At 37.5% G+C, this 72089-nt stretch overlaps 2 protein-coding genes, 1 long non-coding RNA gene and 2 other non-coding genes across 8 annotated transcripts; 1 reads left to right on the top strand and 4 right to left on the bottom strand.

The window, feature by feature from the left end:
* Positions 1-914: 914 nt before the first annotated feature.
* sll (slalom) lies at positions 915-10849 on the bottom strand. 3 transcript variants are annotated; one of them, XM_067783143.1, is made up of 7 exons: positions 10725-10849; positions 10157-10533; positions 7543-7778; positions 6632-7464; positions 6431-6556; positions 2748-2977; positions 915-2683 (listed from the first exon to the last, which is right to left on the bottom strand). In XM_067783143.1, exons 2-6 carry the CDS (start codon positions 10186-10188, stop codon positions 2807-2809), a joined length of 1398 nt encoding a protein of 465 aa, XP_067639244.1. In that variant the 5' UTR covers positions 10189-10533; positions 10725-10849; the 3' UTR covers positions 915-2683; positions 2748-2806. The 3 variants fall into 3 exon arrangements, with proteins under 3 accessions (XP_067639244.1, XP_067639235.1, XP_067639253.1); XM_067783134.1 differs by having other exon boundaries at positions 10157-10844; XM_067783152.1 differs by lacking the exon at positions 2748-2977 and having other exon boundaries at positions 915-1309; positions 10157-10844.
* Positions 10850-15999: 5150 nt separating this feature from the next.
* On the top strand, positions 16000-23822 carry LOC137250395 (chromatin target of PRMT1 protein). 2 transcript variants are annotated; one of them, XM_067783123.1, is made up of 6 exons: positions 16000-16323; positions 19404-19740; positions 21970-22085; positions 22364-22885; positions 22954-23320; positions 23423-23822. In XM_067783123.1, exons 2-5 carry the CDS (start codon positions 19525-19527, stop codon positions 23279-23281), a joined length of 1182 nt encoding a protein of 393 aa, XP_067639224.1. In that variant the 5' UTR covers positions 16000-16323; positions 19404-19524; the 3' UTR covers positions 23282-23320; positions 23423-23822. The 2 variants fall into 2 exon arrangements, with proteins under 2 accessions (XP_067639224.1, XP_067639214.1); XM_067783113.1 differs by having other exon boundaries at positions 16001-16323; positions 22954-23261.
* Positions 23823-39765: 15943 nt separating this feature from the next.
* LOC137238961 (U6 spliceosomal RNA) lies at positions 39766-39872 on the bottom strand. Its single transcript, XR_010949263.1, has one exon. It is a non-coding gene; the product is annotated as a U6 spliceosomal RNA (small nuclear RNA).
* A 6802-nt stretch (positions 39873-46674) lies between these two features.
* On the bottom strand, positions 46675-47241 carry LOC137238918 (uncharacterized). The gene is made up of 3 exons (XR_010949244.1): positions 47138-47241; positions 46870-47051; positions 46675-46818 (listed from the first exon to the last, which is right to left on the bottom strand). It is a non-coding gene; the product is annotated as an uncharacterized lncRNA (long non-coding RNA).
* Positions 47242-71740: 24499 nt separating this feature from the next.
* On the bottom strand, positions 71741-71814 carry TRNAT-AGU (transfer RNA threonine (anticodon AGU)). The gene has a single exon. It is a non-coding gene; the product is annotated as a tRNA-Thr (tRNA).
* Positions 71815-72089: the final 275 nt, after the last annotated feature.

The following is a 72089-nucleotide window of genomic DNA, read 5'->3' as shown; positions in this document are numbered from 1 at the left end:
TAAAAATACTACTAGTGCGGTAAATCTGGGCTTATATATTTTTAGGAATCTTTATTGATTCCTCAAAAGTTTATTAAAATATAACTAAATTTACAATGTCAATGTTTGTACATTAAAAGAATAAAAATAATATTGCGTTATAACTCCAAGCGAATACTCAACAGAGTTGTATTTTTTATATCTAGAAACTTCTTGCGCAGCGTTGTCATACAACACGCCCAAACCATATAGTAGGGTATTTAACCCTACATCACTCCCCTCCTAAAATGAGCGGCCGTAATTGTTGAAACTATGCCGTTTTACTATACTATTTTTCGAAGGTAGCGCCGGGTCGTTATTACATCTGGGTACCACTGAAATTTTGGCCCCAGTATCGATTAAAAATTTTAAAGATGAAATTTTGTCCAGTATAAGGAGACGGCTCGTGTGTTGGCTAGCCTCCGTGGTAGCCGCTTTGATCGGAGGACTGACTAGTTTTCCGTGCGTGCTGGCGTATAACTGCAAGGCGGTCGACATTTTGTGGCCTGGTTCCCAAAGGTGCGATGATACCACCAAATGTCGCTATTTGGTACTCGTACAGCGTCGTTTCGCGGTACCGTAGTTGCTGTTGCCTTTGGAACCCTAGTTCGCCCTGCTTGCTCCGTGCGCTGGAATTTATTACGATTTTCTTGTTCGAATTTGTTCATTTTCCTAAATGGTGATTTTCCCTTATTTTGTCTCCAAAGCTCTTAGCTGAGTATGTAATGTTCGTTTACACCCGAACTTAGCCTTTCTTACTTGTTTTTATTATATTGATAATAAAAATAATACTAGTGCGGTAAATCTGGGCTTATATATTTTTATTTATATAGTAGGGTATTTTATTTATATAGTAGGGTATTTTATTTATATAGTAGGGTATTTAACCCTACATATTTTTTTTGATTGTTACAAATAAACGTAGGGAAGGTTTTATTGCATTTTCAACTCAGTTTTGGTTCAAATTTTGTAAATACTAAGCGAATTGTATTAATTCATACCTGATCTAGGCTGTGCAAAATATTTTGTCAATAAGAGAATATGTAATAACTGGCGATCTACTAAAACATAAATACATATGTACATACATGGAGACACTTAAATTCGAATCATTTTTAAGGGCCAATTAATGGTGATTTATAACCATAAAACCATAACCAGATGAAACAGGTGATCGAACCTACCTTATAGAAATCAATGTAATCGATTAATGGTGCCATACCATAACGCTAACGCCATAACCATATCATAGCCAACCAATTGGTTTTTGGTTTCTCGCCATATCCATAACCTAAAAATATTTGAGTTGGTGAATTTAATATCTTTTTGTATATTTTATTTATTGTTTTGGATACGTTATGACTAAGAGACTTAATTTTTGTGGAATAAAAAAAAAATATGTGGAATATGTTTGTAATTTTTTGCGTTTTCTTCATTTTTATGAAATTTTCACGATTTTTAGGTTAAGGCACCATTAACCGATCACGTTAGGGTTAAGGAAGTTTAATTGGCCCTTTAAAAACATGCAAGTTTAGCACAATTTGCAGTAGCAGTGACAATATGACACAGGATACTTATAGCTTACACTATATATGCACGTATGTATATACAGCAAATATTACGTTTTTCGTGTAGTACACAAGTTCATTATTTAGTTTTTAATTACTTTTGTATCTAGCCTGTAAGATTATTTCTGATCATAGACTGAATAAATTAAACCTTAAATATATGTATGTACATTTGTAATGTAAATGTATATGACATGCAGACGATATATGTATGTATATGCCTGGATTTTCAGTGCAAGTTAGCAGGTTTGCACTCCAAGCAGTCGATATATTAAAGACTTTTATTTATAAAATTAAAAAAGTTTTAAACTTATTTTATTTTTTATGAATAAAGGGGCTTAGAAATAAAAGTTATTTTTGTATTGATAACTTCACAAATGTTTTAAGCATTACATAATAAAAAATAATTTGTACTTTTTACATACAAAACTGTTTAACATTTACTAAACAAAAATTTACACAATCTTACTTAAAAACGAAAAACTTAATAGTAAACATACAATTTTGTTTGTGTAGTACCTATAAATGCAAGGCATTCACCCTTATAGCGAGTTTTATTTTCACCCGAAAATATACACAGTTTTTGTTCACCCTATCGCAAAGGGTGGCGAAAAAAATTTTCGTGTTCGAAAAATATTTCACCTTATCGGCAACTCCTTGTTCGGGCGAAATGAACAGCGGGAACAAGAGGAAAACAAAATGTAATTAATTTTTTGTTTTGAAATTTGATACTCTTATAATTATATGTACTTTTATTATTATAAATAAATCAATAAATAATGCACAATCGGAAGCTAAGTGGAAAAAAGTGAAATTCCTGTATTGCTAAATTCTATTTTTTATGACAACGTATCAGTCGGCAATCCATTGTGGACAAAGCAACGGTTCCAAAATATTGAGCACCTCACTGAAACAAGACTGGCTAAGACTTCATGGTCCTTTCCAACGCCTTTTCCCTATGCGAAAAAGCGAAGACATGTACTCAACTTTACAATTGGTGGAACTCCAAATTTTTGCTCAATGGTAGCAGAGAGTTGGTAAGAATATCTAGCAAACATTAGAATGCCGGCTTGTTTAGCCTGTAATATTGGCGAAAGCTAATTGAAAAAAAAAAATTAACTTGTTATTCAAAAGTGCTGAAAATAGTAATTTTTAGCTTACAGTGAATCGTTTGGCTCCAAAGGGTTAGAACTGTCCCTTAACTGCTCCAGCTGTAGCAACTACGCAGCCATTTTTGGTTTATGCGCTTCGGCGCGTTTGCGTATAGCTTTCATCCGTTGTTTGCCATAAGAACGCATAAAGACCGCAAAGAATACAACCAAAATGCCGAATACGCCTAATGCTGATATATGATGTTTGTAGATCAAACAAGAAAGTAATATGGCAAACGCCTGAAATGTAGAGAATAAATTTAAAACAGTTGTTTATATGTAAATATGTTTATAGAAAACTTTCCAAAGTACAAATTTAGTGTTAACAAAAAGTTGTATAAATACTCGTACGGTATTTTTAAGTCGGAAAATAGGTCATATAAGCATTTTAATGTGATATTCACCCTTATCGCGAGTTTTATTTTCACTTGAAAATATTCACAGTTTTTGTTCACCCTATCACAGAGGGTGGCGAAACAATTTTTCGTGTTCGAAAAAGATTTCGGGGCGAAATGCACAGCGGGGAAACCCAAATTTATTTGTTCACTTATATTTTACAGGCGAACGAGAGGAAAACAAAATGAAAGTAATTTTTTGATTTAAAATTTGATACTCTTATAATTATATGTACTTTTATTATTAGAAATAAATCAATAAATAATGCACAATCGGAAGCTGAGTGGAAAAAGTGAAATTCCTGTATGGCTAAGTATGTAAATTCAATTTTTTATGACAACGTATCAGTCGGCCAAGTTATCCATTGTGGACAAAGCAACGGTTCCAAAGTGTTGAGCACCTCACTGAAACAAGATTGGCTACAACCCACTTCATGGTCCTTTCCAACGCCTTTTCCCTATGCGAAAAAACGAAGACATGTACTTTACTTTACAATTGGTGGAACTCCAAATTTTTGCTTCAATGGTGGCAAGGAGTTGGTAAAAATATCTAGAAAATGTTAGAATGTCGGCTTGTTTAGCCTGTAATATTGGCGAAAGCTAATTGAAAAAAAATCAACTTGTTATTCAAAAGTGCTGAAAATAGTAATTTTTAGCTTACAGTGAATAATTTAGCTCCAAAGGGTTGGGACTGTCCCTTAATTGCATCCGAATCGCTTTCACATTTATATTCTCCTCGCGCTCAATCAATACCAACCTAGGTGCAATACTAAACATTATTTTATACATTTTTTATTTCTATTTATGTTGCATTTTAAGGAAATATTTGCTTGGTTACAAAATTTACTATCATCTCTAAGCCGATACTAAGCAGTCACTGGTATGTACATAAACAAATCAATCATTATGTCTACACATATGTACATACAAGCAGCGGAGAGATACGCGAAAGCACATGCACATATCTGAGATACTCACAAAAGTATGCAATCATTGGTGGAAGTATTACTCACATATACACGCGCATATTGCTATAAACGTGCATCTTTAGTTTATAGCTGGTAACTAAGTAGTAAATTCTAGAAGAAGAAATGCCTAGAAGTATGCGAACGCGGAAACCGACGGGTATAATAGCAGCACAAGCTGAGGCATGAACAATCAGTTTGATTTAAGCACGCTATCAGTTGCGAAGTATACGTGTTATTGTGGAGTATTTTCAAAGTAGTCTAATAAAGACCATTTTGCATTATTGAATTGGAGTTATTTATTGGAGTAATTTATTCAACAGTTTAGCGACACGAACGTTAGTAGAAGGTTGCAAATAAGTGGAATTTCCGTAAATTCGTTACAAAATAAATGATATATCTTCGGCGCTAAAACATAGTAAAAAAAGCTGTTTGCGGATGACGCATTGCTCGAAGTAAGTGAAATGGATATCATGTTAGCTAGGAGCAAAATGCAGGAAGACTTGAACTCGCTATACAGGTGGCTTTGTAACAATAAGCTTAAACTTAATGTTAATAAAACTCATTTTATGGTCATATCCAGAGCAATGAACAAGGAATCTTGTAATATCGAGCTAAAAATAATGAACTCAAACATTAACGAAGTTAAAACTTTCAAGTTCTTAGGGGTTCAGATTGATAACAAATTAAAATTTAATGATCATATTGATTATATAGTTGCCAAAATAGGCAAGAAAATTGGTTTTTGGAAGAGGTCATGCAAATTTATCAGTAGAAAATACAAACTGAAAGTGTATAAATCCATCGTAGAGCCGCATTTCATATATTGTTCACAATATTCTTTATTGCCAATGAATCTCAGGTAGATAAGCTACAAGTTATGCAAAATAAAGCTATGAGATTTATAATTGATGTTGTTTTTATTTTTATTTTCGGCCTTTCAAAAGTTATATCAAGAAGAATTTCCGAGCTCTAGGCCACACATATATATTAATAATAAAAATGCAATTAAGTATACCATATATGTTGTATTTATTTATTTTGTCGATATTTCGATTTCAATTAGAAATCATCTTCAGGGACTTGTGAATGCAAACAAAAACAAAGAAAGAGCACACAAAAGAGTTATAACTAGATTAACTTTCTTATTCACAAAAAATATAAACGGTTTTAGACTATTTTAAAATAACATTTTCATAAAAATTTCCATTAAGAGCAGGTTCATAAACCTATTTTATTTTGTATGAATAAGGGAGTAAATATATTTCCAATTAAAAACAAACAAAAATTTCAGTAATAAACACTATTTTGCGCCTTCAGCTTGATTTCGATCTAAGTTGCATAAACTTGTAAAATTTTTGAAACTTTTTTCCTGAGTTTTCGCTATAGGATTGGCTATTTGCACGGGTAGAAAAACCAAGACTAAAAGACCTAAAATTTTCCGAACTAATGCTAGTTTTTTCGAAACAATATTTTTTTTTCTAAAATTGTCTAAAACAAAAAAGAAAAGATTAACAAGTATTATGCTCGCATTTTCTTGCGCACAGGTGTATCTGTAACGAATTATGTAAATTGAAAATTTGTTTAAACTTCTATTTTTGCTTTACTGATAAGACAAAATATTCGAAGCTACCATATAATTACATATTTATATTTCGGTGTAGAAAAGAAACTAACAAAAAAAATTGTTGGTTATGACTTTATCGCTAACGAGTCCAAACTAGAGCTTACGATTTCTCGAACATATTCGAAAAGAGATTTCTCGCGAGTCTCGCCTTCTCGCGAGATTCTCGAATTACTCGTAAGGCTCGCGAGATTCTCGAATCTCGAGTTACTCGTAAGGCTCGCGAGCTTCTCGACATTCAACCTAATCGAGTCATTGGCTGTTTTATATAGAGCTTACGATTTCTTCTGGAGTACAAGCCAAAAAGTCCACAAAACCACAAGTAAAAAACCTCGGAATGTATAGAATATTGCCAATTCAGCGACTGAATTGAAAGTCGAGAAGATCGCGAGTATTAAGAGTAATTCGAGATTCGAGAATCTCGCGAGCCTTACGAACAAAATTATATGTATGATAAATTTGTTTTGAGTTAAATGTCATTGAAGTAATATAATCAAACAGTCACAAGTAAAAAAAAAACCAAGTGTATAAATACTGTCCATACAGCGATTAAGTAAGAATGTCGAGAAGCTCGCGAGATTTACGAGTACTTCGAGACACGAGAATCTCCCGAGAAGTTGAGTTCTCTATTTCTCGAGTCTCGAAAATCTCGCTTGTGTTCGAGAAGAAATCGTAAGCTCTAGTCCAAACTATTCTTATTTGAACTCACCTGTCGCAATGTCATAATGATAGTAAATACAACAGCGCCAAACACAGATATTGTATAGAAAATGAATAATTGACCAACAGCCGAGCACATAGATATTGTAAGTGCGTCGAATATGAATTTCGGATGCTGTAAATAAATTAAAAAAAAATTATGAAAATATGTAGAGGTATGTCAACTAGGTATAAAAAATTAATTACTCACTTCACTTGCAAATGCTAACGAATCTATAAAACCGCCTTGTACCCATAATGAAGTTGCAGTAAATATAGTTGAAAATAGATTCACACCAGCCATCATTTGTAATGATGAAATTTCATAATTCTTAAAAAGATCATCTTGCCAATTCGCTGTAAAACTATCGCAAGTTAAGTACATTGTAAGCAAAAAGATACCAGTAAATGTTGTTACACTACTAGCTTTAGTGCTATTTGCTGATCCAGTCATAAAAAATATCATACCCAATGATATTAGTATAGCTGATACATATTCATACCAATCATATTTATTTTTCGATATAAGTTTACCCATCAACATAACGGGTATAATTTTACATGCTTTCGCTAATACTTGCGTCGGGAAGCTAACAAATTTGAGTGCCTCATATTGAAACCATGCACTCATTATATTCGAAAATGATGCAAATGAGTATTTATAGAGTGGTGTATAATGACGTCCGGGTGTACGTTTTATATGTAACGTTACTATGGCACACATAAACGCTGAAAGACGATTACAGAAGACAAGAAATTGAGAGTCTTTAAAATTACTTGGTTGTCCATCGTAATTAAAATATTGTTGCGTCATAATTTTTTCCTGCAATACACCCCATGTTAAATAAGAGATCATAAGTCCGCCAAAACACCAGCATAGTAGTACAGTCTCTTGAGATTTTGTGCGTTTTTCTGTGCCATTATATTGTTGCGGTTTAAGTTGTGGTTCTATGGGTTTACGTTGTAACTGTTCAGAATAGTCAAGTTCAGTGCCAGGAGTGCCAGTAATGCACATGCTAACCGCTGTATAAATGCATGTTTTTTCTACAGAAGATTGAATGTAGACAGAAAAAAGTTATCAAAATAAACATACATATGTATAAGTTGTTAAATCTATCTTACCACTTTTCTCCAGATATTTTGTGCGTTTAACATATTTGTAAATAAGATAGCCAGGTACAAAAACACAACTATAGCCAAAGCAATTGGCCAGCAGTTTTAACAACCATGCATAATCTTTGCTGGATTGAGATTCGACAAGTTGTGAAAGTGTAGCATGTGTATAATATCCACCTAAGGAGAGACGTAGTATGTCGGAGAAGAAATGCACCAGCAAAAGCGCCATGACAACAAAGCCGCTATAAAGATAGATCAAAAATGATTCAGGTTCGATTCGAGCTCAAGGCCAGAACAATAATTTTTTCTAATGATAATTATTGTTATTTTTTAATTTTTCTAAATTTGAAAAATTGTATTTTTTTTTGGAATAGTAACTAGAAAATTTTTCAGACAACCTGCCATAGCTGCGCAGATAGATCCATTTCGAAGGGTGCTAAGCCTTCATCATCAGTACACTTTTGGCATGCTGCGCTAACCATTTAGCTATACAGCGGTGGTTTGTTTGACTGGCAAATTTGCTACTTCTATTCCTTTTTACCAACTATATTTATTCAGTGTTGCGCCATCTGGTGCAAATCACTGATAATGCTGGATTTTTTGTTTATTGTCAATTACTTTGTTTGACATTCCCAAGTGCTCATGGTTTATTAACAAAACAAAAACAATTGATAGATCAAAAAGGAAAACAAAATTCAGAAGTACATACGTTACAATATATGCTTATGTACTTTCATGCAATTTTTACCAGTCTTACATGCTCAGACGGTAATACCTAGGTCAAAAATTTCACATATAAATTTTGGTCCCGACTTGAGACGGTTACGAGAGTGTCGCCCAGTGGTTGTTGTTGTTGTTGTTTTTGTATTAACGATAAAGACACTCCCGAAGGCTTTGGTGAGTGTTATCGTGTTATCGATGTAGTACCATTGAGGTCTAGCCCGACCATCTCGGGAACAATTTATATGACCACTTTAAACCACTGCTACAACAACAACAACCACATTAAACCTTCAGCCCATACCCCCCTCCCTCCCATCTAGTTCCGTGAGGAGCTTGGAGTCGACAGAGCCTCGTCTGTTAATGAAACAAGATTCGCCACGCGTAGGTGAGGTTGTCAATTGGGTTGGAGAATCTATATATTGCACTGACAACCCCTTGAGAGGGTTGCGCTACACAACCCAGTGGTCAAAACTAATAGCATTTTCTTTTTTAAAAAAAAATTTGCCTATAGAAATGGTATAACCTTAGAACCTTTTTTAATTCTAATAACAAAATTGATAATACCATAGCTGGACATAGCGGCTCAGGATTAAAGTTCAGAATCAAATATATATAGTCTTAATAGTGCAATCTAAGTTTTATAAATTTGACCCTTTAACCGTCTTCAATCGGGCACAAAATTAATATGTGATATTTGACCTAGACATTGCCGTCTAAAACAATATTGGGACGAATATTAGCAACACTAAGGGATATTATCATCTCTAAGCCGATACTAAGCAGTCACTTGTATGTACATAAACAAATCAATGATTATGTCTACACATATGTGTAAGCAGCGGAAAGTATACAATTATTGGTGGATTACTCACATATACACCCGCATATGGCTATGCGAGAGGCTAAAAACTTGCATCTGTAGTTTATAGCTAGTAAGTTTATAACTGGTAACTAAGTAGTAAATTCTAGAAGAAGAAACGCCTAGAAGTATGCGAACGAGACAGCAAAGAATATAAAAGGGGCGAAAGCTGACTAAGCAGCAATCAGTTTGATTTAAGCACGCTATCCGTTGCAAAGTATAAGTGTTATTGTGAAGTATTTTAAAAGTAGTCTAATAAGGACCATTTTGCATTATTGAATATTGGAGTTATTTATTCAACAATTTAGCGATACGAACGTTAGTAGGTGTAAAATAAGCGGAGTTTCACTAAATTCGTTGCAGTACTTTTTAATTTGATTTATAGTGACCACCCTAATATGCATCCTAAACAACAATCACATACTATGTAATTTTGCACACAGATTTTTATAAAAAGAAGGAAATTATAGACGACAGCATGACCATCTTAATACACCGTCTAAAAATATCGGGGGAGGTGTCAAAATACGCGTTTTGGTCCCAGCATCCGAAAATGGAAATTAAAAATTTGGCGTCGATGAAGATATACTTGCAAAGGAAACTGAAACTTTTCATGTGGTTGTTTTAATGTTGTACACAGGAGGAAACAAAATTGTGTACAAAGGGATTTTGCACGAATTTAATGTTGATACCACCTCATTGGTGGACCAGCCAGGGCAATTTTTTAAAAGCGCCGCCAACGCAGAAACCTGTGCTGTGAAAAAATAATATGGATCACGGTTTTGGAGGGACCCGGGGTTATCTTTCGGGCTTTCGTTAATATCATTTGAACCATTCAAAATGTTTGTTTTACGTTTCGGATTCGCAATCCTGGGACCAAACGCGTTTTTTTAAAACCCTCCCAACATTTTTGGGCTTGTATTAAGAGTGTCATGCTATCGTACAGAAGTACCGAAGCAAATAATATTTGACCCAAGCCAAACTTTGTGCAGATTTGCTAAACTATGTGATTGTGTGCGGGTATAATAAAGGACTCACCAAATAACTACATCTGGTACGATTTTCGCCATGACTGCTTATGCTCTGTGCTTATTTTACTTTTTTGATTGTACAATTAGGGGCTGTTTCCGTTGTCGAGTTAGTTTTAGCTGCGCTTCACTGCAAAATCTCAAAAGTATCTAATTCGCGATCTGTTTGTACTCGCATTCACTACTAAACTTATTGCATTTAACACAATTTTTGCTTAACATATTTGCTGACTTGGCGAATTCCGTTTGGTTTACACTTTTTAACTTATTTTTTTAGTACTTTCTAGTTTGCCAGCTATTTCTTTTATAGATTGATCATTGAGTGCCGGCTTTCTTAATTCGGTGGTTAAAAGTTCAATAGCCTTATCGCAACACAACTGGTTTTAACTATTTGATAAACGTAAAACAACAAAGAAATATGTCAATATGCTATCTAAATATTTAGCTCGGGGGGAGAGCGTTGCGCTCAAGTTCTGCTATAAATATTTATGAGTTTTGATTCTTATAAACAAACTATGTTCAGAAAAACTCAATCTTGTGTTGTTCTATGTCTGCAAATTTATGCCACTCGTGTCTACCTGCTGATGCTGTTGTTACTTATGGAAATTAACTTAAACATCGGCTTGTTGTTTGTGGGCTTTTAGTTATTTTGTGGGGCCATGAATGGGCTAGAGCTAAAAAAACGTAGGGGCTGTTGAAAAAAAATTTTTACACTTTATTGAAACAGCTGTGCAAACATTTCATTTCGGAGTTGTATTCAGCGTTGTTTAACTTAAACTAGCGTTCCAATGAAGCGCGATCCAGATACGCAAAAGGACCCATTACTGATACTTAGCATAGACTTGACTTGGCTTGAGAACTGTCACAGTTCTGTTAAATTAACATTGCATGTTACTTATTACTCAAAACTTAGCAACACTTAACTTCACTTAGAAATATGTTGAATTTTGATTTTCTAAGTGACGTTTACATTTTGAGATCCCATTTGTTTTTTTCCATTTCATTTTGACATTTTGTCATACAAATTTACATTTATTTATAAATAAATTTCAACGCTGATTAAGATGCCAGATTGTATGCGCCAAGTGGAGTTTAATCGTAGATAAGTTGCCAAGTTTACGCCAAGTCAAGTCATGTCTATGCTAAGTATCAATAATGGGAGCTAAAGAGGTTGCTAGGGATATGAATGAATGAAAAATCCAAATAGCCAGGGACGGAAAATAAATATTTTTTTTTCTTCGGAGTCGAAAAGTCCTGGTCAAAAAATTGTCCTAGGTGAAAATGTTTGAGTTTCCAGGTATCCTTATAGCAATATCATGCCGCATAATGCATCCTTTTTATTTTTCGAACTTTTTCCATAAAATTCCACATATAAAAGTAAAATCTGTAATTAAATTTTTTGAGTCCGATAGAACTAGTTAAATCCGGAATTTTATTTTTTAAGGCCAAAATAAAAGTCCGGCTTGATAACAAAGAAACGGCTGATCCGAATTAAAAAAATTTTTTTCGGATTTAAATTTTTTTATTTCGGATCAGCCGTTTCTTTGTAATCAAGCGGGACTTTATTTTGGCCTTAAAAGTCGGGATTTAACTTTTATTTCCGGACTTTTATTTTTAAAAGTCCTAGTTGAACTAGTTCTAAAGGACTCAAAAAATAAAAATCCGAAAATGATTTTTATCTTAATCCAAATGTATTTAAAGTCCACAATTAATAGTTTTGCAAGGAATTATATTAAAAAAGGAATAACAGTTTCAGCCCCTGCTAATAGCGATTGCTATTGCTATCCAAATTTATCAGTGATTGGCGATTTTCCTTCAACATGATATTCTAAGACTAATAGTGATAACGGAGATGTAATCATCGATAGTGAAATATCGCTCATCGCTACTAGCTATCCAAATATATCAGTGATTGGCATTTTAGCAGTATTTCGCCAATAGCGATATTTCTTCACCCGGTTGTGTTTACTTTTAGCTAGTTTGCCCTTTCAGGCGCTGTTATTTTGAAATGATATTTTTATAAACGACGTTTTGATCTGGTTGGCTACGAAAATTTGGTTGTATTGATTTATTAAAAATCCGTTTCAATACCAAGTGAAAGATGGGTGCAAATTATAGCAAAAAAAACCGGGAAATGTGGCAATTTTATGAGCCCATAAATGAAACGCATCTAGAGCCCGGTGATAATTGTGAAAGTCCCGTTCATATAAATATTTCATGAAGTGTATAAAAGAGATTAAATGACTGAATTTTTTTGTTTTTAATTACAAATGACGCCAAATGGACCTGGGTCTTTAGACTTGGTTTAAGATTGGTTGCCTGTGTAATTCCTAAGTTAATACTTCTTGGCAGTAGCCGTTAACAGTTTTAAATATTTTTTTTTTTGATTGAAAAATAAAAGAATTATAGAAATATATCACTCGTCTTATTGTAAACAGATTAACTCAAACTTTAGGTTTTTTGGGAGAATGCAATTCAAGTTTTGTCATATTATATGGTTGAATCCTCCGGCTAATTTCTAGGGCCCTGAGGTCAGGTTAGGTAAGGTTGAACTGGCCGGTCCATGACGAGCTCACATAGACTGATTGAGTCCGTAGTGTTACCAGAACTTTGTTTTAACGACCAAACTGGAAAACACTGTCAAAAACCACGACCTATGTTATAAAATAACTCCGTTCTCTTGGCAAATACTAGAAGCTTCCTAGGACTTAAGCCACTTGCTGCTTCTAGATCTGACAGCTGTATCACTCCTAATAGCTAGAGTCTTAGTCTGGCAAGTGCAGGGGACGACCAGAGAACGTGCTCGATCTTTTACTCCTCCAACCCGCACTTCTTACATCTGCTATCACTGACCAAGCCTAATTTAAAGGCATGTCACGTCAGAAGGCAATGTCCAGTTAGAATACCCGTCATGAGTCTACAGTCCCCTCTTTTTAATGATAGAAGGAACTTTGTTAGTCTAAGGTTGTAAGACCTACACATAATTTTCGACACTTAACAGCCCAGCGCTTGAACCCACGCCTTTCCCGCTTGGTCGATCATGTGCACCACTCGCCTTCGCTTATGCTCGCCCAGTCTAATTGGGACGTCTGCGGGGCAAGCTTCAAGGGATGCGCCCTTTTTAGCTAGTTCATCCGCTTTTTCATTCCCATCTATTCCCAAATGCCCTGGGACCCAATACAGATGTATGCTTCTCCCTGTCCCGATTCTCTCCAGAGACTGCACTGAAGTGGGTGACTAATTTTCTGTCAAAGGATATTTTTATAATAGTTTGAAGAATTTGTTATATATTTCCTCTGCAACATTCATTAAACAATAATTCACTTTACTAAAAAAACATTATGCAGCCAAATACAAATTTCAGAATAAATTCATACGGAGTATTTCTGAATACATCGGTGTAGTATAAAAATAATAGTAATAAATCATGTTTTTATTATGTTACATATACAGATTTATTTCGGGTTGATTCATCTTACATTTAAAAATCAAAGCATTTTCAATTGATTGTAATACGACACTGAACATAATGTCGTCAGCCAGTTATAATAGCCGTGTTTTTTTTTTTACACGCGTGTACGTTTCGTTTGCGCGTGAAAAAAAACGCCTATCCTCGCTTAGATAATACTTAGGAGATCCATCTAGCGGTAGTGGTTAAACAACTAGCTACAACACAGGGTGTACCGAAAAGCGGAGACACAACCCTCTGTTGTATTTCTGTGAATAACATATAGCTGAATCAGTTGTGATAAATAGTGGACGCGCATAGAATACATAGAATTAGTGCAGAGGGTGAAACATAGACATATATTCCAGTTACATCTGAGTATAATGCGTATTAAAATTTAGTAGTACTAATTTTATGCGTAGCAATTTCAGAGGTGTATTTAAAGTTTGTCGCTTAGCAGTCCATATAAAGTTTAAGCGTAAACGTATATAGATGTGAAAAAACATAGCTAATATATATCATAATATCTCAGAAAATTTGAATTTCACATTACATCATTTTACAATAAAAGCTACATATTTTTCAGAAAAAAATAAAGAAAAAACGGCTGAATATCAAAAAAACCTATCGAAATACAAACTGGCTCTTTTGTTTTTAATGAATTTCGTTTGTATTTTTCATTACAACAGTACTGAAGCCGTATTGGGGGGGGGGGGGGGGGGGGAGTGCGACAAAAAATTTAAGATAAAATACAAGAAAAATATACGAAAATAAAGTAGTGTCATGTAGTTATGACAGAAGGAAAATTTTTAATATCAGCCTTGAGACGAAGATATTTAATTCAAAAAGAAGCGTTTTACCTCCCCCGACATTTTTCGCCCTATTTTAATTGCCGAGCCTTTTGTAAAGCATTATACGCCAATTACACGGTTCAAGTATCCTTGTGCCAATTACCAATTTGCACAAGGATTTGTCCGGTGTGTGCACTGGTTGCGCTGTTTTCGCAGATAATTGCGCTAAACTCAAAACGATTTTGATATTTACGCATGTCTGCAAATATTACACATGCTTTTTTCTTCGTGTGTGGTGAATCTTACACAGTTTACCTGTGGTTCCTGATAATATAACATCAGTAATTAATGCTTAAAAATGTTAATATCGAAGGCGTAAGGACCATCTCTAGATTGTAACAGGAATTCACACAAATTCAATAATAAATAATATTTTTTTATACAATTAGAACACATGTTTCATTTGTTGCGCTAGTTGAAAAATTAATATTGCGCAGTGCTGCAATGAGTTGAGCTGGTCTTGCAATTAAAATATATATTTTATAAATACAATGGAAAATAAATGCTTCTGGTGCGAGTTTTTCGACTTATACCGTGAATTACCAGCACTGTGGAAAATAAATAGTGATTTTTTATACAACTAGTGCCTTTTTTATACAATTAAAACACACGCTTCATTTGTTGCGCTACGTTAAAAATGAATATTGCGCAGTGTTTTTGAGCCGTGTATGTCAAAATTTTTATTTGCACAAATTTCGTCGTTTTATATTTGCGCATGGTGTTTGTGTCTTAAGCCCCCATTACTGATACTTAGCATAGACTTGACTTGACTTGGCGTAAACTTGGCAACTTAGCCACGATTATACTCCACTTGGCGCATAAAATCTGGCATCATAATCAGCGTTGAAATTTATTTTTAAATAAATGTCAAGTTGTATGACAAAATGTCAAAATGAAATGGAACCAAACAAATGGCATCTCAAAATGTAAACGTCACTTAGAACTTACATAGAAAATCAAAATTCAACAGACTTCTAAGTCAAGTTAAGTTTTGAGTAATCAGTAACATGCAATGTTAATTTAACAGAACTGTAAGTGACAGTTCGCAAGCCAAGTCAAGTCTATGCTAAGTATCAGTAATGGAGCCTTTAGTTCCCTAGCTTATTTTTTAAGTGCAAAATTCCATACAATTTTATACGGAAACAAAGAGGATAGATATACTAGGATTGATATATATCCTCTTTGATATTATGACATTGTTAGTTGTGATAGTCTAACATTCAGCAATGATATATATTCCTGATTCATAACAAACAGCTGTGATAATTTAAGTGTCAGTCCTGATCAAAGAACTTGGGTGGGAGGGAGCGGTACGGCTATATGCTACATTATTAGGCGATTTTAATATGTACGAGGGAGACTCATACATACACACTTGTTTACATCATACTGGCGCCAATCCTCTTAAATTTGTGATACAAATATATTTTGCCGTCTCAAATGATAGACAGTGTTCTTGTAGGGTAGCGAGAAAAGAGTATATCAATTCAGTCTGGCAACTATCAGAAGCTTATTCAGCAAAAACAACTCTGGTGCGGAATCATAACCGGATTTCATTTTCTACGTCGCCATTTTTCTTATCCATGCAGCAGAAAAAATTGCAGTTCGTTGAATAAAGTATTTCGGGAAAATGATATATTTCTATCAATAAAAGTTTTAAATGAATATAGTAATGAAGTTTATAACTTAAATTTACGTTCTTTTATCAACTTTATAAAATTTAATAAAAGCGTCGTGCTAAAACACCGCTAGCTAGCGAACATAAGCTTTCGTGCGGACATCACCGTGCTACAGCCACACAAATTAAAAAAAAAAATTATAAGAATTGTGAAATAGCTAAAACGCAAATATTTCATAGCATTTCACATTTTTCCTCAGGTAAGATAAATTCATAAATATTTTTAATCGAATGCAAGCTGAAATATGTGCTTTTTGTCTCGTCTTCGCCATTTTGAAAATGTCTGCCTTGAGCATTTAATCCACGCACACAATGCCGATTGCGACAATTAGCTCATATGCACCAAAATAGATGGGGGTGAATCGATGATGATGTGCATTGTTGAAATATTTAATTACATGTATAGCGTTTATATTTAAAAGATCACACGTCTACGTTAACTTCTTCAGCAGACGCAAAAACGTCCAGTACAACGTAAACGCAAATCTCCATCGCCAATAAAATCACATAAGAGAAACGTGGATATGTGTAGTTTCACCAGTGCATAAGTGTTGAAATTAAGTATCTATACATTGCAATCAAAATGCGATTTTTGCAAGAAAGGGGAGATACGCCCTTCTAATAATAAGTGATTGTATGTATCTAAAGAGAAATACCTGTATTGTACGAAGAAATAAAAACAAAAACAAAAACCACCACTTGCTTGCCTATCTTTAGAATAGTTTGTGAAGGTTGTTTCACACTCTTCGAATTCGTTTTGAGTTTCGTGGTTTGCCAATCTCAATATGTGATAAGGACTCCGCCTCACTTAAAATTTGGGTAACTTTTTAAAAGGTGGTGCACTACCTAATTTTCATGAAAAACTGACGGCGGGGTTATTATAACGCGTTTTGACCTTCAATGTGGAAGTCTGATAAAAAAATTTGGTAACGCTCTACAAGACGGTGCACCACCTAATTTTGATCAAAAATTATCAAAGGTGGTATCAAAAGACTCTTCTCGACCCCTGTTTTTAGAATCCGAGAGCGGACATCAAAAATTTTATTTATGTCGAAAGTTATTCACAAAAATCCGTAAAATGACCCCGAGAGGATCCGAGATATGGGGCCCGATCCATAGTTTTTTTTTTGCATAGACCATCTTTCTGCGTTGGCGGCCTTCGGCCGCGATTTAAGAAAATATCCCTGGGTGGGTCCGACACCGGTTTGGAGATCAAAACTAAATGCCCGCAGAACACCTTTCTGCATTAATGTGTGTGTGTGTGTGTACAACAAATCTGGCAAAAAAAAAAAAAAATTTTATCCGATTTTTAGCTTATATCTTTTAATAGATATAAAAATTTAAATTTTCGCTTTCGGATTCTAAAAACGGAGGTCGAGACGCGTCTTCTGATACCACCTTTGATAAAAATTAGGTGGTCTTGTAAAACGTTACCATAGTCTGCTATAAAACCTCAATGACCTTGTGATTTAGGTGTTTTATTTATATTTGTACCAATTTTGAAAAGTTGGCCACCCAAGAATGAGGCTGTCCTTTATTTTCATTTCCCTTTCTCTAGAATTTCTCCATGTTCACCGTAAGAAATAATAAAGTTTTGGCGAGGTATTCTTCTGAGAAGGTTAAGGCCGCTCTTCACTTTCAATTTGTATGGTGCTGCTTTTTAATTTTTCTGACAAATTTGTGGGAATACATATTTTATATCGACCTCGAACGGCATCTCCTAAAAGCTGAAAGCTTTTTATGGCAGAATTTATGACCTCTATATAATATATGCTTGTTGCAAGTAGGGCCGATGTGCGGCGTTAGAATTATGTTCGTTTAAAAACATACAATTTATTTGGGAAAGGAAATGTTAAAATCTATTCAAGACAAACAAATATTTCATATTGGGCAATATAATTTTCGCCCCGTGTTTGTGTATCATTCGCCCCTTTTTTCCTTAATATGAGAGGAATTAAATTTATTGATGTTCATGAAATCTCCAACTCAATTTTGGCCCCTAATACCAAATTAGTTAGTTTAGTTTATTCGGTATATGATTCAGACAGTACACGGAAAATTTAAATTGGAGATAATTGGTTCTACAAGCACGCAAGGTGAGGTGGGCAGACAAGAGAGCCAGCGATAAGGCCATAAGCAAACATGAGCAACTGGAGAACCCTCCTTGTTTCGAGTGGTTCCAGATTGATAATTTTACACCGAGCGAGAAAAGAGGGACTTGGGTCGACAAAATTGAGGGAACTTAGACCAAAGCGGACAAACTTTCTTTGAACCCTTTCTATTCTCGCTGAGTGACAGCTATATAAAGGATTCCAAATCATAGAGGCATGCTCTAATTTTGTGCGCACTAACGAGATATATAGAGATTTTCTGGTATAAGGATCCACATAGTCTTTTGCATACCTACGAAGGAAAGCAAGATAAGCTCTATAAGCCCTTGGAAGCACATAACAGATGTGATGCGTAAAATAGAAGTTGGTGTCGAAAACAACTAAATCAACATACTCATTAACTGAGACCAAATGCCCGCTTAAAATATCGTAGCAAGTTGAAAGAGAGCTAGGCGACTTAGAAAAATTTATAAAGCAGCATATTTTAACATTTAAAAATATTAAAGACATACAGCTAAATTTTCTTAGTTAAGAAATAAGACTATCGGTGCTAAGTAGGTAAGACAGCCTGTAGGCTGTCTTAGGGCCGTTTTCTTATGTGAATTTTAAAATGTACTATCTTCGCAATAAACACAGATTTTTTCACAAACTTACATCAGAAAATGGACATGACTATTATTTTATTTAAAATTTATACCAAGTATTTTACACCAGAAATCGAAAATATCCTGTCTAATTTTTTCTGCATTCATTTTTCAGTTTGTTTAAATTTTTGGGTTGAAAGAGGCATAACTAGAGACAAAGTAGACCCACCACCAGAAAAACATTAAAGAGTACTGTTACAACAAGAACAAGCACCATCTTTCGGAATTTTTTTTTTAAATTAGGGCATACATGTTTTCACATGTAGTTTTTTTTACCTGTCTGATAAAAAGTTCCTTGTAAATGTTTTGCTTGTGTGCATAAACGCTGACTTTTTTTCAATTTCCGTCAGTTTGTGGTTTTTAACGACCTTCCTTTGTTTAAGAATATTACCTACACTACTTCAATTATTCATTATATATCAGGGTTGTAGGCTCTATCGGCGCAGGTACTCAATTTAGATTTATGCTAACTTACATTCATTTTTTCTGTCTATAAATACTGAATTTTGCCTCATTTCTTTTCAGTAATAAACAAATATTTCTTCACGCCGGAGTAAACAACTCTTACAACGAGTTTACGTTATTGTTATCAGTAACAAATAAATAAATAAAACTACGCATAAACTATAACATACAAATTTTGATAATGTCTGCATCTATAAGCAAAATTCATGTCACAAACTCGACAGGATTGTCGTTGAATGAACGTTTTACCGCGGTACAGGATCGTCGCCGAGACATTCCTGAGATTACGCGACCACGCCCACGCCCTCCACCACGAGACACATCTGTTTCTAATCGTCGTTTACTACAACAGCTAGCCAGACGACACAAATTGCAAGCAGCATTAAAACTCAAGCGCGTACGTGTTTTCAAAAGCTTAAAATTTATTCAAAAAATTTGATGAAAAAGAAAAAGCAAAGTGGTTGGCTAGAAATGAATTACTCAAGCAAAGTTAATTAAAAGCCGGTTTAGTCAAACTGCAGTAACTAAAAGGGATCATTATCTTATGCCCAAACGAATACACTTCCGATGAAAGCGGCAAAAGTAAAACACCCAATTCTATAAATACATATTTAACTTAAACGGGTTATTTTTCGAATATGCTTTCTGATATTCGACGAAGATGAATATAGCACTATTCTACCATCGATTCACTAAACACGGGTTTCTTCAAATCGTTTTTCAAAAAGAGTACACGTTTTTTTATGGAATGTAGAACTTTTAGTTATGTGTTCTATAAAGGCGAAATGATGAACGTTTCTGATTGTCAGGTCAACGAACCGGAAAGTGCGAGGTTTAAAGCAGGACGACTCATGCTGTACTCTGAGCTTTTTTTGGAAAACATTATGGCTATGAAATACTTGAAAGATAGCCAAAGCAATTCTTTATTAGAAGAATAATATATCGAAGACATTGTCCGATTGTGACCCCGGAGCAACAAGAGCATTACCAAACTTTTCAGAATGCATAACGCGCTTATAACATCACAAATTATTCGGCAACGACAGATAGCTTTTAAGGATTGAAGTAGTAGGGTCAAGTATACTTTTCAAAGGTTATACCTTTTATATAAGACACAAACCCAAAAAAACATCTTTGCCTTGTGAATATATCAACATAAACACATATCCAATACCTTCTTGTGCTTAAACAGTTCTGGAGTAGTAGGCATCTCAATTTTTATGTTCCTGTTTAACTTTATGTTATAGTAACAATACGGAGGAAATTACAGGTCTGCCTGCCAAAATAAACAGCTCTACCCAAAACCTTCAAGATGGTTTTTTCGCTACTCAAAGTATCAATAACCCCCGCCAGCCATATCTATTCCGAGCTTAAATTTAGCATCATGATTTAGTAAATATTTCGCAAAGAATAATAAAATGGAATATAGAAGTATTCCCACATGCCGATAACAACGCGACAACAAACAGCTCTGAGGCAGTACAGGAATGAGGTCAAACCTAATGTTCAAAGATCTTATAAGTAACACTAGAAATAAGTTTATAAAAACTAATTCAAACATCTCGGCGGTGCAAAGTTTTTGCAATAGGAAAGATCTTCGCATTTTATGTCGAACGTTAACTTATTGTAATGTGTAGAGAAAAATGTATAGCTAAAACTTTCGGATATGCCTCCCAAAACAAAAAGATCGACACGGACCGAAATCTTCAGGGAGTGTTTCGGACGAAACTGAAGCCAACAAACAGCCACAGTCTGGATTCATAATAATAGCCATACATTAACATGTAACAGTGATGACCAACTTGTTTGATTTTTGTTGCCTTTATTACAACGTCGGGAATGTGAACATACCATCGCAGAAGCAAATAAGTCGAAATTTTTGCCGTAATGCGTTATTTTAATCAACAACCAAAAACAGGGATTTGGGCTCAGTATCCAAGGAATACCATATCTATGACTGTCAGGCTTAAGTGTTGGTATCCACCTGACCCGCATCGACAAGGAATGCTGCTACACACCATACAGCATATGATGTAAATACAAATTTCTCTAGAGGCTAGAGCTAAGTAGGACTTCGTGACACTCATCTGTATTTTGCCTAAATCAAACGTTCTAGGAATTCATTCAGCCAAAATTATTTGCGTGCTACTGAACAGTAAACGAAATGGGAAATATCTACCAGTTATTTGTATAGTATTACATGTCCAGAATCCAGTTTTATTAGTATCAGAAGCATTCCACGACCATAAGCTGAAAAATATATTTTTCCACGAGCATACTATACTCAGACGTCTACCGTACCTAAAACGCAGTAGCAACTTACAATAATATACTATGCTTTTTATCTTCGAGTTATAGAATTGGGTGCTAATTTCATAGAAGCTATATATATGTGTAATAATATATATTTAGTAGTTATTACTAATTGCTCTATACATATACTTATAACACCATGTCATTTTGCTGAGGCTTTCTTGAGAGTAGAAAATACAAAGTTACAAAATCTACTGCCAACCTATATTTGCTCGCTTGAAGTCATGACATGATGCAAACGAGAGCCAGTAAAAAAGGAATCAACGTTTAATTTGTAAAAATTTCTTTCACACACTATGTGTGGATCTTACAGAGAAGCATGCGGCCAATTGGAGGAAATTTAGCCATGAGACGTGGCACTATCAAAGCTTTTCGTGTAGCAGCTAATGGCAAACCGATCCGAACAAATAGCATGACCACCGTTGCAACGTAAGCACTTCTTGCCATCTTTTTATATTACTTTAAACTAACGTATAGCTGCAGCTGTTACAATGTAAAAACACTCTTGATTTGCTTATACATATTGTTGTAAAATATTATTCTAAACAATGGCAGAAGAGGAGATATTTTGGAAATTATCTTAGTTGATTTAAATTGTCACAACTGCGTATTTAATTCAATAATTAACGAAAAACAAATTTACATACAAACTGCATATGATACAAAGAATTTACTCACCTTTCTTCATACCTTCATTCACAATACAGTATGGAAGCCGATTTGATATCGAACAGCCAGCGTAATCTAAATAGGCCAATGCGTCGTTCAAACTCCGTTTCAAACCGTTTAGGTTCGCGCCGTTCTTTAGTCGGTGGTGCAGCACAGCGTATAGCCCAGCGACGTTTACAACGTACAATGTCAGAGAGAGACATGTTCAACGTGGTGCCAAGACGTGGCCGTTCACGCAGTCGTTCCCGTGCCCCCGTTGCCATAATTAATTTGACACGTAGCCGATCACGCAGCGGTGGCCGTTTAGGTAACGCACGACAACAAATGCGCGGTCGTTCTCGTTCACGTAATCGCCAACGTTCACGTAGCCGTATGAATAATGCCGGCGGTAGAGCTAATATACCAGTAAAAGCACGCTTGGGTGTACGCCCTGGAACTATACAACGAAGACGCCGTAGCGCAAGTGCTTTGCGTGGCGTTGCACAGGGACGTATACAGCGTCGTCGCTTATCAAATATGACTGGTGGCATTGGAGGACGTGCTGGTCGGCAACGGGGAAGGTATGATATTTTACAAAAAAAAAAAATGAAATTATAATGATTTAGCATTTGAACCATTTTGCTTTTAGATCAATGACTAGAAACACAAATAATGCAAATGCTGGACGCTCACGTTCAAACAATAGGAACGGCGCGCAGGTACGCACACAATCTCGTGCACGTTCTCGCACACGCAGAACATCAATGGGTGGTCAGCGCAATAAAGGATCGGTTTCGGGTGGCCGCATAAGGGGGCGCAGTCAACAGAGACGTGGTGGACGTAGTGCTGGATCACAGAGAAATGGTAAAGCTAATGGTAATAATAATAATGGCCAACAACAACAGCAACGTCGAGGACGTAGTCGTAGCAGAGGTGGACGTGGTGGCCGTAATCAAGGTATAAACAAACCAATGTGATGCACATGCGCAGTTACTGCGCCAGGACATTGCGATCAAGTAAAAAGGATCTTGCCAGATTACGCATTTTTTATATAATCTTATTTTTCTGTTTTTTTTTCTTCATATTTTTCAACTAAAATTATTATTATTTTTCTTTAGGCAAGAATGCCAAGCCCGAAGTGGACAAAGAGAAGTTGGACAAGGAATTAGACCAATATATGGCAACAACAAGGACTGACAATTTTTGACGAGCTAGTAAATAAGCAATCATCGTAATTTATTAGTTTTGTGAGTGCTCATTACTGCAAGTCTCGTAACTGGTACATATGTTTAGTTTTTAGATACACATGTTTCTTTTGAATTTTATTATAAGTCAGAAGCATATTGCTACATATATATGTACATATATAATTTATATTAGATCTTAAATATCATATAACAAAACTATAAAATAATAATTTGTGAAATTCCTTTGAAGGAAAACTTAAAAATAATTAAGCTTACTTATGTTACTATAGTTAAATGAAATACAATTATAAACTATTGCATCAAATAAAAACTTTTTTTGTAATATGTTTGGAAAATATTGAGAATGCCTTAGAAAAATAGAAGATTGTCGTTGTAGTCACGGATTATTTATTATACGGCCAAGGATTGTCACTCACACAGTACCCAAAAAAATTGGTCCGGGTTAGAGAGAGTCCACTTGCAAGAACCTGCTCCGAGGATAAAAACATGTGAACATAACGCGACATCAAATAGGCATATACTGAAATAACAGTTCTTGATCGAGACAAAACCCGAGGCACAGTAGGGCACACGTTCTGTTGTGTAGGGATCAAAAGATTTGGGTGAAAATACTCTGCCAATTCTTAGGAGTTTACTCGACGCCACTTAATTAAATGGGGTCACAACACCGCCCAGGGGCTTAAGGAGTCATCTCCGTAAGCGTTATGAGGAAATGCGGCACCTGAGAACACAGCCGTATGAAGCCAAAAAACGCAAGCAGGTCTTCAGTGAACTCCACAAACAGGCGTCGGCCCTCTATGCCAGGAATTGCCCGGTGAATCCTGTACTAAAAGAACAACACGACTACCCTAAACTTGCAGAAGAGGAACGCACACTCCCTAGGGAAACGCGAGTCACTGTAGCTCAACTTCGATCTGGATACACGTTAACACGAGATACAAAATGTATGCCCTGCTTGCAATATGTCCCCACATGACACCAACCATCTCTTCCATTGTAATGTGGAACCAACGCCTCTAACACCCCTCTCATTATGGTCCGCCCCTGTTAAAACAGCAAGCTTCCTTGGACTCCCATTAGAGGATATTGATCACAGTTTGTGATCGGTCGCACCTATTGGATGTGGTGAAGCACTGCTACAACAACAACAACGCCACTTAATGGTACCGGTACGCTCCGGTAACAGCTCCATTAAGGTGCTAGCTCGACCATGTCGGGAACGATTTATATGACCACATCAAACCTTCAGGCCATCCCTCCCCACCCCCAAGTTCCATGAGGAGCTTGGAGTCGCCAGAGCCTCGTCTGTTAGTGAAACGGAATTCTCCGCTCGAAGGTAAGGTTGACAATTAGGTTTGGAGAAGCTATATATTGCGCTGGCAACCTGAAAAGGTTGCGCTACACAACCCCTTGAATCTGGTATTTTAGTCACATCTTACGACAGGCATACCTACCGCGGGTATATTCTAACCTAACCCGATAGGGGTCCAATACCTTGGTCGTTGCGTCCTTTTGATTTAAGGCTGTGGAGGCAAAAACTTCACATTAAGTTTTGCCGCGGCCGCCGTAGTGTGATAGTAGCGTGCTACGCCTACCATATCGAAGATCCTGGGTTTACGCTACAGGCAAAGCAATATTAAAATTTTAGAAACAAGGTTTTCAAGTATAACATTTTTCTAATTGGGGTCGCCCCTGTTGTTGTTGTTGTAGCCATTAGGTTATTCGCCGAAGGCTTTGGGGAGTGTATCCGATGTGATGGTCCTTTGTCGGATACAGATCCGGTACGCTCCGGTAACACAGCACCATTAAGGTGCTGTCCCGACCATCTCGGGAACGATTTATATGGCCACATTAAATCTTCAGGCCATCCCTCCATCCCCACCCCCAAGTTCCATGAGGAGCTTGGGGTCGCCAGAGCCTCGTCTGTTAGTGAAAGGGATTCGCCGCTCGAAGGTGAGGATGACAATTGGGTTGGAGAAGCTATATATTGCGCTACACAACCCCTTGAATCCCCGGGGTCGCCCCTCGGCAAGTACTCCGAGCGTTTTTCTGCCATGAAAACCTCTCAGTGAAAACTTATCTACCTTGCCGGTGCCGTTCAGAGACTGCATCAAGCAGTAGGTCGCGTACCGCCAATTTGAAGAAAAAATTAAAAAGGAGCACGACGCCAACTGGAAAAGAAGTTGGGCTTAAAATCTCTTCGGACGTTCTTGCGCGTTACATTTATTTATTTAAGTTTTATGTCTTCAGTTATTGCGAAGCAGAGACAACTGGCTTGGCATGTTACACAACGACCAAATCCGCGCTCAAAGAACAATACCCTAAATTTGCAGAAGAGGAACGCACACTACCTAGGGAAACGCGAGTCACTCTAGCTCAACTTCTATCTGGATACTGTAACAGGTTAAACTCTTACCTATCCAGAATCAACCCCGACATACAAAACATATGTCCTGCTTGTAACGTGTCCCCACATGACACCAACCATCTCTTCTTCCTATTGGATGGGGCGAAGCACTGCTACAACAACAACCAAATTCGCGTAAGCAGTTAAGCTTCAATTATTGTTTGAATGAATGTACTGAATTTTTATCGTGCCAGCGAACTGCCTTCGACCTAACCCTACAGTCGTTGTTGTTGTTGTAGCGATAAGGTTGCTCCCCGAAGGCTTTGGGGAGTGTTATCGATGTGATGGTCCTTTGCCGGATACAGATCCGGTACGCTCAGGTACCACAGCACCATTAAGGTGCTAGCCCGACCATCTCGGGAACGATTTATATGGCCACATTAAACCTTCAGGCCATCCCCTCCCTCCCCAACCCCAAGTTCAATGAGGAGTTTAGGGACGCCAGAGCCTCGTCTTTTAGTGAAACAGGATTCGCCGCGGATAGGTGAGGTTGACAATTGGGTTTGGAGAAGCTATATATTGCGCTGGCAACCTTAAGGATTGCGCTACACAGCCCCTTGAATCTGGTATTTTAGTCGCTTCTTACGACAAGCATACCTACCGCGGGTATATTCTGACCCCCTAACCCGCTGGCGTCGTCCTCCAGGCCGATGCCAACCTCACACTTTCCCGATCGGTTGGGTCGACCACGGCTCCCAAGCTTTAGAGAATTCTTAATGCTTGCTGTTACTGTGAGGGGGATTTCTAGCTCTCTGTTTGGACTTGCCTTACGCTCCCCCGAGAACCTTATTGAAGTTATGCTACATTCACACTACAGGTCCAACTAGTCGGGGAGTTTCAAACATAAATTAGTAAAAGATATTTAAATCCAATTGAAAAATAAACTGATTTTATTTTGGGCACATCCTTTTTCTTCCTTAACACAACCTGCAGATATTAAAATTGTCAAATCTGTTCTTAACCGGTCACAAAAAAAAAAATCTCATCTGCAAATATTTCTGATTGAGACATTGTGCACAATGAGATCATAAAATGTACTAACAATGTATTGTGTGACCGCACAAGACCTGCTCATACCAAGTTTACGGTACACTAGGGTGGAAACGAAACTTTATTTGAATTTTATGCTCAGTGTGATAAACAGCTGTAAATTAAAGCAAATATATTTAAACATCGCTAGCGTGCACAAGTAGGCCACCAAAGACTTTGTTGTTGTGTTAACTAATTATGAATGAAAAATGAATTAATAATGCTCTTCCAGAAATCGCCTCCTTTGGATTAGACTGTGAAAACTAAAACTTTAATCGGCGGACATGCATTCGTGCGTGGTATATTACTATCCGCATATCACTATGTTCGCTCACAAATATTGGGGGTGTCATCTTCATCGAAATTTAAGACCGATAAGATGTATTCCCCGCTTTGGAGTAGTGGTAGTGTGCTGACTAACTAAATACAACCAACTAGACACCAACCATCTCTTCAACTGCAATGTAGAACGAGCGCCTCTAAGACCCATGTCTCTCTGATCCAATCCTATTGAAGATGCATGTTCCTCATGTCTCTTGTTAGTGGATATCTAGAAGAAGAAGAAGAAAAAAGACATTTTTATCGGAAAAGTAACGCTTTGTTTGATTAAAGCGTTTCTCGCTTCAATATTGGAAACCGGTGTAGGTACATATCCGAAAAAATAAATTTAAAATAAACACTTAAACTGAGAAAATCAAACATGTGGTGGTCAACTAACTTTGGATAGGCAACGATATTAGATGACAAGTGGACCGCCTTAATGAGGTCAAAACTGACGTAACGTCTGATGTGGACTGTATTACGATACGTTGACTTCTACCCTTTAAAGAAGGAATGGGTTTTTTGTTGCTGTATTAACGATAAAGACACTCCTCGAAGGTTTTGGTTAGTGTTTTCGATGTTGGTGGTACTTTGCCAAATATAGATCCGGTACGTTCCGGTAACAAAGCTCTATTAAGGTACTAGCCCGACAATATCGGGAACGATTAATACGGTTACATTAAACCTTCAAGGCCATTACGCCTCCCACCCCCTGGTTTCATAAAGAACTTGGACATAAATTTATCGAAGTGGAAGTGTAGGAGCTCCTGTATAAACTTTCTGATTAATATCGTCATAGAAGCTTTGCCCTTACCAAATTTCATAAGGATTGGCAAATTTTTGTTCGACTTATGGCATTAAAAGTATTCTAGACAAATTAAATGAAAAAGGGCGGAGCCACGCCCATTTTGAAAATTTCTTTTATTTTTTTATTTTGTTGCACCATATCATTACTGGAGTTGAATGTTGACATAATTTACTTATATGCTGTAAATTTTTTTTTTAAAAAGTGGGTGCGTCATCCGACTGTGCTAATTTTTATTAGCCACACATATAGTAATAGGAGTAATGTTCCTGCCAAATTTTATAATAATATCTTCAACGACTGCTAAATTACAGCTTGCAAAACTTTGAAATTACCTACTTTTAAAAGTTGGCGGTGCCACGCCCATTGTCCAAAATTTTACTAATTTTCAATTCTGCGTCATAAGATCAACCCACCTTCCAAGTTTCATCGCTTTATCCGACTGGTAATGAATTATCGCGCTTTTTCGATTTTTCGAAATTTTCGATATCGAAAAAGTGGGCGTGGTTATAGTCCGATACCGTTCATTTTAAATAGCGATCTGAGATGAGTGCTTAGGAACCTACATATCAAATTTCATCAAGATACCTCAAAATTTACTCAAGTTATCGTGTTAACGGAAAGACGGACGGACGGACGGACGGACATGGCTCAATCAAATTTTTTTCCGATACTGATGATTTTGATATATGGAAGTCTATATCTATCTCGATTCCTTTATACCTGTATAACCAACCGTTATCCAATCAAAGTTAATATACTCTGTGAGCTCTGCTCAACTGAGTATAAAAATGGAAGTCTGAAGTACATATGTATGTATAAGTTCTTTTTCTAATGCATATTTACAAATAAACACACAGGGTATTTTGTTTAACTGCGCAGTAATAAAGATATCAAAAGGTCTTGTTATCACCCTTCCTTCGCTTTATAATCTTGTTAACTCTTTACGACGTTTTTTTTGCACACTTTACAAATCATCAAATCCAAACATTTAGATACAATCTTGTCAATGAATTGTCAACAATACCATAATTTATATATGTACTAGCCTTTACCCGCGGCCCCGTCCGCAAGGAGAAAATGAAATATGTGGGCTATTCACGTTAGCCTGCTTATAAAGTTGTCTGTTTAAAATTTTTTTTCTGTCTAATGCATTTTATTTTTGTAATTGAGTAAAAAAAAGAACTTTATGAGCTGATAACCTGATAGGATCCCAAAATGATAACCAAATTATCCAGAAAAAGCCACGAAATTACCCCGACGCTATCGCGGACGGATCCCGAAAACCATCCAGAAACGCCCCGGAAGTGTTTCCAAAAGTTCCCGAAGTAGTCCCAAAAAAACCCGAAATGACAACGACACGATTCTAGACTTATCCAGATAACCACACAGAAATGATGCCTGAAGGGTACCAAATTGATCCCGAAATAGTCCCGAAAAAGTTCCGAAATTACCCTGACGGGCTCCCGGACGGATCTCAGAAACCATCCAGAAAATATCCAGGAAGGGTCCCTAAATTATCCCGACTAACTCCAGAAAAAGTTCCGAAATGGCTCCGAGGGGATCCACGATGGATCGCGAAAACCATACAGAAATGATTCCGGAAGGATTCCAAAATGATCCCGAAATAGTCCGGAATTGACCCAGATGGGATCCCGCACAGATCCAGAAATGATCCCGGAAGGGTGCAAAAACTATCCCGGAAAAGTAACAAAAAATCCCGAAATGGCTCCTACGGCATCCCGGACGGATCCAGAAATGATCTCGGAAGGGTCCCCAAATGATCCCAAAATGGTCCCGAAATGACCCTGATGGATCCGGCAAACCATCAAGAAATTATGCCGAAAGGGTCCCAAAATGATCCCGAAATAATACAGAAAAAGTCACGAAACGACCCCTAGAGGATCCCCCAAATGATCCCGTATTAGCCCCGAAAAGGTCCCGAAATAACCCCGACGGGATCCCGGACAAATCCCGAAAACCATCCAGAAATGATGCCGGAAGGAATCCCAAATGATTCCGTAAAAGTCCCGCATTGATTCCGACGGGATTCCGAACGGATACCGAAAATCATCCAGAAGTGACGCCGGAAAGGTCCTCAAATGATCACCTAATAGTCCCGAAATGACCCTTAAGGGGTCATGGACGGATCCCATAAACCATCCAGAAATGATCCCGATATATTCCCGAAGAAGTCCCGAAATGACCCTGACGGGATCTCGAACGTACCCCTAAATGACCCTGACGGGATCCCGGACAGATCCCGAAATCCATCCAGAAATGATCTTGGGAGGGACCCCAAATGATCCCGAAAAAGTCCCGCAATGATTCCGAGGGGATCCTGATCGGATACCGATAACCATCCAGAAGTGATGCCGGAAAGGTCCTCAAATGATCACCTAATACCAAAATGACCCTGACGGCATCCCGGACTGATCCCAAAATCCATCCAGAAATGGTCTTGGGAAGGTCCCAAAATTATCCCGAAATAGTCTCGGAAAAGTTCAGAAATTACCCTGACGGGTTCCCGGACGAATCCTGAAAGCCATCATTAAATGATCCCGAAAAAACCCCGAAATGACCCTGACGGGATCCCGAAAGGATTCCAAAAACTATCCAGAAATGATGCCGGAAAGGTCCTCAAATGATCCCCTAATAGTTCCGAAATGACCGTGACGGGATCCCGAACGGATCCCGACAACTATCCAGAAATTATGCCGAAAGGGTCCGCAAATGATCCCGTATTAGTCAAGAAAAAGTCCCGAAATGACCCCGACGGGATCCCGGACGAATCCCAAAAACCATCCAGAAATGATGCCGGTAGGTATCCCAAATGATCCCGAAATAATCCCGAAATGAGCTCGTCGGCATCCCGGACGGATACCGAAAATTATCCAGATATGATGCAGGAAAGGTCCACAAATGATCCCCTAATAGTCCCGAAATTACCCTGATGGGATCCAGGACGGATCCCGAAAACCATCCAGAAATGATGCCGGAAGAGCCCCCAAATGATCCCGAAAAAGTCCCCAAATGACCCCGACGATATCCCGGACGGATCCCGAAAACCATCCAGAAATGATGCCGGAAGAGCCCCCAAATGATCCCGAAAAAGTCCCCAAATGACCCCGAAGAGATCCCGCACGGATCCCGAGAACCATCCAGAAATGATGCCGGAAGAGCCCCAAATGATCCCGAAAAAGTCCCCAAATGACCCCGACATACTCCAGAAAAGGTTCCGAAATGGCTCCGAGGGAATCAACGACGGATCGCGAAAACCATACAGAAATGATTCCAGAAGGATCCCAAAATGATCCCGAAATAGTCCGGAAATGACCCAGATGGGATCCCGCACAGATCCAGAAATGATCCCGGAAGGGTCCAAAAACTATCCCGGAAAAGTAACAAAAAATTCCGAAATGGCTCCTACGGCATCCCGGACGGATACAGAAATGATCTCGGAAGGGTCCCCAAATGATCCCAAAATGGTCCCGAAATGACCCTGATGGATCCGGCAAACCATCAAGAAATTATGCCGGAAGGGTCCCCAAATGATCCCGAAATAAAACAGAAAAAGTCACGAAACGACCCCTAGAGGATCCCCAAATGATCCCGTATTAGCCCCAAAAAAGTCCCAAAATGACTCTGACGGGATCCCGAAAGGATTCCGAAAACAATACAGAAATGATGCCGGAAAGGTCCTCAAATGATCCCCTAATAGTCCCGAAATGACCGTGATGGGATCCCGACAACTATCCAGAAATGATGCCGAAAGGTTCCGCAAATGATCCCGTATTAGTCGAAAAAAAGTCCCGAAAGGACCACGACGGGATCCCGGACGAATCCCAAAAACCATCCAGAAATGATGCCGGTAGGTATCCCAAATGATCCCGAAATAGTCCCGAAATGACCTCGTCGGCATCCCGGACGGATCCCGAAAATTATCCAGAAATGATGCCGGAAAGGTTCCCACATGATTTCCCAATAGTCCCGAAATTACCCTAATGGGATCCCGGACGGATCCCGAAAACCATCCAGAAATGATGCCGAAAGGGTTCCCAAATGATCCCGTATTAGTCGCGAAAAAGTCCCGAAATGACCCCGACGGGATCCCGGACGGATTCCGAAAACCATCCAGAAATGATGCCGAAAGGGTTCCCAAATGATCCCGTATTAGTCGCGAAAAAGTCCCGAAATGACTCCGACGAGATCCCGGACGGATCCCGAAAACCATCCAGAAATGATGCCGGATGAGCCCCAAAATGATCCCGAAAAAGTCCCCAAATGACCCCGACGAGATCCCGGACGGATCCCGAAAACCATCCAGAAATGATGCCGGAAGAGCACCCAAATGATCCCGAAAAAGTCCCCAAATGACCCCGACGATATCCCGGACGGATCCCGAAAACCATCCAGAAATGATGCCGGAAGAGCCCTCAAATGATCCCGAAAAAGTCCCCATATGACCCCGACGAGATCCCGCACGGATCCCGAAAACCATCCAGAAATGATGCCGGAAGGGTCCCCAAATGATCGCGAAATAGTCCCGAAATGATTCCGGAATAGTCCCGAAAATGTTCCAAAATAACCCCGACGTGATCCCGGACGGATCCCGTAATCTATACAGAAATGATCCCGGAAGGGTCCCAAAATGATCCCGAAATAGTCCCGAAAAAGTCCCGAAATTACCCCGGCGTAATCCCGGACCGATCCCGAAAACCATCCAGAAATGATCCCGGAAGGGTCTCGATATGACCCTTACGGGATTACAAATAAGGTGAAGCTAATTATAAAACCATGTTAATAAGGCAGCAGGCGCATTGGAGCGAATAAAAAGTTAGATAGAAACATACAGGTAAAGCTAATAAAAGCGTGCTAATAAAAACAATTGATGGAGGGCGGATGGCGGGAGTAGAGGAGAGGACCACTGATCGTTCCTCCAAAATTGTCTAGATCTCGTTCTGTATGTACCAGATACCAAAAACTATTGATTTAGGAGAAAATTTAGATTGAGTTATAACAATTTATGGATTTTACACCAGAGGGGGAGATAAAGGGGGCGGGCGGAGGGTGTCACTGCTTACTTTGTAAGCCCTCGACTTATTTGACCCCTTGAGTCTGTGATATTGGTGAAGGCCAGTATACGTAAAGTTATAATGTGTAAAAATTATGAAAAATAATTTCTCGAAGGGTCGTGGGACCCCCACCCCTCTTTCCATGTTCGAAAAAAATTTCGCTAGTAGACTACTGTCTGTGTCCCAAATTTCATCAAAATCCGTGTAGCCATTCTGGCGTGATTCAGTCGCAAAGACGAAAATATATAATAATTAAATTATAACTGTTCCTAGGGGGCGGGGACCACGCCCCTTTTGAAAAATATATAGCTAGTAGATCCTTCTAGACTATTGGCTATACGTGTGCAAAATTTCATCCAAATCGGTCCAGCCGTTCTTGCGTTATTGAGTCACAAAGACAAACGTCTGGACAAACATCCAAACATCCAAACATCCAAACATCCAAACATCTAAACATCCAAACATCCAAACATCTTAACATCCAAACTTTCCCATTTATAATATATACTAGCCTTTACCCGCGGCCCCGTCCGCAAGGAGAAAATTAAATATATGGGATATTCACGTTAGCCTGCTTATCAAGTTATCTGTTTAAAAAGATGTTTCTGTCCAATACATTTTATTTTTGTAATTGAGTAAAAAAAGAACTAAATGAGCTGATAACCTGACAGGATCCCCAAATGATCCCGAAATTATCCAGAAAAATCCACGAAATGACCCCGACGCTATCGGGGACAGATCCCGAAAACCAGAAATGCCACGGAAGGGTCTCCAAAAGTTCCCGGAATAGTCCCAAAACACCCGAATTGAAAACGACACGATTCTAGACTTATCCAGAGAACCACAAAGAAATGATGCCTGAAGGGTACCAAAATGATCCCGAAATAATCCCGAAAAAGTTCCGAAATGACCCTGACGGGCTCCCGGACGTTTCTCAAAAACCATCCAGAAAATATTCAGGAAGGGTCCTTAGGGGATCCACGACGGATCGCGAAAACCATACAGAAATGATTCCGGAAGGGTCCCAAAATGATCCCGTATTAGTCCCGAAAAAGTCCTGAAATGACCCCGACGGGATCCCGGACGGATTCCGAAAACTATCCAGAAATGATGCCGGAAAGGTCCTCAAATGATCCCCTAATAGTCCCGAAATGACCCTGACGGGATCTCGAACGGACTCCTAAATGACCCTGACGGTATCCCGGACAGATCTCGAAATCCATCCAGAAATGATCTTGGAAACCCAAAATAATCCCGAAACAATATCTGAAAAGTCCAGAAATTACCCCGACGGGATCCCTCACGGATCCCAAAAACTATCCAGAAATGATGCCGGAATGTCCTCAAAAGATCCCCTAATAGTCCCGAAATGACCGAAAACCATCCAGAAATTATGCCGGAAGGGACCCCAAATGATCCCGAATACCATACAGAAATGATGCCGGAAAATACCCCAAATGATCCCCAAATAGTCCCAAAAAAGTTCCGAAATGACCCGGAAGGGATCCCGAAAACCATCCAGAAATTATGCCAAAAGGGTCCCCTAATGATCCGATACCAGTCGATAAAAAGTCCCGAAATAACCCCGACGGGATGCCGGACGGATCCTCAAAATCATATAGAAATGATGCGGGAAGGTACCCCAAATGATCCCGAAATAGTCCCGAAATCACCCTGGCAGGATCCCGTACGGATCCCGAAAACCATCCAGAAATGATGCCGAAAGGCTCCCCTAATTATCCCGTATTAGTCCCGAAAAAGTCCCGAAATGACCCCGACGGGATTCCTGACGGATCCCGAAAAGCATCCAGAAATAATGCCGAAAAGGTCCCCAAATCATCCCGTATTAGTCAAGAAAAAGTCCTGAATTGACCCCGTCGGGATCCCGGATGGATCCCGAAAACTATCCAGAAATGATGCCGGAAGGTATCCCGAAATAGTCCCGTAATGACCCTGACGGGATCCCGGACGGATCCCTAAAACCATCTAGAAATGGTGCCGGAAGGTACCTCAAATGATCCCGAAATAGTACCGAAATGACCCCGACGGGATCCCGGACGGATCCCGAAAACCATCTAGAAATGATGCCGGAAGGTACCCCAAATGATCCCGAAATAGTCCCGAAATGACCCCGACGGGATACCGGACGGATCCCGAAAACCATCCAGAAATGATGCCGAAAGCGTCCCAAATGATCCTGTATTCTTCGGGAAAAATTCCCGAAATGACCCCGACGGAATCCCGGACGGATCCTCAAAACCATATAGAAATGATGCCGGAAGGTACCCCAAAGGATCCCGAAATAGTTCCGTAATGAACCTGACGGGATCCCGGCCGGATCCCGAAAACCATCTAGAAATGATGCCGGAAGGTACCCCAAATGATCCCGAAATAGTCCCGAAATGACCCCGACGGGATCCCGGACGGATCCCGAAAAACATACAGAAATGATGCCGAAAGCGTCCCCAAATGATCCCGTATTAGTCGAGAAAAAGTCCCGAAATGAACCCGACTGGTTCCCGGACGGATCCCGAAAAGCATCCAGATATGATGCCGAAAGGGTCCCCAAATGATCCCGTATAAGTCGAGAAAAAGTCCCGAAATGACCAAGACGGGATCCCGGACGGATCCCGAAAATCATCCAGAAATGATGCCGAAAGCGTCCCCAAATGATCCCGTATTAGTCAAGAAAAAGTCCCGAAATGACACCAACGGGTTCCCGGACGGATCCCGAAAAGCATCCAGATATGATGCCGAAAGGGTCGCCAAATGATCCCGTATTAGTCGAGAAAAAGTCCCGAAATAACCCCGACGGGATCCCGGACGGATCCTCAAAATCATATAGAAATGGTGCCGGAAGGTAACCCAAATGAACCCAAAATAGCCCCGAAATGACCCTGATTGGATCCTGGACGGATCCCGAAAACCATCTAGCAATGATGCCGGAAGGTACCTCAAATGAACCCGTATTAGTCGAGAAAAAGTCCCAAAATTACCCTGAAGGGATCCCGAACGGATCCCGAAAACCATACAGAAATGATGCCGAAAAGGTCCCCAAATGATCCCGTATAAGTCGAGAAAAAGTCCCGAAATGACCAAGACGGGATCCCGGACGGATATCGAAAACCATCCAGAAATGATGCCGAAAGCGTCCCCAAATGATCCCGTATTAGTCGAGAAAAAGTCCCGAAATGACCCCGACGGGATCCCGGACGGATCCCGAAAACCATCTAGAAATAATGCCGGAAGGTACCCCAAATGATCCCGAAATAGTCCCGAAATGACCCCGACGGGATCCCGGACGGATCCCGAAAAACATACAGAAATGATGCCGAAAGCGTCCCCAAATGATCCCGTATTAGTCGAGAAAAAGTCCCGAAATGAACCCGACTGGTTCCCGGACGGATCCCGAAAAGCATCCAGATATGATGCCGAAAGGGTCCCCAAATGATCCCGTATAAGTCGAGAAAAAGTCCCGAAATGACCAAGACGGGATCCCGGACGGATCCCGAAAATCATCCAGAAATGATGCCGAAAGCGTCCCCAAATGATCCCGTATTAGTCAAGAAAAAGTCCCGAAATGACACCAACGGGTTCCCGGACGGATCCCGAAAAGCATCCAGATATGATGCCGAAAGGGTCGCCAAATGATCCCGTATTAGTCGAGAAAAAGTCCCGAAATAACCCCGACGGGATCCCGGACGGATCCTCAAAATCATATAGAAATGGTGCCGGAAGGTAACCCAAATGAACCCAAAATAGCCCCGAAATGACCCTGATTGGATCCTGGACGGATCCCGAAAACCATCTAGCAATGATGCCGGAAGGTACCTCAAATGAACCCGTATTAGTCGAGAAAAAGTCCCAAAATTACCCTGAAGGGATCCCGAACGGATCCCGAAAACCATACAGAAATGATGCCGAAAAGGTCCCCAAATGATCCCGTATAAGTCGAGAAAAAGTCCCGAAATGACCAAGACGGGATCCCGGACGGATATCGAAAACCATCCAGAAATGATGCCGAAAGCGTCCCCAAATGATCCCGTATTAGTCGAGAAAAAGTTCCGAAATGACCCCGACGGGTTCCGGACGGATCCCGAAAACCATCGAGAAATGATGCCGAAAGAGTCCCCAAATGATCCCGTATAAGTCGAGAAAAAGTCCCGAAATGACCAAGACGGGATCCCGGACGGATCCCTAAAACCATCTAGCAATGATGCCGGAAGCTACCCCAAATGATCCCGTATTAGTCGCGAAAAAGTCCAGAAATGACCCCGACGGGATCCCTGATGGATCCCGAAAACCATCTAGAAATGATGCCGCAAGGTACCTCAAAGGAACCCGTATTAGTCGAGAAAAAGTCCCAAAATGACCCTGAAGGGATCCCGAAAGGATCCCGAAAACCACACAGAAATGATGCCGAAAGGGTCCCCAAATGATCCCGTATTAGTCGAGAAAGGGCCCCGAAATGCCCCTGACGGGATCCGGACGGAACCCGAAAACCATCCAGAAATGATGCCGAAAGGGTCCTCAAATGATCCCGTATCAGTCGAGAAAAAGTCCAGAAATGACCCCGACGGGACCCGGACGGATCCCGAAAACCATCCAGAAATGGTGCCGAAAGGCTCCCCAAATGATCCCGTCTTAGTCGAGAAAAAGTTCCGAAATGACCCCGACGGGATCCCGGACGGATCCCGAAAACCGTCCAGAAATGATGCCGGAAAGGTCCCCAAATGATCGCGAAATAGTCCCGAAATGATCCCGGAATAGTCCCGAAAATGTCCCAAAATAATCCCGACGGAATCCCGGACGAATCCCGAAAACTATACACAAATGATCCCGGAAGGGTCCCAAAATAATCCCGGAATAGTCCCGAAAAAGTCCAGAAATGACCCCGGCGGGATCGCGGACGGATCCCGAAAACCATCCAGAAATGATCCCTGAAGGGTCACGAGATGACCCAAACGGGATTACAAATAGGGTGAAGATAATTATAAAACCATGTTAATAAGGCAACAGGCGCGTTGGAGCGAATAAAAAGTTAGATAGAAACATACAGGTAAAGCTAATAAAAGCGTGCTAATAAAAACAATTGATGGAGGGCGGATGGCGGGAGTAGAGGAGAGGACCACTGATCGTTCCTCCAAAATTGTCTAGATCTCGTTCTGTATGTACCAGATACCAAAAACTATTGATTTAGGAGAAAATTTAGATTGAGTTATAACAATTTATGGATTTTACACCAGAGGGGGAGATAAAGGGGGGCGGGCGGAGGGTGTCACTGCTTACTTTGTAAGCCCTCGACTTATTTGACCCCTTGAGTCTGTAATATTGGTGAAGGCCAGTATACGTAAAGTTATAATGTGTAAAAATTATTGAAAAATAATTTCTCGAAGGGGTCGTGGGACCCCCACCCCTCTTTCTATGTTCGAAAAAAATTTCGCTAGTAGACTACTGTCTGTGTCCCAAATTTCATCAAAATCCGTGTAGCCATTCTGGCGTGATTCAGTCGCAAAGACGAAAAAATATAATAATTAAATTATAACTGTTCCTAGGGGGCGGGGACCACGCCCCTTTTGAAAGATATATAGCTAGTAGATCCTTCTAGACTATTGGCTATATGTGTGCAAAATTTCATCCAAATCGGTCCAGCCGTTCTTGCGTTATTGAGTCACAAAGACAAACGTCTGGACAAACATCCAAACATCCAAACATCCAAACATCCAAACATCCAAACATCCAAACATCCAAACATCCAAACATCTAAACATCCAAACATCCAAACATCTTAACATCCAAACTTTGCCATTTATAATATATATTAGATTAGATTAGATTAGATGTACTTTATATTAGAAATGACGGTAGAGGGAGTCCATATCTCGCGGTCAGATGATAATGCTACAAAAGTAGGGGGAAAACGATCATAGAACGGCTCAACAAAATATTTTATGGGTGCATAAGACGGAATCATAATCCTTAATCTTGGTGGACAGCTTGTGTCGTCTTCCTACCGAATGCGGGGAAGTTCATTCATTGTACGCCCCAAAACTACAGTCCCATTAACCTAACATCTTTCCTACTCCAAGCTATAAAGAGGCTTATAGAAGTGCATATAAGTCAAACATGGACGAAGTTGGTACATCCCGCCTTGTTGCGTTGGATCGTTTGCATGTTAAGTTGCAGAAAGACTACTTAACAATGGGATCTACTCATATGATGCCACAAAATCAGAGAATAGGGGCACGCAAAAAGCGGAGCCGTGGACGTTAAGCCGGAGTCATTGGTGCCGTATGTCGTATCGCTGTATCCATATCCCTAACGTAATCAGCTGTTTATCGTTACGACGGTAAACCAAAACCCAATTGGTTGGCTACGATACGGTTACGACCTTAGCGGCACCAATAATCGATTGCATTGATTCTCATAAGGTTGGTCGAATCAGCTGTTAAAAGGTTACCGATACGGTTACTGATAAAGCACCAATGTCTCCAGCTTTAGTTATCAGTCAACTGCTGCGGCCATCTACAATGCCGCAAATAAATTCAACTCAGCTCTGCTTTAAATATGCGTATTATTGCTGAAATCCAAACTTTTACAATGCAAAATTTTACCAAAAAATGTGGAACGCTTCACGATTTTGCGTGTCATCCTTGCGCAGGGGCCATGCTAATCTTCTCTGTATCGTTCCAATTTTAGTATATGTTCTGCCGAAGCAAGAACAATGTTAACTAAGCAAAGTGTATATTTATACTAGCGGTAAACCGAAAAAGCATCAATGAATTACAACATATAAATGCACGAACGAATAGTTCCCACAACGCTGCAAACTTGCGCTCTGATAACAAAGAGAAATTAAATGAGAGAGAAGGAATAAAACTAACATGCAGCAGAGAATTTCAAACACGGTTGCCAGACCATGTTTTCATTTGGGACCAAAATTAATTGAGAAAAAGAACAAAACTTCAAAAAAAAAAAAAAAAACACCAAATTAGTTTTCTTTTATTGATGTACAAACAATGGTAAATTAGAGTGAAATAAACTCCACTTTATAGCGCAGTTTGGTTTCAATAAGACACAGTTGCGCTCTGTTCCTTATTTTATACATTAAATACAAAATTAATCAATTCTTAGAATAATTTTTCGATAATACCATTTTTATATAATCTTCCTTTTTCCCAAAAATATAAAATGACGTATGTATATATACGGCCTCACATTAAAACTCAGAAGTTTTGAAAGTCTCTATTTTGTAACAATGGTATCTTATTAACAACGGTATTATTGAGGTTTCTTTGTCAGCTAGCATCTTGTCGGGAATTATTTTACACGAAACGTTTTTATCTCCCTTTGGTAATAGTTTACAAGAGGGGTCTACTGTTAATACGTTTCCAAAAATACCGGGAGAGGTGTCAAACGACGCATCTTGAGCTCAGTTTTAATAATCCGAAGGCGGAAAAAAATTAGAATTTTTCAAAATATATTATCGAATACACCGATATACTCTTACATTGTTTTATTTTGCATACCTTTTATTTATTAACTAGCAGACCCGGCAGACGTTGTTCTGCCCTAAATTTGGTCTATATGTATACATTTTAATAAGATTTTTCCGTCTAACTCCGTCCTCGCCCCTCTACACTTTTCCTAATCTTTGTATTCACCCCTCTCCGTATTTTCCGCTTCATCTATATCCATCTCATCGTGTTATTCTGTCTCTTTCTCAGTCTCCTTCTCTCTTTTCTCTTCTCTCAATTTTTTCTCATTCTTCTTCATATCTTATTGCCAGTCCCAGAGGGTGGTATGTATTTTGTTCCAGTCCCATTCCGACTCTCAGTCCCAGTCCCACTCCGAGTCTCAGTCTAAGTCTCAGTCCCAGTCCTAATCCTAATCCCAGTTCCAGTCCGTCTCTGGTCTACTTCCCGGAAAAGAGCATCGTAAATACTAATATAGGCAAATTTATATACCAAATTTAAGGCAAATCGAATAGGACGTATGTAAATAGGTATGTGGGTATTATTAATTCATGTCCTTATTTCGGCTTCGCATGCATATTTATCAGTTTTGCCAGGTTGATGCGACTAAATCGAATATCACAATGAAAATTATTTTAAAGCTCTCAGCAACAGCTTTCATTTGATATCCATAATACACACAAATTATAGGGGTATCCGGGTCCATGTTTTGGCCTATATCCCGATACCCTAGTCACCCAGCGCTGTAAAACTTACTCTGTACTAAAGCATACATCAACAGCTTCAGTTTGATATCCATAATGTAAAAACACATCTCAGTGTTACCCTGATCCACGTTTTGGCCTATATCGAGACCCTAGTCACCAATAGGTATGAAAACTACCCTGTACTACAGCACTCATCAACAACTTCAATTTAATACCCATAATGTAAAAACACTATCTAGGCGTTCACGGGCCCACGTTTTGGCCTATATCTCGAGACCCTAGTCACCCAGGGGTATGAAAATTACCCTCTACTAAAGCACTCATCAACAGCTTTCATTTGATATCCATATTCTATAAACACATTCTAGGGTTACCCGGGTCTACGTTGTGGCCTATATCTCGAGACACTGTGCGTCGATCCTGAATTTTCTTTCCTATAAACCTCACGGAGCCCGAGGCCTTTCAAACGAATCCAAAACCGTGGAAATTGGTTCGAGCGTTCTGGATTATAGCGTCAGGAAGGAAAACCCGACTTATTTTTTTATTATAGATTAATGACAAGTCTTTAGCGAAAAGTTTTTAATAAACGATCGATGAGTACGTTGCTTCATCTTAAATGAGCGAAAATTTGCTTGTCCTAAGATCTAATACAATTTTGGTAATGCTTCCTTGCCGAAATCATCTGTTGGGTAATTTGCTCTCATTTGTGTAATTTTTAAAAATAGTAGTTTTTGTGCGACACAGGCCTAGTAATTGTGGTAAAAGGTTCACTAAAGTAAAAGGTAGATAGTATTTGGGCTAGTGAAATTGGATTGAAATCAACAGTGTTGTTTATTATTACAGCAGTGAAAAAGTAAAACATGTATCAAAGTCGTGCCTGCTTACCAAAAAGGACAAAAATTAAAAAAAAGGGGCCCGGCGGACCAAATAAGTTTGGAGTGGACCATTTTTGGTCCAAATCGTCCAAAGTGGCAACCGTGATTTCAAATGGCATACAGCCATACATAGAGTAAATGTGTACGAAGTCAGACACACAAGTATTATTTTACAATTAGTAGATTTTTATCGATTTTACTATACACTTAAAATTTCTAAAGGAATATTTTTTAATCACCTTCTGTAATTTAATGTCCGTGCCTTGTAAAAAGTTAGCCATAGAGTTGAAACCAAATATTTCAGGTTGATGGATTAATGCCCCTATTACGGTTTACAATTCAACTTAGTTGGATCATAAATAAAACAACTCAACTTGAGACGACCCAACTCCTGTTTGATATTACGAATTGCAATTTATTTCAGTTGAAGTTAAATTGATGTTGCCAACCTAAAAAAGTGATGATTTGACAGATAAATAATCAATTTATGGCGTAAATTTAAGAATATGCAAAAGTGTTTTTTTATTAGTAGCAAAATGGATATTAGCCTAGATTTATTTTATAACGACGAAAATGTTAGTGACAAAATTGACATGCCTGAATACGGAAAAAATTCGCGTGATCACTCCAATCTTTTGGAACTACCAAGCACCAAGTAAGAAAACGGTTAAGTGGCAAATGATTAGATTCTAATGAAGTTATTTTGCAGATTTGTAATCTATTTTCGGTTACGTAAGGAAGCATTTTGCTCCTCACTAATCAAAATGTAGGACAATTTCCGCAAACGCGTTCGAGGGATGGCTGTACTCCTATTTTAAAATTATGGGCTCCACTCCGATTTCTTGCTAACGGTAGCTTTAAAAAATGCTGTGGAAATGATTTTAGTGTTGGACTGGACAACATCTACAGATATTAAAGAGGTTTTAGTTATTATTGAGGGGCATATTTGTGAGAATAAGTCAAATAACAGGGCCAGAAAATTGTAAATCCATAACTGCATTTTGTCAGAAGAATTATTACTCTCTAATAATCGATGATACGACTGATATATGTATATCCAAAAATTTGGCAGTTTTGATTCGAATTTTTGATAAAAAGTGCACTGATAGATTTTTAGATTTGATACCTTTGACCGATAGTAGCGCGCAGGGTATTTTTAATGCCATTATTAAGTCTTTGAAGGACCATTCAAAGCCACTTGAAAAAATTATTGGTTTCACTGCCGACAATTCCTCGGTTATGATGGGAGCAAAAAGCGGAGTGCAAGCAAGGCTGAAGCAAGTTGTTCCAAATCTGCATGCTAATGGATGTGTTTGCCACATTTTAAATTTAGCTTCAATGGCCGCTTGTGATGTATTTCCCAACTAAAATGATACATTTTTAAAAGACGTAAACTATCATTTTTGTAACAGCCCCCTTAGGGGGGGGGGGGGGGGGGGAGACTTTCAGAATTTTCAAAAACATTTCGGTACAGAAATGCTTGTTATACTAAAGTACGCCCCCACAAGGTGGCTTTTGATACAAGCAGTTATAGATATAATTCTTCATGGGATGCCGTCAAGTATTATTTTAATCTGTACGTATTTGAAAATAAAAGCAGTTAATCTCATATCTGAAAATTTTCAAAATCCTTTTTAAAAAGCATATTTTATATTTCTTTCTTATATATTAAATGAAACAAACAATGTGAATATAGAAATCCAGTCTGAAGATATTCGCATACATTTACTTATTACCAAAATAAAAATTTTATAAAAAAATCTTATTTAGACTCCAGGCTTATTTGGACATTAAATATTGATTCAGACGAAAATCACTTAACTCCCCCATATGAAGTTTACTGCGGTGTTAATGTGGATTTTATTCTATCAAATAACCTTTTCGAAAAGGATGACGTACACATATTTAAGAGCTTCGTTAAACAATTTTGTAGTATTTATTAAAGAAAGTAAATCTGAATGATAAAACTTTGTTGTGGGATGCAAAGCCTTCACCTTACCTTTAGTTATGGACTTGTTTCCGAAATCTGCATTTGATAAAATAGAGAAAACTAATTCTGAATATAGAGCTTTAGCAGAGCATGAGAGTCTTAAAAAATTCAAGAATTTAAATATTTAAAAATAAATTAAATGCGCAAATGTTTTCCAATATTTATAGAATAGTTCAAGACATATTGTCGACTCCGCATTCATCCACAAACGTAGAAACGATATTTTCTATACAATATTGAATTAAAACTAAGTGTAGAAATATACTTCAAATAAATACAGTTTCGAATTTAACAAAAACTAAAGACTTGATAAAATCAACTAACAATAGTTGTCATAATATAGATACGAAAAAGATCTGTTTGTCAACTGAGGTATTTAAAGAACTTAAAGAACAAGAACTGTTAAAGTAGTGATTGAAACATGAGTTATTAGTATACATGTAGGCGACAATTTGTCAACTTTTATACCTGAATCTAAATCTTTTGTACCTAAAATGTTTTTATGAAATGTTTTTGCATTGAATGCAGCTGTTATTTTATTTAAATATTAATTTTATGTTCCCTACAGGTACCCAATAAAAAAATGTTTTCATATATGTACATAATTGTACGCTTCAATCGATAAACTTCTTTTATTATTTTTACTGGAAAAGTATTTCTTCATAAATCATATTTCCCTGTTGTACTACCTTTAATTTGTGTTAGAAAGTTTCCTGATGAAAAACAGTTTTTGGATAAAGAAGCAGAATATAGCTCTAGTTTGGTTAAAATTAACATCCGAAGACTTTTGCTACGTTTTTGGATGATTTGGTACATTTTTTTCCTCGTTTGGTACAAAATGAAAAAATCTATTTATCATCCCTGATCTGTAATACCAAATTTCAAAATTTCAACTGGCATAAATCTCAATTTTTTATTTTATTTGTGGCCGCCGTTGTTTGGTGCTAACATGCTGCGCCTACCACACTGAAGATCATAGGTTCAACTCCCGGTCAAAGCCACATCGAAAATTTAGAAAACAGTTTTTTTAATTGGAAGAAACTTTTCCTGGGCGGGATCGCCCCTCGACAGTGTTCGGCAAGAACTCCGAGTGCATTTCTGCTATGAAAAGTTCTCAGTGAAAACTCATCTGCCTTGCAGATGCCGTTCGGAGTAGGATTAAATTAAAGAGGTCCTGTCCTGCCAATTTGTAATAATTGAGTCGGGAAAGTACCTTATCAATACCTAGTTACCGGAACGTATCAGGTCTACGTATATCCGGCAGAGGAATATTAACTTTGATGGCACCCCAAATCCTTCAGGGTAACCCCTCTACCGATTCTGCAAAATCAATTAAAGTAAATTACTCGGGCCAAATTTTATATAAATTGCTTATCGGGTAAAAGCTATTTCGGCAGTCCTAATGTTCAAAGTTTTTTAACAGCTACATAGTGTTAACGACCGCAAGTCTCACCTTTCATAAATAAATCCTTTGCCACAGAGGAACGTTCTTATGCAACGAACAATTACACATAGTACCAGAAGCGTCTGGCGCGATTTGTTGGATGGCCAAAACCGTTTCAATGGTTAAGCGTAAATTAAATAGGTACCAAAATATTGAGCGCAGTTTTTTAAATACTTTTAACTAACAGAAGTTTACCAAGTACCGAACATTCGCATGTTCACCCTATCTAAGACCTGTTTGGCAGGCATGGATGAATGAATGAATGTACGCATAGCTACCCTTCAGGAAATTTGTTATTGAAGGTGACTGCCTCTTAACATTTCGTTCTCACATCTTCGAATCTTCGAGGTCAAAGGTATTTTTTTCATAAATATCACCAAAGCGAAAAGTTGCTTTAATAGCACAACAAATTACACATATTTAGCATATGTTTAAAATAAACAAAAAAAAAAAAAAATTTATCGAACACATAAAAAAATGTTTTTTATTTTATAATTAAGGTACTATTTTTTTTAATTACGGCGATGTAATATTACACAGGGATGATGTCTAAATGCTTGAGTATATAAGAAACAGTAATGTACGAGTAAAATTAGCAGTAAATTCATATGCATAGAAATTCTGAATATTTTCTGCAAGAGAGAAATAAGCTGCATACATTCTATGCAAATGTAAATGTAATTACATATAGTAAAGTAACTTAAAAAAAGTTTATGAGGGTGATGGTAGTTTTAATTGTTTTTTCTTCAAACATTCATTATGGAAATATTGTTTTTACAGCTTGGAGAGCTTTGCGAATAGTCTCATCGGGATCCATACTCACAAATGGCATCTGTTAATAAAATAAGAAAAAAAATGTAATGTAATAAAACTGTTTTTGACATTATATCGTCGGTACCAACAAAACTTAGTAGGTGGTTCAAATTTCCATGGCAGACTTCCACGTTTCGTTATTCGCATGGAAATTAAAAATAATGAAACCTGTTAATTTTATATGGTACCGGCGATATATAGTAAAAATAACCTACCTTGCAGAACAGAGTAAAAACTTGTGTAATACTTCAATCTTCCCTTTCCATGAGTTCCGTCCAAATTGAATTTATTTATGGTATCTTGACTTAATATCGACAATATCTTCTTTATGGGACTGCCCTTCATGAGCAACTTCATTCCTTAACCTTGAGGATGTAAGTTAATAAATGCTTTTATGGTTTGTAAATTAGACTTACATAAATCATTCTGTTTTCTGCATTTATTTGCTCATTAAGAGTTGTTAAACTATTTTCATCTTGTATTGGAAATAATGCATCTATAGAAGCGTCATCATTATCCAGACGAACCAAAGAATTTAAAAGAGCAGTGTTACTAGCCAGCATTTCCATTATTTTTGAAAAGTTACGATTTTGTTGCTCTGAAAAAAAAAAACAAAATTTATACAAATTGATAAAAAATTTTTTTAACCATTGCTTTATATGATAGCTGGTTATGATTACATACCAATTATACTATCTAGTTCAGTTGATAACGAATCGATTAGCGCTGCACAGTTACAGCACTCGTGGTCACCATTTCCCCTTCCTCTTTTTGGATGCGAATTTTCGTCATTGCTTTTTCTTTTGTACATTTTTTGATCTAAAAAAGTGGAACACTAATGAAGAGATAATAAAAAAAAAACGGGTTGAAGACTGTCACCAAGGTCAACGACCGTGATTTCTCTGGCCACCAAAAGTTCCTCATGGAACTAAGGGATGGGGGACGGAATGGTCTAGAAGTTTCAGTGTGGTCATATTAAATCGTTCCCAAAAAAAATCTAAAATCATAGTATAGTGGTCAGTGTTGCGGTTTTTGGTTACTTGTAACCGAATTTCGTTACCAAAATTTCGTTTGGTTACGTAGTTACCGTTTGCCTATTTTGGTTACCGTTTAAACTGTTCACTTTGATACCTATAAATTATATTTTCGAGCTTTATACTAGGTTCAAACACACACCAAATTGGCAATTTATACTATTTGGGCAATTTATTACGCAATTTTTCATATAATAAATTGTAATAATAAATTGCCAATTTAAAAAAAATTGCGTAATAAATTGTTTCAAACTGCAAATGCAACATTGTAAAGTGTGTTTATTGAGTATATTAAAAGGCAGTTACGTATGGTTGAACTATATAGTTGGCTCATCTCATCAGCTGAATTTATGTCTTTCATTTCACTGGAGTAGGGATTGTCAAAAGAAGATGGCAAAATCAAAATGAAACCAAAACATTGAACACATTTTCTTACAACACACACAAATTTCAAAGTTTTATATTTTCATTTCATTCCAAGCACCTAATACCAACACGCACATTTTGACAGTCTTAACAAAGATATGTTCTTACTGTAGAGATGAGCCAACCAGCAATCAAATTACTATTGTGTAAGTTAAATAGAGTTGTATGAACACCACTCAAGTTAAATCGAAATAGCCTCAATTTATTTTTCTGTTTGAACATAGTATTCTTTTGCAATAACTAACATGTAGAGTGATTTTGATATATTAAGGGAAATTTTATTTAAAATTCGATGGCGACACTGCCATCTATAGACACAAATCATACACAGAAGATTGCGCATGTAAACAAAAGATCAGCAGGATACCGTCATTTTGACGATTTTCAACTAGAATGATGCTGGGACGATTTTGTAATGAAAAATGACGATTTAAGCCTGCCTTCTATGTAAGATTTATTTTAAATATTCAAACACCAAGAAATTACATATATTTAAAATTGGGATACAAGCTTTTTATCAATTTGCTCTTTTTATGCCATTTCCAAGACTAAGTTTTGTTGACATTTCCGCTTATCTTTTATATAGACTTAAGGGTGCATTACTCATACTTAGCATAGACTTGACTTGACTTGAGAACTGTCACTAACAGTTCTCATAAATGAACTTTGCCTGTTACTGATTACTCAAAACTTAGCAACACTCAACTTGACTTAGAAGTCTGTTGAATTTTGATTTTCTATGTAAGTTCTAAGTGACGTTTACATTTTGAGATGCCATTTGTTTGTTTCCATTTCATTTTGACATTTTGTCATACAAATTGACATTTATTAATTATGATGCCAGATTGTATGTGCTAAGTGGAGTATAATCGTGGCTAAGTTGCCAAGTTTATGCCAAGTCTAGTCAAGTCTATGCTAAGTATCAGTAATGGGCCCTTTACTAGCGATATGCAAGGATGACATTAGTCGCGGAAGAATTTGAGTGCGAAAGTAAGAGTGAAAGAATTTCGGCAAAATGTATAATTTTGTGAAATTGGGTAGGTTCTTCAACAAAGATATGTAAAATTCTTATTAAAGTATTTAATATTACTGTCCAAATTTTATTTAACTACACTGAAAGAAATGGTGCTAGTAAAATCAACAAATCTGTTCTGTTGTTCTTGACTTAATGGAGTTTCGGTGAAATTGATCGAATTACGGTTAATTCGACCGAGTTCTTTGTCAAGCGAACAAATTAGTTTAGTCATTTCAACAGAACAGAAATTGTCGCTCTTAAGTTAACAAAATTCTGTAAAATTGACAGATTCCTAATCAATCTAACTGACACAACTGATCTCACTGGTCATTTCAACAGCGGTCAACACATTAGCAAATTTTAAAGAGAATTTTACGCTCACTGCGCTCTCTACTTTGTACTTATACGATGGTGCCACTTGTTAAAAAAAAAACACTAAAATAAGAAAACCACGAAATCGAAAAAACACACAAATTGAGAAAACAACAAAAAAAAAATAGTTTTTCAGTTATCAATACAAAACGAAAAATCCTTTTTTGAATTTACTGTGCAAAAAATTATGAGATACCGGGACACCTATTTATCGGGTACAATTTTGCAACTTCTCCTCCAAACGAAATGAAAAATTGCGCCCTCTTGTTGCAAAAGTTTTGTTTGAACGAACAGGATTTTTCCGAAGTTAGTAACATTTTGTTCAAGTTTTTACGAATTTTCACTCACGCGAACGAATCTAATAAGATAATAAAAACATCCTTTTTTAATGTTGATGTTTCCGACAACATAAAAGTTTGAGTTGTTTTGGAATCGTTTCAACTTAAAGTGTTACAAAAATGAAACTTGCCGAATTACATGCAAAGTTACTCCAGTGGTGAATTACCTTCCTGCGATTTGATTCTTTACTTTTCGATAACTTACAAGTTATGTCAAACATATATACTAAAAGTTTTGTTCGAAACAATCAAGTGTGGCAACTGCATGCGAGAGAAGAAATTGAGAATGAGCTGAGCTGCAACTGAAAGAATTGAGAAACAGTTTTGTGACTACTATTTAAATAGTATAATAAAATAGTAGTATTATAAAATATAAAATTTGGTGAAAGTATGTTTAATAAAACAAAATAATAAAGTGTATAATGTTTAATGTGTGTCAGCATATTTGATGTACGCCCAATTTAAGTTCGGTTAGTAAGTGCCACCGTGGTGTGATGGTAGCGTCCTCCGCCTACCACATCGAATGCTCTGCGTTCACACCCCGAGCAAAGCCACATCAAAATTTTAGGAATAAGGTGTTTCAATTAGAAGACAATTTCTCTAAGCGGAGTCGCCCCTCGGCAGTGTTTGGCAAGCACTCCGAGTGTATTTCTGCTTCTCAGTGAAAACTCATCTGCCTCGCAGATGCCGTTCGGAGGAGATATCTTCGGAAGTTATCGCGCCTTACATTTTTTTTGTCGCAACAACTTTTTTGTTCATTTGACTACTAAAACGGTCAATTACGAATCACCGATTTGTGCGCAGTTGATTCAACATCTTGTTGCGTTGGATAAAAATTGACAAAAATTTCGGTTGAATTGACCCGTACTTCGATTGATTTTACTAGTCTTTTTCTTTCAGTGTATGATCCGTTAATTTCTCTTCGAGTTATGGCTCCCGAAACATAGAAAATTGCTTAGTCACAAAAGGGGCGGTGCCAAGCCCATTTTTTAAAATTTGAAGTTTTTCCTATTTATTGTTATAAATCCACTTGGGAAATGAAATACCATTGATATAAAGCTTTTTTTTTGCAATAATATTTGTAAAATTGATTTTATCACAAGTGGGCGGTGCCACGCCCGTTTTAAAAAAATGTTTCAAATTTTTATCAAGAGTCTCAGTATCAGTCCACATGTCAAATTTCAACATTCTAGGTGTATTATTTACTAAATAATCAGATTTTTTGTGTTTTCCAAAATGTTATATGTATATATAAAAACTGGGCGTGGTTGTTATCCGGTTTCGCTTATTTTCAATACCAGTCTAATCTGGGTCCAGATAAGCTCGAGTACCAAATTTGGTGAAGATATCTCAATGTTTACTCAAGTTATCGTGTTAGCGGACAGACGTACGGGCGGAGATGGCTGAATCAAATTTTTTTTCGATACTGATGATTTCGATATATGGAAGTCTATATATATTTCGATTCCTTAATACCTGTACAACCAACCGTTATCCAATAAAAGTTAATATACTCTATGATGTGCAAAGCACGCTGAGTATAAAAAGAAGATTTGCGAAAACCACTCAAATTCGACTTTGCTCAAGCTCTCAAAAAATAATGCCCGATTTTTCAATACGAGTTTAAACTACAGTTAAAGTTGACTTGCCACTATGTTCGATAACATAAAATTTTGCTGCTCATCTCAGCTTAATCGACTGTTGTAGCAGGGCTAAACTATAGTCAACTTTTACTGGAGTTTAAACTCGCACTGGAAAAAGGGGCATAACTCAGTCAGATATGTAGATGAAGTTCTTCACAGTTTTGAATTTGTGTCCGCGCAACACCAAATTTTTCAACCATTTATCCAAGCCAGAGAAGTTAAAATTTACAGTTCGCTTGTAAAGGTCAATGAAACTATGAGGTTCGCCAATTGTGGTCAATGCAATTCGTTATTGCACTGTCAAAAGCTGTTTTGTATTCGGAACAAGATGTGTCTATTTTCTTAGCCTGAGACTTGTCCTAGATTTAGTGTTTCATGAAGGGGTCAAAACGAAACTCTTTCCAGCTGCTTTTAAGATTCCGTTCGGAGTCGGCATAAAGCATGTAGGTCCCGTTCTACCTTCCATCCCGAATGGGTTGCCATGGAACTCTCCTGAGCTGTATGCAGATTCCGCTCGAAGCCGGCATAAAGCAAGCATGACGCTTATGGGAAGAGAATATCAACCTGAATCTCATCGGAGGTAAATGGCGCCAAGTATTTATTTGTTATTTTTTGAATCATATGCTCTACTTTTATATAATATACATTGCATATTTGAGTTTTTATCCGAAGTTACATACAACATCAATGCTGTTAACACAAATTTACAATCTTTCTCAATACGTCGACCACTCGAGTTTTGTTCATTCAACAAAAGACTCTCTTCTTAATCCAGAGAAAAAAATAAATACAATTTATCCAACAATGCCAAATACAAGGCTGGGGTTGTCCTTTGTATTAAGACGCAACTCATGTAGGTATATTAGAGGGTTCCCACCATAAATTCAGAAAACAAAAATTCAGAAGCACATTTTTTCGGAAAACATTAGTCAGAACCCTTTTTCAGAAAGCCAAAATTCAGAAGTCAAAACTCAGAAACAAAAATTAAGAAATCAAATTTTAGAAGTCAAAATTCGGAAGTCAAATTTCAGAAGTCAAATCTCAGAAGTCAAATTTCAGAAAGTAATCAGACAGCAAAAAAACATTAAATTTTGCGCAAAATTTTATGTTTTGACATTGCGTTGCGAATGTTTGTTACAATTCCTATTGCAAATTGTAGCGCAGGGAGATCGTTTTTTGTTTTAAGACGCGTGAAAAACACCTCATATTTTCATTGGGGGAAGACAAACTGAATGCTATTGCGTTGTTAACGATAGAATCAGAATTGTTTTGCGAATACGCAGCTGAAAAATCAAGACGCAAAGAAATGTAAATGAGGAATACTTGGAAAAAATTTAAGGTCAAATACCTCATTAATGCAAATGGAGATTATCTTTATTTCATTATGTATTTCATTAATAACAAACTACACTGTAATAAAGCACTGAGAATCGCAATTATTGCGTTAAATATTAATGTTCTGAAAATAAGGACGGCAAGTTATGTATTGCCAGAAACAATATAATATAGAGACATTGCATAGACGAAAAATCGTGTGAGGCAAGCTTCACAAAATTCTAGTAGGTTACATTCACCACTTACCACAGCAGAATTTGTTAAACTACCACTGTCTGTATTTGTTATTTAATAATTATTTGTACACTTTTTATTCAGCTAATGTGTTCAGAATTCACATTTTTACCCTCTAAAACTCCAATCAGTGTATTTCTGTGCTTAAATTATGTTAAAAATTGTGTTAAAGTTTTGGGTGTGGTGAAAGTGACCTACTTTCCACCGAAGTTTGCGCCTGCAACATCTTTATTTTCGATAATTTTTGGTATTGCCTAGGGGCGGCGAATATTCAAATGCGCCATTGACCAACAACATAGAACTCAGGCGATTATTGCCATTTCATGTTCACATTCTCAATTAGCAGAACTGCTGTCATCAACTGAGTGTCGCCAGAATCGCCGATAACACCAAATTCGTGGCTGACACACAATGGCGCACGTAACGCCCCAACTCACTGCTAAGCAGCGTCAAAAATTTTCTTGGTGTTATAGTGCTAACTCACTGAGTTCCCACCGGCCTTGGAGTTAGTGTCAACACCACAAAACATGCGCCAATACCTAAACTTATTCAGTGCAATATTTAATGTAGTGCTAGACAGCGTTTACATAGCAGTTGAATTGGTGTGCATTATCTTATTTTCAGGTCTTGCTGATCCTAGTGCTTGAAAGCTTGTTTCAAAATATTCATTTGAGCCGAAAAGTATTGAGTTCAAGTTCCATTTTGATAGGATTGTTGATCGGTAATAGATTGGGGGGTAAAAAAAAGCCTAACTGCAAAAAACTGACACCCTAATATCCACACAGGTTTTCCATATTACTTTTCACAATTTTGTCATCACTTGAGCTGTCATATTAACCAATAACTGCTTGATTTTTTAAATTGATTGTTATCTAAATTTCGGATAAAACACCTGTTTATGTTCTTCATTGATTTATAGCTGGCTGTCACAATAAATTATTCTTCGTAAATATATTGCTATTTTTGCTTTTATTAGCTTCACTTGTATGTTTGTATATGGGGTATTCCATCCCATTTCGACCAATTTTGAACCCGACCCCTATAGAATTGGCTGAAAGTTTTTCTTCTTTTCTAGCTTACGAAAGACGTTTTTCAGAATTTTTTAAAATTTTTTCATCCAACTCAAAAAAATTATGAATTAAAAAAAAACACCGTTTTTGTTTTCAAAATGCTATAACTTTTTCAAAAATTGAACGTTTTGGATCTTTTTTTTTTAAATTTGTTTTTAAATGTACTTTTCGGAAAAAATACAAAAAATTTTTAAAGTTTTTTTTTTTAATTTTTCAGTTTTTCGAGATTTTTCGTATTTCGCCATTTTTTTTTTCTCATAAAAAACCTCAATCAATTCTGCAATCAGCCCCACTAATCCCAGAGTGGGCCGATTTTTTTATATATTTTTTTTTAGTTTAATTGAAAAAAAAAATTTCAAAAATAAAATTTTTTTTTATCAATTTTATTTATATAACAAAAAAATGTAAGAAAATGATTTTTAAGTATTCTTTTCTTTATATATTATGGTAATCTACGATTAAAATAACCAGGATTAATGACTGACAGCGAAAGCAAGTCATTTTAATCGTAGATTACCATAATATATAAAGAAAAGAATACTTAAAAATCATTTTCTTACATTTTTTTGTTATATAAATAAAATTGATAAAAAAAAATTTTATTTTTGAAAATTTTTTTTTCAATTAAATAAAAAAAATATAAAAAAAATCGGCTCACTCCGGGATTAGTGGGGACGATTGCAGAATTGATTGAAGTTTTTTATGAGAAAAAAAAAAACAAAAAAAAAAAAAAATGGCGAAATTCGAAAAATCTCGAAAAACTGAAAAATAAAAAAAAAAAACTTTAAAAATTTTTTTGTATTTTTTCCGAAAAGTACATTTAAAACAAATTTAAAAAAAAAAAAGATCCCAAACGGTCAATTTTTGAAAAAGTTATAGGATTTTGAAAACAAAAACGGTGTTTTTTTAAAAATTCATAACTTTTTTTGAGTTGGATGAAAAAATTCTGAAAAACGTCTTTCGTAAGCTAGAAAAAGAAGAAAAACTTTCAGCCAATTCTAAAGGGGTCGGGTTCAAAATTGGTCGAAATGGGATGGAATACCCCATATATATAATCTCTTTTATAAAAAGTCATATATACTATTTCCCTTTTTCGCTCTTATTTGGAATCCAAATCTATAAATAAAGTTTTGATTGTAAAGATGGAGATTCAGGCTATTAGCGAGGTTTGGTCGTAGTGCTTTTGTTTGGCTATATTTTATTAAAATAATTTGTTAAAAATAAACAAATAAATTTATTTGTACTATGGCATTATTGTGAATATTTGCACGGCATTACCGGCAGTTGTTACCATGCGCCAGATGGCAGCGCAAGCTGTAAGTTTTAATTGATTGATAAAACAGCTGATTTCTGTTGATATTTGATAAGAGACTTTTATATCGGTTGCGCAAGATGCGCACGGCTTCCGCTCGTACCGTATAGTTCATCAGGTCTGCCACTAAGCATGAGAGTTCTCTTACCCATTGTAGCAGGGGAAATCCCCGTCTATATACAATATATGTATGCCCATTGAACATTCGCATGTCATTGGGGATCGCCATCTCTCTGCTACACGTGACAAAATAAAGGCCTTGAGAAATATCACACCCTTGCCCTTAAGCAAGGGCGTCCTGCCGCACACGGCATACTTTAGGGTAAACACGCCACACACTGCAGACTTGTGGGTATACTTTTTCTCAACATCCGCCACACTGTAAACTAAATAAATACATAAATAAATGTAAGGCGCCATAACTTCCGATTTGCGTCGTACCCCTTTTTAATTTTTCCTACAAATTGGCGGGAGGGACCCACTTGTTTTATGCCGACTCCGAACGGCATCTGCAAAGCAGATGAGTTTCCACTGAGAGCTTTTCATGGCAGAAATACACTAGGAGTGCTTGCCAAACACTGCCGAGGGGCGACCCCGCTTAGAAAAATTTTCTTCTAATTGAAAAAAACTTGTTTCTAAAATTTTGATGTTGCTTTGCCCGGGGCGTGAACCCATATCTTCGGTGTGAATGGCGGAGCATGCTACCATCACACCACGGCAGCCGCTGGTGGTCCTTAATAAAGCAATGTGCTTGCTGTTTTTATTTAATTTATTTTTTCAATTTCTAATGTGGCCTCTATGTGAACTTTTTCATGTATGTACATATGTAATTGTTGGCGAGCTTTGTTGTTGGGAAAGGGTTAAGCAATTATCCTGCACAATGTGTGTTTGTCAATTTACACCTGTTCTTAATTGATACGATTTGTAAAATTTGATACTATTCATTTGAATCAATTTTCAAATAGTGTTTTTTATGTTAGCAGAAGTATATTTAAATTAATGATAACAAAACCGAAACCGTTGTTGTGACTCATATATATAAACGAAAATCCCGAAATTAAGTATGTCAAAATAATCTGACTTTAAACATAAAAAAAATATGTACATATGTCACACTATCTGTACATCACCAGATGAAGTAAGGATTGATTAAGAGGGTATCACATATATCCTACTTAATGCCTATTGAGCTTTTGTCAGCATTCCTTGACTTCGACAGTGAGTTCTACGAACCGTCTGCATAACATACACATCCTGAAGGATTCTGCAGAGGAAACTTGCTAATAAACGCCATCATAACACCATCGGCATGTCAGCCAAATATGGAAACAGTGGAATTGAGATTCTGAAGTCGTTTCGGTTGGTTTAAAGCAACCTCGTTACCCTAACAGTGTGTTCTTGGACTTTTCTAAGAGGATCACCCAAAGCTTGGAGCGCGCTTTTATTCCAGTTTTCGTCTTGATTTTTTTTTAAAATAACGTTCCCTACAAATTGCTGGGACGGGACCTATTTAAATGTTTTATGCCCACTCCGAACGGCAGCTGCAAGGCAGAAAAATTTCCACAGAGAAGCGTCACATGGCAGAAATACACTCGGAGTTTTTGGCAAACAACTGCCGAGGAATGTTTTGAATTAAAAACTTTTTTTAAATTTTTGATATTTCCATGTCCGAAACAAAAACTCTGGACCTTCGGTGTAGTAGAATGAGCACTATATTACCACACCACGGCATCCTTGGGGTATCAACCAAAACTTTTTATACAGACTTTGTCGACTTGTTTATGGTTATGCATTTCAGAGCGACCTCTGATTATCTCATCAGTTATCTTGATTCCACAAAAGATAAATATTTAAATGCGCTAAGGATATCAACGAGGTCCGAAATATTCGTATTCTCCCTTGCTCTTCTATTCGCCTAAAGAAAGACCTCTCACCGTTAAAGCGGTTGCGATATCGTAGGAAAGCTTTTGTAAGCGTGAGCGTGCCCGTTAATAGTATAGGGATCGACGTCATTGGCTGCCGTTACCTCACTGAATTCACTGATTACACGCTTTCCTCGATATCCAATTCCCACTCATTGTCCTGAGTGTCTGCAGACGGTATGAAGTTCGGCTAAGCACACGTCCCAGAGACAGAGCAGGCGAAGTTCACTTGGATAGCTTGAAGGTCCGTTGTGGTATCACCGAAAATAACGGTAACGTAAGCTGTAGTTATTTTGAGAATCGTTGCGTCGAAACTATATAGTTTCGAATGAGAACAGTCTCAATCATGGATAAATTCTCGATCAAGCATAAAGTAACTCGATGATTCCACCTCCATACAGCTGCAGCAGGATGGCGGTTTTCAGATATTGAGACAAATCGCATGAATTTCCATTGGACAGTGTCCTGTAAAAACCCCAATGACTTTTTGATAGATGATTCTTAGTGAATCCAATCATTTCGGCAGAACTCCTGCCATCTACTTTCGTTCAGAATGATCTTGCTACCTATGCAGGAGGAGACCACAGCTAGCCAGCAGAATCCCGAAATCTCTACAGCCATCTTCATCCGGTTCAATTTACCTGATGCGAGATAAAAGATCTGTTAGACAGTTGCCCAAGATATCACTAAAGTTTAAAGTTTACTAAGTAGAGATGAAAAATTTATACATATTTTTGTATTTTTCAAGTATACGCGATCTATCGTAACTGATATGAGTTCTTACTTTTCTTTTTCCTTGTTTTGTAAGTTTTTTTCTTAAGCAGAAGCAGAATACTAAAATGGAAGGTAAATACAGTCACTTAATACGTAAAAGGTCAATTCGCAGTAATAGCATGTGACACGTATTGGCGGGATGTAGTAATTAAGTTTGTACGATGATGTTAGTTTTTTCCATTATGCGTAATTATACTCAGTTGTGTTAAACAAACAAGGTAACAAGGCGCCGAAATCGATTAGTTTGTGGGTAAGTTTCAACAATTCCGAAAGTGAAAAAGAAATGAGTTATGATAGGGAACGGTAGAAGATAAAGAAGAAGGGAAAGAAATGATAAGGCGCGAAGAGAAAGATATGAATAAGGAATGTGAAAGGAACGAGGTAATTGTTACGGACCTTTTAACGAAAACTTTTCAGACGAAATTGTTGTTGAGAGTGAAATTTGGTAACTATTTGGGACAAATTACCACTTTATTTGTATAACTGTAGTATCCAATTTTAGCAGATATATCGGTCAAATTTAGCTTCGCAACACTTTCGGACTATTTCGGAGTTATATCGCGTCCTCTTCAGGGTAATTTTTTAAATATTTTGGGTCTATCTTAGAAGAATTGCACAATGGTTTTCGGGAGTATTTATGCATCATTTCGGAATTGCTTTCACGATGATTTCCACACTATTTTGGCATAGTATAGAATCTGTTCGGTAACCAATTCGGGATTGATGTATATTGGAACGATTTTCCGTCATCCCTTGTCAAATTTGGCTTTGAGACAAACCGGTTTCGGCGTTGTGCCATCATCAGTGTCGATTTTCGTTCTCTGGTTTGTTTCAGAACCAAATTTGACAAGGGATGACGGAAAATCGTTCCAATATACATCATTTATCCACCCTGTCGGAAAATCAACAAAACAAGATAAGTCAGTTCGGGATTATTTCTTTACCATTTTGAGGTCATTTCAGGATTATGTCTATGTCATTTCGGGACACTCTGGGGACCAGTTTGTGAACCTGTTGTGATAACTCTCGGATCATTTCGGAAATATTTTTGGATGATTTGCGGTTTTAAGGATGTCCGAAAATAATTATTTAAGGATAGTTTTTTTTCAAGATACCTTTAAATTTATATATTTATAATTTAAAGAACGTTTCACGATTGTTTTAAGATGAGCATAGAAGGACTATTTCCGTACCATTCCCGATTGTTAACAAGTTCATTTCAAGTTTGTTTTAAAAATAATTTCGGAATTGGTTCGGTAACATAGTCTACTCGACCTAGACCAGTGGTGTACAAAGCCTGCAGAGCCTCGAATAGAATTCAGCTTTGATCATAGAATTCACTCAAGAGATATTTACTGCTTGAAGTACAAGTCATTGTAAAAGTCTACAAGTAGGATATGTAGCAGCACACACATACACAGCCACGCTCACCTGATAAAATGCTTGTTCTAGTTCGTTTTTTTTTTGTGGATGCTATCTTGCGCTTAATGTACTTCTTAGGTCCAAGAAAAGTGTAGTAGCTGCTAACGAAAACTACGAAACATTTTTATCGTAAAATTACAAAGAAATATCCTTATTTAGTTTCAATATCCATATGTTTTGGACAATTTTAATTAACAAATTGTGATAATTTATTACCGGGGACGATTGCTAAAACACGACCAAAACCATCGGGGGAGGTATTAATAGACGCGTTTTTGCCTCGCTTGCAATAACTCGAATACCTTTTCGCCTTGGACTATTGACAACAGGACAAAACGCGTCTTTTCATTTCTCTTTCCACATTTTTGGGCAGGTTTTTGCAGTCGACCTCGGTTTCAAGCTGTTTTTCACGGAGAACTTTTGAACGGGTAGAAAAACTTAGCACCCGTGTTTGTATTCTTAATACTGGCATAACTGCGCGTCCTCACATACCCCAATTCAAGACTTTTGTATAATTTTCTGTAGGATCACACTTGTTTTATCCACAATGCTCTGAAGTCCACCACGGATCATACTACAGGTTAACAAGTAGGATTTATTTATTTCTTTCTCTTTCTAATACACTGCCGCTTGACACTGACCGAAGTGTCAAACTAGCGTGAAACCTGCGTCGAACATGCCACGGACATAAGCCAATAACATTTTTGAATAGCACGGACCAAGGCGGAACGATACAAGGTGGCAGCATGGGACAGCTGATTATAAACTTTTTTATTTGATTTGATACATCAACTTCAGAGGCATTTTTTGACATTTGTCCATCGAATTTACAAAAACAAAGTATATGGAATTTTTATTTATGTTTGTAGGTATGTCACCATGGTGCCACCTTGTATCCTTCCGCCATGGCACGGACACAACTAATTTTTTGATATTTAGTTAATTTTCTCAAATCTATAGCAAACATAACCACAATGGAGCGTAATCGATATAGACTTCTCAAATCCTTTTCAACTTGTATTTGAGTTAAAAATTTAAGTTTGAGAAGTGTTGGAGAAAACTATTCGCCTCAAATTATAATGTGTTCATAAATTCCAATTATTATTATTAGTATTATATTCCTAGATAGAATTGAACATCTATTCGACAATCGCAAAAGTTAAAACTAATACCATAGCCATCCAAAAGCACAACTTATCGCTCCTAGTCGGAGCATAGGGCGGAGACCAACGCTCTCAAGCGATTTCTATCAGTCGCTAAACGTCTTATTTCATTCCAGGTGACGGTGGAAGAGCTCCCATTGAAAATCGCACACATCCAAGTTTGTCGAGGACGTCCCCTGCGCCGGCTTCAGACACTTGTTTATAAACGTTTGCAGTCGTCGGTTAATGCGGTCAGAGACAAGCCAGGTTCCGGATTCGTATAACAGAACTGATTTCACGCTGGTGTTAAAAATCCTCAGTTTTGTTTTCATCGACAGTATGCGAGAGCGCCATACTCGGCCTAACTTGTGGAATGCAGTTCGTGCCTTACAGATCCTTGCAGATACATCCGATTCTGTGCCGCCATCTTTAGTAATTTGGCTACCAAGGTAGCAGAATTTTTCAACATCCTCAATGACGGTAATGCTGCCATTTGATAAATTCCAATTATATTGTTTATAATTAAGAGAGCACATGTCCACATTTGGGAAAATATGACTTTTTTGTTGTGATGCATATTTTTTTTATCAAAACCTATTTTTTATCGAAGCGCTACAAATCCACGATTATCGTATAAGAATTTATAGCAAACGAATTTTGCGATTACTTTGAAATTCGCTCATTTCATGACCGTTTTTATTTGTCTGCTGAACAATTTGAAAATGTAGATATGTGACCTTTTAACCCTCCGATTAGCGGTGAATAAATTCAACACATCTTAGCGTTGTCGTCCGGCCAGACGAAATTTTACACTTTGAACTTTATCCACATATATTTGAATTTATATTTAAATTTTGAAGAAAACTCGTCACACACTGTGATAAGTTTGAATTTTTATTGATAAATTTTGAAATTAATTCAATCTACGAGGTTTTATAGGCTTAAAAATACGTTCGTCTGGCCAGACGACAACGCTAAAATGTATGTCACATTTGACAATCACTTTTGGTACAAAAAACAGATAAAATAAAAACAAAAAAATATCGATTTCGGAATTATTATAAAGACCGCCTCTAAACTTAAAAAGTCAATAAAGCTTTTCATGATCGGGTGGGTAGCAGTAAAGTTATTCACGAAAATAAAGTCTTTCCGTCTGGCCAGACGCCACAAACTGTCAGAGGGTTAAAAAAAAATTACCAATTGTAATTTTAGATTTTCCATTTTTTAAACATTTTTGCTTATTGGGTTGTACAAACGAATGCAAACAGTCACATATGCACCTACTCTGTGCGCATGAATATTTTAGCATACTGTAAGTTTTTTTCAAGAGCAACTAGAGTCCACACAAACGTGTTTTTAATTTGTATACCCGCTTTGTATACTTCGCTCAGCTAACGATTATTTGCAATGATATGCGCCGAAAGTTGCAAAAGGCTCGAATATTGTAAAATAAGTTTTCCTTTTAGAAATAAATGTTGGTATTCTGAAAAGCAACTTTTCGCAAAGCTATGAGGATTGTAAAGACCATACATGGTTTGAAAATACACTAAGAGCTATTCCTTATCAACAATTGGGAAGCAAGCACTAAATGAATGTCGATAGATTGCTGTACCGTTGGCTCTGAGTGTACCAAATGACGATGTCAGCACGATATAAAGCATGCTGTTCTAATTTTCCTAGCGAAATCCACTTCTTTGAAGTTAGGAGCCAAAAAGAGCCAAAGTGATGCTGCTGTGAGCCATACAGAGCCATTGCATGCGCATCCATTCTTAAACCTTTGGTAACTATATTGTTAACGCCCGCAACTGGGTATATTATGTTAGGTTTCTACTTATTTGTAGCATACGCGCATTTTCAGAGGAGCTCGTTAATTTGTGTAAAACTCTCTAACACCTTTTGCATGAGTATTTTAGTTTTTTTTATAGCATTTGTTGCTGTTGTTATGTTACATTTATTTTTTTTTAATGTTCTAAGTGCATTGACGAATATCTGAGGATCCGCGATAGCGGGGGCAGTTTAATTTGTTGTCTATTAGGCAATGGTAACCTTCTTTCCAACTGTCGATTCAATGTTCGTCGAACAGCAGCCTGCAAAAAAGTTGATGGTGTGGTTGGGCTCATTATTATCGCTGGGCCAGCGTTTTTACTTTTAGAGGGACTCGTTCCTGCTAAACTAACAAGCATCTGACGTTGAGTAACACCACCAACTCCGTAAAGGTTGGGAAAAAGCTCTATGAGCCCTCCCAGCGACTACCTTTCGTGCTATTTCTTTAACCTAATGCTGGAGAAGAAAATTTTAGCAGCAAAGCCAAAACGTGATGGTACAATTACTGGCGTAGGCTGATGACACTGTGAGTTCTGCCTTCTCTGGATTAGATAAACCAACAAGTGTGTCTTGCGGTAAAAAAAGGACAAAACGTACTACTCGCTCTCATACAAGAAACAAATGGTGGATATGCGCCTTGTCATTGTTGACGGATATAAGTTTTAGACTGCGAAAGATTTCGTTTCTTTGGGAACAATAATTAACAGCAAAAACATTGTTGCTTGGCAATAAAACGGAGAATAACTCTTGCAAACAAGCGCTGCTTTAGACAATTATTAAAAAGTAAAGTACTCTAACGACGAACAAAAACCACGCTCTACAAGTCGCCCAACACATGGCTCGCAATAATGAACAGTGTCAAGTGAAGATAACATTGCTCTGGTAGTGCTCGAGAGAAAAGTTCTATGGAAACTTTATGATCATGTCCGTGTTGCCAACGGAGAGTAACAAAGGAGGTAAATTGATGAGCAGTGCGAGCTTTACGCAGATATGCATTGGATCTCAATGCGGTCTTATAGCTTGATGCATCTTTTTTGCTTAAACCCGTTCATGGAAAATGCGCATTTTTCGGGTGCTGGAGATGTCGATTAGCCTCAAAATAATAGAGAAGTTTCGTCGTGGTGGCTGAAATTTATGACTATGAGGCCAAATATTCATTTCTTCGCACCCTGGCGTTTCAGTCGCCAAGAACGACTTTTATATGAAGGCAAAGTCAAGGCTCGTAAGTGTGCTCCAGACGCTCGTAAATTGCGTCCATATCCTTCTCGTCTTTTCCTAAAGAATTAAGTCCTTATTCGGATAGTGGAGAAACGTTCGTGCACATGCGTGAGTGACAGTATTTGGCGACGAGTTGTTTCTTGGCAACGAATACCACACCGAAACTGCGCTTATACGCATGATCACTTCATATGCTTCATTGGTGTTACTAACATCTTTCTTTCATTGCACCTTTTGAAAAGCGGCGACGTCAGCTCTCGCCTTCACGGAGATATCAACCAGCCAGGTAGTGGAAACATCTCCCATTAAGTGGTCGGAGTTTCCAGATTTATTCCCGAAAATTGGAGAACTTAAATATACCAAACAAGTTTTGTCTTTTCCTCCGAGACTCCTTCGTAGTTTTTTTGGAATATGGTTTTATGTGGCCGGCTCCAAACTCTCTGTGTGGTGAATGATGAACTAAACAATTTTGACTTATTTTGTTTTGTTGATTTTCCGACAGGGTGGATAAATGATGTATATTGGAACGATTTTCCGTCATCCCTTGTCAAATTTGGTTTGGAGACAAACCGGTTTCGGCGTTCTGCCATCATCAGTGTCTATTTTTCTTCTCGTGTAACGATCTGCTGGAACTAAGACAGACCCCTGCTTGCAGCCGTCTCTCATGGCAATGGAATCATTCAGCTAGCCCAAACATCGATTAGTATGAGAAGTCTTGCTAGGCGGTCTGAATACCAAGCTAATGTTTGGTTTGGTCCTTCCCACGTAAATGGCAATCAGTAGCTTATTCTACTTGCACTGACTTCTACATACGATTTCATCGTCCAGTCCCACGTACATTGAAGCGAAATAACACATATACATAGATACGAAAATATGACAAAACCTACGTAGGAAAAAATCTATGCACCACCTGCCCCACCTAACTCTACTTTGTTCTGTTGCCAAATGCACATGTTGATAGGGGTGCTTCTTGGACCGCAGTGCCCGCCAGCGACATCTAGGGCTTTTATTCGTTGCACTTTGTTTATGTCTGTGTAAAAGCATATGCCATTTTGTCTCGAAACCGGTCATGATTCGGAGCAATACATCAGGGCAGGTATGATCAAAGACTTATGGGACGTGGGTTTAGGTCATCGAAAGTGTACTGAAATTTTCAGCTACACGCTCAGTCTAAAGTAGCACGTGATGTGGTGTCGATACTACAGTGTTCTATTCAAAATTTTCAGCACTTATCAAATTAATAAATGTATTTAATGGCACCGTGAAAGTAGGAAAAACCTCGCTCTCATAGTTTTGAACTTAGTGATTCAGAAAAGAGCTTTCGTCACCACATAAATATCCCACAATCTTAATCTTATAACTTCATCGCGCACATTTTTACGTAAAACATAGCTGTAAAATATTATATTTTTCTAACAATGCGATTAGCTAACTTCTTAATATGAATCTAATAAGAAAGGACTAAATCAGCTGACGACCGGATGGATGTCTGCTTTTAAATGATAAAGCAATTTACTGCAACTTTTTGCTTGGGAAGAGTTATTTTATGAGCGACTCGCTGTCTTAAGTGAGGATGCCTTAAGATTTTGTTGTTGCTGCAGTCTTCATCCAGACAGCAGATGTATCCTAAAGCTAGCACAGGTAATATTAAATGAAATCACCGTTAATATTAGCTAAGTCAGCGCCATAACTTATCATCCTTTACCAACACATACATACCTACTTACATCAGTCATATCTACACCTACGCAAGCTTTAAACCGGCAAAAGCTGCGTATACGCTTTTGCTTTTTGCTCAGTTTTACTGTATTGTTATACTCAGCTGAGCAGAGCTCACAGAGTATATAAATTTTGTTCGCATAACAGTACCCCGTAACGGCATAAACTAATCGAGATAGATATAGACTTCTATATATCAAAATGATGTGGGCGAAAAAAGAAATTCATTTAGCCATGTCCATCCGTCCGTCCGTCTGCCCGTAAACACGATAACTTGAGTAAATTTTGAGGTATCTTAATGAAATTTGGTATCTCAGACCGCTATTTCAAATGAACGAGATCGGACTATAATCACGCCCACTTTTTCGATATCGAAAATTTCGAAAAACCGAAAAAGTGCGATAATTCATTACCAAAGAGGATAAAGCGTTGAAACTTGGTAGGCTGGTTGACTTTATGACGAAAAATAGAAAACTACTAAAATTTTGGACAATGGGCGTGGCACCGTCCACTTTTAAAAGAAGGTAATTTAAAGGTTTTGCCAGCTGTAATTTGGCAGTCGTTGAAGATATCATGATGAAATTTGGCAAGAACGTTACACCTATTACTATATGTTTGCTAAATAAAAATTAACAAAATCGGATGACGAGCACGCCCACTTAAAAAAAAGATTTATAAAAGTCAAAATTTATCAAAAAATTTAATATCCTTACAGTATATAAATGAATTATGTCAAAATTCAACACCAGTAACGATATGGTGCAACAAAATACAAAAATAAATGAAAATTTCAAAATAGGCGTGGCTCCGCCCTTTTTCATTTAATTTGTCTAGAATACTTTTAATGCCATAAGTCGAACAAAAATTTACCAATCCTTGTGAAATTTCGTAAGGGCCATAGCTTCAAAGACGATATCTGTTTTCTGTGAAAATGGGCGAAATCGGCCAAAGCCACGCCCAGTTTTTATACACAGTCGACCGTCTTCCGCTCGGCCGTTAACACGATAACTTGATCAGAAATCGATATATCTTAACTAAACTTAGTTCACGTACTTATCTGAACTCCCTTTATGGTGGTATTAAAAATTGGCAGTCCGAATATGACCACGCCCACTTCTTCGATATCGAAAATTTCGAAAAATAAAAAAAAAAAATGCCATAATTCTATACCAAATAGGAAAAAAGGGATGAAACATGATGATTGGATTGGTTTTTTGACGCAAAATATAACTTTAGAAAAAACTTTGTAAAATGGGTGTGACGCCTACCATACCATAAGTAGAAGAAAATGAAAAAGTTCTGCAAGGCGAAATCAAAAGCGCTTGGAATCATGGCAGGAATACTGTTCGTGGTATTACATATATAAATAAATTAGGGGTACCCGGTAGGTGATGTTCTGGTTACCTTGGTCCACCTTTTTATCGATATCTGGAAAACGCCTTCACGTATACAACTAAGGGCCAGTTCCTTTTAAAACCCTCCTTAATATCTTTAATTTGATACCCATATCGTACAAATACATTCTAGAGTCACCCCTGGTCCATCTCTATGGCGATATCTCGAAAAGGCGTCCACCTATAGCACTATAGATTACTCCCTTTTAAAATATGCTTTAATGCCTTCCATTTGATACCCATGTCATACAAACACATTTCAGGGTTACCCTAGGTTCATTTACCTACATGGTGATTTTCCCTTATTTTGTCTCAAAAGCTCTCAGCTGAGTATGAAATGTTTGGTTACACCCGAACTTAGCCTTTCTTACTTGTTTTTGTCTGCGTTGTTGTTGAAATGTACGATGATTGTTGTGAAATGCAACAGGTAAAGAGCAAGAAATTTATATGTAAATTAAAGTGTGAAATACGGAGTACAAATTTTTATTTTAATTGATACAAAATGAGAAACGTACTTAAAGGAGCAATGACATTAAAAAATCGCAGCTGTTAGTTATCAAATAAGCTTTCAGACGTAGAACTTTTAATTTGATAATTTATGATAGAAATGAGGGAAAATTTGGAAGATCCAGACGTTATAAGGAACCACGTGATAGATGGCCAACACAACTCTAGCATCTTAGACGAACGCAGTTTTTGGTGTAGGTGTGGTGGTAGCATTCTCTGCCTTCCAAACCGAAGATCCTGGGTTCAACTCCCGCACAAAGCAAGGTTAAAAAATTTAGGAAAACGATTTTCAAGTAGAAAAAGTTTCTCTAAGCGGTGTCGCCCGTCGGCAGTGATGTGGCAAGCATTCCCAGTGTATTTCTGTAATGAAAAGTTTTTCGGTGAAAACTAATTTGCTTTGCCAATGCCGTTCAACATAAGACATGGGACCTACATCCAGCCAAGTTGTAGGAAACATTTTAAAGGGAGCACGACGCAACTAAGAAAATAATCTCGGCCTAGATTCTCTTCGAAAGTATATCACGCCTTGTATCGGACTACCATCATCTATCAGATAGTTTTATCGTCGAGAAGCTGATCACGCCACAGCTTATGAATTTCGATTCACACAACTATTTCAGTAATGGCATTCTTCTACATAACGATATAATCGAGAATTGAGTGTAGATTTCCTCCCCACTCCATACTACAACTGAGATCTATATCAGATTAACGGCTTGTAGAACTTTTAAATTTTCTTCTGCAAATTGTGGGCGATGCCATGCCCATTTTCCAAAACTTTACTAAACTTATATTTTGCATTGTGAAGGCTACTCTCATATATAGCCCCTTCACATTATCGATATTTGGTAATGAATTATTGCATTTTTTCCATTTTTTAATATTGATTTTTTTTAAGTAGGCACCACGCCCACAGATATCCAAATTTCCACAAGGTCAACCACCGTCCCAAACTTTAACATGATATCTTATATCGATTTTGATTTAGGACTTGGAAAAATTTTAAATTTTCGTCTTCTTAATGTGGGCGGTGTCACGCCCATTTTCCAAAATCTTACCAAATTTATATTTTTTGTCATATACCAAGTTTCATCACTTTATCAGTCTTTGGTCATGAACTAAAAGGGCATGATTATCTTTTTAGTACCAACATATTGTGGGTCCACAAAAGTCAGTGCATAAAATTTTCACAGGCCAGATGATAAGCTAACTATCTCATGTTTTGACAAACGGTTTTTTACAAGAAAACCAGAAAGGACATATCCGCTGTTTCTCAGCTTCATAATTTAGACTTATAATAGGCCACAGTGTGATGGATTGAGAATTTACTTCCGCAAATGTAAACTAGATAGGGGCGACTCTGCCATTCAGAACTACTAGCGCTCAATTGGTCAGCTAGTGAGGTCACAAATAGCTACACACACATGTTTATAGCCATAGCGAATAAAAGATACAGAAGAATGAGTAATAAATGAGCAACTATTTGAGAAGGCTGTTCATGAAAAGTCTAGACCCTGTGACGAGGCAGCTGATATAAGCAGCGCAGTCCAAATGATAATGAATTAGTTTGATTTTAGCTTGTAAGTGAAGTACGCGAATACTAAAATTGTGAAGTTTTATATATTTATTCGACAAGTTCAGTGATTTGAACGATATCAGAAGGTAAGAATAATTGAGAATTGTTAAAATTCTTCACAATATCATAACGCTTCCCACAGATGTTGCGAAAAGGCATCTGTGACTTGTGGCATGTTTGAAATTAAAATATTTATTTCCAGATTTTCAACAGTGAACTATAAACTTTTTAGTTTTGCTTTAAGTCCAGAAGTGTTTACAAGCTTCTATTTTTTATAAAATTTTAAACATTTTGAGATTATAGAGGTTTTTAATTCAGTACAAAAAAGTTGAAAAATCGTTTAATCTCTTAAGCAACTCTGCTTAAAGTTATCTGTCGCCCAATTTTACCAAACTAGCACGTTATTAATCTTTTCTCTAATGAACTATAAATGCGACTTTGCAATTACTTATACTAATGAGCTAATTTGTATGAAATACAATGAGAAACTGTCAACTACATCTTTTTCGCGGGCTCTTGATGGGAAAGTCGCTTAAGACGTTGAGGAAAGCTTTAAATACCTCATGTCAGTTAAATGAGTAATGATGGCAATGACACTTTTGCCTGCCACATAATAAGTCAATGATCATTTTCTAATGAAAACAAGCAACAACAAAAGCTAAACCTTGAAAGTTTTTCACAGGAATTTTCATAGATAGAAACGTTTTCTTATACACAATACGTAACAACATACATACATACGTATTAGGGCCCTTAAAAATATTCCAACGATTCGATTAATCGGGTATTCTATTATTCGATTTTTGATTTTTGTACGATTTTTAATCGAATTTCACTATTCGAATAGTTGATTTATTTAGATTATTCGAATAATGGCAGCTCAATGATTATTCAATTTTCAAAATCGAACTTCGATTTTTATTAAGTATATATACAAAAAAGTTCCACCATGCATGTACCAAATATTCCTTTTTTTTAATTTGGTCGATTAGTATATATTAAAATCTGGGAATGGTATGCCTCAAAAATTATGCCCCCAAGTAAAATTTTCCGAACTTTACAATTCCTGTGAGAAAAACATAAGTAAGCATACACAACTTTCGGGTAAAATTAATGTTATGATAAGATACTGAAAAAGAGGTGCGATCTTTTTTACAATTTTCGGGAACCTATTTGTGGTCATCACAAATATCTTTAGCCTTAAAATATGTTCGTGTAGAAACATGAGTTGGTCCATTCCTGCATTACCGTGGAGTATAATGGTAAGTACTCCAGTGGACCACATGATCCAACGATTTTTGCAGGGTAAGAGTCCAATAAATATTTCGTGATGCTTTTAGGATAATTGCAACACTACTTCGTATTCATTTCGGGATTGTTATAAGGAACCTAGAAGATAAATTTTTGAAAATTTTGTGATAATTTCTCTTTATTGTTTCAAGGTGGATTTCAGGATGATTTGGTATAGTCCTAGGTTTGATTTCAGAACTATTTAAAACTACTTCCATATTATTTATAAATAGTTTAGAAACTTCCACACCATAATTTTCAGAGTATTTCCGCATCATGTTGGTATTGTTTTGGGACTATATCAGAAGAATTCATGTTTTTCGACCATTTCGATATCATTTCCCGATTCTCCTCGGAAGGATTATTTTGAGCATATTTTTTTGGAACTACATATTTTTCTTGACCATATCGACATCACCTTAGGACTATTAATTCTCGAAAATATTCTGAGGATATTTCGGATTCATTTCTCTACCATCTCGCTATAATTTCGGTATAACCTTCGGATGATTTTGAGATTGTTTTCGGGATAGGTGCGGGATAATTTCGGGAAGTATTAAAAGAATGTTTTCGGCACCGTTTCTACATTGTGTTCGAGCGATATCGAAGGGAATGAAGTCGCAGATGAGATGGCTAGGAAAGGTTCCGATTTGGACGAAAGCGAGGTGGACAGCTTCGTCCGACCGCCGCTGGGTTACCTTCTGGGGAGAATCGAGGAATATGAGAGCAGGGCAATGGGCTCTTAGTGGACCAACAGGGTTGACTGCGAAGTCTCAAGGTCCATATGGCCATGCTTGGATAGGAAAGGCACCAGATTCCTTCTCAAACTGAACATATCCGCGGTGAGGGTACTTACGGGTGTCATCACAGGTCATTGTGCTATCGCACCAATGCTCTGACGGTGGCGAATATCAACAAGCTCCCTCTGCAGAAACTGTCAGGATGAGGAGGAAGAGGAGTCGATCTACCACTTTCTCTGCTCATGTACGGGGTTTAAAGAAGAAGGCTCAGATTTCTGGATGCACGGTTCTTCGACATCCTGGTAGAGGTTGGGGAGATGGACGTATCGCTCCTACTTGGGTTCATCAGGGAAAGCAAGTGGTTCGTTGAGGACCACTCGGAGGTAACGAGGTTAAACGAATGTGCGCTCACCCTGCACTTACTGAGGGCACTAAAAATGGACAAAAATGTCTCTGAGTGGAAGTGTGGGTAATACCCACGCACGCCCTCTTAACCTAACCTAACGTTAATTCTTTCACTGTAACTACGTCTAGACAAATAAGAGTAGGTATATAAACCACAAAATAAATGTATTAACTAATAAAAAACATGCAAAACGCGATTGCCTCCGAAGAAATTTTAGGTTTAGTTTTTCTTCGAATTTATGACGTGCTACTTTTTAGTTTTTCAACCAATTGGGACGAAACCTTTATGTTCAACGCCGACTTTGAACAGCATCTGCAAGGCAGATGAGCTTTACTGAGAAGCTTCTCATGCCAGAAATACATTAGGAGTGCTTACCAAATTACTGTCGAGGGGCGACCCCGTTTAGAAAACTTTTCTAATAGAAAAACCTTGTTTCTAATATTTTGATGTACTATGCCCGCGATGTGAACCCAGGATCTTCGGTGTGGTAGACGGAGCATGCTACTACCACACCACGACGGCCGCCAGTAAATAATAAAAATTGACAAAAAAACTGTATTGATTTAAGTGAAGGCCCCGGCGAGATTCGAACTCACGATCTCCTGTTTACTAGACAGGCGCTTTAACCAACTAAGCCACGGCGCCATGTTTTCATATCTTGCTAAATGTTTCGAAAGTATATTTGCTGCTAAGAAAGACAAAAATAGATGACATAAAATTGGATTAGAATGCTAGGATCTTTAGATAGTGCTTATTTATAGATACATATGCATGTACATGAGCATCCTATGTGACTGTGTGCGTACACTTGAGTGGCTATAAATAACAGCGCCAAAAAGAATTTCAAAAAATTGGGTAAAACAGCTGTCCAAACAGCACTCAATGAAATTTCAAATCCTATTTACTTCACTCAAGGTTAC

The sequence above is a fragment of the Eurosta solidaginis genome, chromosome 1 (assembly GCF_040869045.1).
Source record: "Eurosta solidaginis isolate ZX-2024a chromosome 1, ASM4086904v1, whole genome shotgun sequence".
NCBI lineage: Eukaryota > Metazoa > Arthropoda > Insecta > Diptera > Tephritidae > Eurosta > Eurosta solidaginis.
The sequence above is the reverse complement of the archived record's forward strand: the minus strand, read 5'-3'. Positions and strand labels throughout refer to the sequence as shown.

Bases quoted from the DNA above. Each gene is read 5' to 3' on its own strand.
- sll (XM_067783143.1), bottom strand. From the start codon at position 10,188: ATGGCGAAAATCGTACCAGATGTAGTTATTTG. The intron at 7,465-7,542 runs GTAAGATAGATT...AATCTTCTGTAG, and splicing joins AAAATATCTGGAGAAAAGTG to AAAAAACATGCATTTATACA. The intron at 2,978-6,430 runs GTGAGTTCAAAT...TCTACATTTCAG, and splicing joins TCATTATGACATTGCGACAG to GCGTTTGCCATATTACTTTC.
- LOC137250395 (XM_067783113.1), top strand. From the start codon at position 19,525: ATGTCTGCATCTATAAGCAAAATTCATGTCACAAACTCGACAGGATTG. The intron at 19,741-21,969 runs GTACGTGTTTTC...TGGATCTTACAG, and splicing joins CAGCATTAAAACTCAAGCGC to AGAAGCATGCGGCCAATTGG. The intron at 22,086-22,363 runs GTAAGCACTTCT...TTCACAATACAG, and splicing joins AGCATGACCACCGTTGCAAC to TATGGAAGCCGATTTGATAT.